This window comes from Schistocerca gregaria, chromosome 6 (assembly GCF_023897955.1).
Source record: "Schistocerca gregaria isolate iqSchGreg1 chromosome 6, iqSchGreg1.2, whole genome shotgun sequence".
NCBI lineage: Eukaryota > Metazoa > Arthropoda > Insecta > Orthoptera > Acrididae > Schistocerca > Schistocerca gregaria.
The window spans coordinates 126093570-126165658 of NC_064925.1; the positions used below are offsets into that span (position 1 = coordinate 126093570).

Sequence of the window (72089 nt, forward strand, 5' to 3'; positions counted from 1 at the left end):
AGTTGAGAAGTGATTGAAGCAATGTTGTAGTCTATTCACTGTGGTATTCAATTGGTGGATGGAGCAAGCAGTAAAGAAAACCAAAGAGCAATTGGGCGAAGGAGTTAAAGTTCACGGAGAAGAAATAAAAGCTTTCGGGACAGCAAAGGACTTGGAAGAGCAAATTGAGGGGAACGGACAGTGTCATGAATAGAGAATATAAGATCAAGATCAGCATATGCAAAACCAGATTATTCCCAAGATAAACCATGTGAGTGCAGGAAGGAAGAAGGGTATAATGCAGCTCAAGCCTTTCTTGGAATGCAGCAATTTTCTGCAGTGACTTACTCTTTGCAAGGAGTATTAAGATCATGACAGCTCAAGAAGAATTTATGGGGATGAAGGGTCCCCTCAAGCTGTGTAGAAGACAGAAAGGAAATATTTTTAAATCTTTAATGTAAAGAACAACAAAATTTTTATGCAGCTCAACCGGGAATGCATGATACGTAATATAGGGGTCTGTGGGTAACGTATTTGACTTTTAATCTGGGCCTCTTAGCGCGCAGATTCAGTCTCAGCTAATGCTTAAATTTCGAATTAATATCAGCTACAACGGTTTCCGAAGGCTTCCAGTACAATGAGTAACCCTAGTTCTGTCAATAGCCTTGTCAAAGAGGGATGTGGGCTGGACACAGTTTCAGACCAATTTCTTACTCTGTCCCTAACTGACGGAATAATTAGTTGTGATTCTGATCTCTCGGCGGGGTCGGCCAATAGGAAAGTGACCATGATAAATGATTGAAAAATCAACGAAAGGGTAACATTATATAAGTTGGACCATGGAATGCCAGAAGACTGCATATATAGAAGTGCAGTCAGAAAATCTGGAAAGGGAATCTCGAAACCTCAATCCAGATATAGTGTTTCAGTAAAGAGAACCCCGAAATCTGATAAGGGATTTACCTGAAAACTATATCACATATCGTTACAGTTATATTTTAGTGCAAATATGTCCTATTATATAGATTACCCATACTTCATACAACAAATGAATCACGGAATAAAAATTGAAGAAATTTCCATTTTTTCCCTTTCACAAATCGAAGATAATCCTCAAACTGGCTACAGAAAAAGGGAAAATAAATCCACAGCTACTCCCATTTTAAATATTCCATTTAATACATAACTACAGAACTGGTGGAAAGGAGGTAATTACGGGACAATATGAATTAAAATGGTGTCTTACATCTAATTCAACGAACACATGTGCTTATTTCGTCCCGAATACTTACTGACAGTTCCATTTCATACATTGATTTTGCTTCAGTCGCTTGTCGCGCTGTTCACAGTGTACTATAATCAGTACACTTCTTATTATTCAAGAATATTTCTAATTTTTCAGTTGTTCATACTTACCTCAAACAGTTGTAAACTTCTTAGTTCATGGTGTATTATTCTTCACCAGCACAATCACTGTTACTCGGTTCCTAGACGTGTGCATACACACACACACACACACACACACACACACACACACACACACACAGAGAGAGAGAGAGAGAGAGAGAGAGGTGCTCATCCACATACGAAGGAGCTGTGTTATTTGAAGCAATTTGTAGAATTAAAAGTACTTAGAATATTGCACAGGAAAAATATTTTATGCAAGATAAAATTTTATTTATCAGACATGTGCAGTTAGTGCCTTCAGATTTGATATAGCGTTACTAGTCTAACAAGAAAAACTTTAGTTCCAGTTTGCGTGTACCTTGTAAATCTCTTTTTATCTTACGTCTTGTTAATGTCGAACAGGCCTTGCAGCATTCTACAGGACAAATAACATTTTACTCATGTCGCTACAATACAGGTGTGATTATGTCTTAGGTTACTTGCAATTCATATATACAATATACTGCACCAAAATGTTACTCTTGCACATTGAAAAATATGAGGTATAATCTTTCATTAGTGTTAGACTGCAGTCTGTCTCAAAGAAAAAGACCCAGTCAAGTGTTATATAAAAACTGGCGTTTGTATGTTACGTAGTAGTTTACGTGGGTGATACTTGAAATAGCAGTGGCATGAAGGTAAAAGAAAGACAGCGTCCATTTCATCTTTAGAAGTTAATCATCATGTTGAAGATCGTATACGATGTGTTCAAAATCTGAAAAAAAATAAACAAATTTTGTAACGTGAAAGGTAAAATTCAGGAAATTTGTGAAGTAGTGCTACAAATTTCAAATTTTTATCTGAAAAATATGCCTGACGACTCTTCGGAGAGTCGCCTGTATGTATAGTGTAGCAACTACGTACAGATTATCTATGAAAACTGACTATAATGGAGAAAATGCTGTGCCGTGTTATGATATGATGAGAAAATGTATGCTTTTACTTCATCACTTAGACCCTCCCTCTTTTATTAGCAATCCACTTCTCTGATTTTCAGCTTTCGCGGTCTCGGTAGTGTAGTGAAAGAATCATCAGCGGCGGAGTTTTCCTATTAAAAAATTCTGGTAAACATTACCATAATTTATGAGGTAAGACATTTTGACAGTCTGTGGCCAGGCCATGGTTGAATTACAGTAATTTAATGGTGTCATGGCATATTCTGCAAAATGTTGGGAAATATTAATATAATTTATGACATCATACATATTAATATCACCCTGTGTTAGTGGGACACTTCTTAATTTCTATAAATCAATGACATCAGGGCAGATCTATAAAATGGAGGGAAATATTAACACAATTTATGATGTGAAACACTTTGATATTACAGTTTCTGACAGAGACATTGCTGAATTAGTATAAATTAATGATATCCTGACATTTTCTGCAAGCACTGTGAAGCATAACCACCTCCCATTCATATTCCCAATTTTTGATCGATTTTCTCCCATTTTCCAAGATTGTGGACTAAATACACCCACAAATACAGGACTGACAATTACCACAATGTGATATTTAATGAAATTATATATATGTCCCTATTAAACACATTCCACAAAGCATTAGTTAACAACAGATGTACTGCTGCCATGCACATTCTACAAGCAATCGAAAGTATGAACCCATCCCTCCATTGCTATATATAACTCATTCACTTTTGTCAATATCCTCTCAGTATTCCAAATACACATAAGTGCGAGACTGAATAAGTAACTCAGTGTGGCATTGAACCAAACACAGTGAATCCCACGTAAACAAACAGCACACTCCATCAAATAGGTACCATGTCTAAAAGGAGCGCTCTCTAGATTATCAGAATGTTAGAAACAAAGAAATCACTATAAGGCTGCTTTGGAGACATACCACGCTACACGCGGCAGACGCGGTCTGTTACCCATCCAAGTGCTAGCCCAGCCCAACAACGCCTAACTTCGATGATGTGACGGGAACCTGTGTTACCACAGCGGCGAGGCTGTTGACGTAATTTATTTAAGGTAAACCAAAAACGTAATGCGATATTATATTTATAATCGTACCCATGGTCAGGGATGACTCTGGAGACTTCCAGCTCAGTATCTAGTGTTCTTTCCGCTGTCCAAGGGGAAGTACTGGCGCAGTTTTTGGAGTGAAAATCGTTAACGTCGGTGTTGCCGATTTCCTAAACTAGCCGCTACCTATTCTAATGGCGATAACGTGTGCGTGGCACGGAAGGTAAATACCAAAGCATTTTTCTGTCTCAGAGGTGACCGTTACGTATCATAAGGGGACGAATTTATGATGGTTGGTGGTTAGTGGAATAGAGAGCGCTTGAAATGCCATTATCCTTCTCTCTTTCTCTCTCTGCCTTTCTGTCTCCCTCTCTCTCCTCTCTGTGTACCTCCAGAAAATTGAGTTTCTCTGATTAAAAGAGATATGATATGATATGATATGTATGTATATATGCAAGGTACAGAGGCCTCTGGCAGAGAGTGAGGGCAGCAATGGCGGCAGTAGACTCAGAGCTGGAAATCTGCTTGTCACACCTGATCACAGATATGGTGACACTTGGGTTTCCACACCACATTTTTGCTTGCTTTAAATGAAGTGCAGTTCCTCTACTACTCCTAAATTTAGCAGTGTGTTGTGAGTGTAAACCTTGAATTTTTATGTCATTATTTACAAGGTTACTACATTCTAACAGTGTCGTATGTCTCTAAGACTACGTTGTAGAGAGGTCATTGTTTTTCAGCTCTCTAATAATGCAGGGGCATGTCCCTTGCAAACTATATATATATATATATATATATATATATATATATATATATATATATATGAGTGTACTATTTATGTGACGTGGTATATCACTGTACTCCCTTAAATATCACACTGTGCTAATTGCCTACTCTTGTATTTATGTGTGTCATTAGAATACTGAGAGAAACTCAACAAAACTGTAATGGCCGTTAAAAGCAATGATGGGATGTATTCATCAGCACAAGTGCTTGCAGACGGTGCATAGCAGGAGGATATTTGTTGTTGAATAATGCTTTGCAGAAACTGTTTAACAATGATATCGATTTGTTTGGTTATAATATTACTGTAGTTATTCAGCCCCATGTTTGTACGTGTCTGTGATAAACGATCTTCAAAAGTGGGAGATATCAGTCAAAAGTTGTAGATAGGTATGATCAGGCTTTAGAGTGCTGGCAGAAAACTAGATGATATTATTAATTTATAGTAACTCAGCGGCGCCCAGTCACATACTGTAATCTGAAAGTCACTTATGACACTGTGTTATTATTTTCTACGATTTTGCAGATTATGCCTTGACATCATTAATTTTACATTAATTCAAAATGGTTCAAATGGCTCTGAGCACTATGGGACTTAACTTCAGAGGTCATCAGTCCCCTAGAACTTAGAACTACTTAAACCTAATTAACCTAAGGACATCACACACATCCATGCCCGAGGCAGGATTCGAACCTTCGATCGTAGCGATGCGCGGTTCCAGACTGAAGCGCCTCGAACCGCTCGGCTACAACTGCCGGCTATATTAATTCAGCATTGGGCTATTCACACTTGCAATGCCAAAGCGTCTTATGACATTAAGTCAATATTTCCGACTAATTTTAAGAATGTGAAATGATATCACAAAATTATAGTTATTCAGCTGTGTCTGGGTCACACACTGTAATTTCAAAGGATCTTTCCTCATAAATTGCGTTAATGTTTCCTGCGGCTCTTGCAGAATATGCTATAACGATATTAAATTACAATAACTCAGCCAGGCAACAGGTACGCACTATAATGCCAGAACGTCTTATCTCATAAATTTTGGTAATATTCTCCTTCATTTTTAAGTAGGATGACTACAGCGTACTGACTTCAAATGATTAAACTCACAAACGTGTTGAATAGTAATAAAACGGCGACGGAGGCTTGATTTAAGCTATGCTCTTCATCTAGAGAGAGAAACGGTACGAGGTGGAGGGTGGAATGATCTTAAATCATTGTCTGAACCAAAATTGGCACACTCTATGCATGACATTCATTTTCCCGCTATTTTTGTATAACGCAATTCACAGAGAGATGTGGGTGGTGGAAGGATCGGGGAGGACAGATAACATGCATCATGCTACAACCTATGGCCCGAGAAGTATGGGCGGGGTGTTATGTTTCATTCTGACACAGAGTGTACCAGGCATAGCGTTGAAACGCTACCCCTGAGAAGACTGACGCAGTGAAGAACGGGAAATAAAACTATTGATGTGGTAAGGGGACTATCAGTTTGGTTTTAGCTAGGGTAAGGTATCAGACAGATGTTTCAAATGGTTCAAATGGCTCTAAGACTATGGGACTTAACATCTGAGGTCATCAGTCCCCTAGACTTAGAACTACTTAAACCTAACTAACCTAAAGACATCACACACATCCTTGCCAGAGGCAGGATTCGAACCTGCGACCGTAGCAGCAGTGCCGTTCGCGACTGAAGTCCCTAGAACCGCTCGGTTACAGCGGCCGGCATATTAGACTGAGATCTGATGTCCGTTTCACGAAGAAAACAAGACGTAAGGTAATTGAAGACATGTTCATTGGATCTTTCGATCTAGATAAAGCTTTTGACAATGTAAGACGGTGCAAAATGTTCGAACTTTTTAGAATAAATAGGAAAAGACGGGTAATATACAATACGCTCAAAACTCAACAGGGAACATATTCCCGACATACTGTAGGTTCGAACAGTGATCAACACTGTTTGAAGAAATATATTTTCGTTGGAATTTTTGATTTGGCTACCGGTCTAGGAACGAAGTACCATCATCTGCCTACTATATGTTCCAAAAATGCCAGTAAATAGTTATAACAAAATGCAAGAGAATTTTACGAAACCTGTTTTCTCTATGAGGACGCGCATGGTGTAGATTGCAACCTTGAAACGTGTAGTTGGCCGTTTACCGCCGGAAAGCAGACATCACGCTCTCTTCCCAATTGTGTATGTCCCATACTAAAAGTCAATGCTGTGCTCTTGAAATTTGTTTAAATCAGTGACTTAAAGATTTATTTTGAGATGATACGGGCCCTTGCACCATGATGTTTTAAATGCACTTGACTTCCTGTTGTAAGTTCCAGATGTACAAAGTAGCTATGAACGGGAGTGGTCTCATCGCTTCCAGATGTGCAGGACCGTCAGGTGCTGAATATAGTTACTGCATGAAAATGCCGCAATATGATAACGTTCACAGCACGGCATGTTTGTATGAATTAGTGTCGTAATCCTTTGTAGCCTCTTAATATCAAAACTCATCGATGTAGCTTTTCGCAGTTGCCCATTACCGACGGGCAGTTGTATACACGGCCGTGGCTAGTGTTTAAACCGCGACCCAGCGTGGATAAGTGCGATGCAACGATGCTGAGAGCGCCAGCATAAACATAGACACAGCTTGGATGAACTGAGTGACAGGTACCCACACAGTGCCTCTACTCCCTTTGAATGCTCCGATCTTTTAAACAAAAGTAATTCAGGGTTTGTAATATATAATGCCATTCTTTTGACGACATTTTACATGATTAAAATATTCATTGTCAGATCGATTTTTATTGTGTCATAAACTGTATACAAATGGTCTAAGTGTAAACTTAGCTTTTAATGTTTTATTGCAGTGGGCACTATTTTATACTTCATTAATATGTTATGTTATTTTTAGGTATTAGTAATATTTTACGTTGTGACTTTCTGTAAGAAGTGAAAAATGTAGCCCTGTGCATAGGGGAACTCTTATCATTGCTGCCCCCAATCTGGGTTATTTTGAGGTTGCACTCTGTACCTTACTTTACGATGATAGAGAGAAAATAAATTTTGTATATTTTCTCACATTATTATTCTACGTTTCTAGGTACTGGAATTATTTGATCATAGGACGGCTTGGGGAAGGTGCTGTGTACAGAAATTTCAACGAAAGACTGAAACGCCTATTTTTTTGTAAAGGGAACTAAAAGAATGGTAGGCCAAGAACGAAGTGCTCGGATTAGAAACTGTTAAGACACGGACGCCATCTTTGGCCCCTTCAGTTCAGTCTATAAACGGAAGACGCAATGACGGAAGTAAAAGAAAAAATCATATTAGTCATAAGGTTTGTTGTCCACATTGCTTTTCATCACTGAAAGTGATGACTAATTACGAGGTCTGTTCAATGGAAAGGTCAGTGTAGTGAGTGCAGACTATGGACTGAGTGTAAACGGAAGAGAGACGAAAGTAGAGATGAGTAGCAGAGATGACATCAGCGATTAATTTAACATAAACGTTGGTGACCATGAAGTACATGCATAGAAGGACTTATGCTAACTTGGAAGCAAAATAACGCAAGACAAACAAAGCAAGGAGGTCGTAAGAACCAGACTCTCACAAGCAAATAGGATATTCCTTGCTAAAGTAAGTCTACTGGTATTGAATATTGACCTGAATCTGAGGAAGAAATTTTTGAGAATGCATGTCTGGAATCATGCAATTTGGGGAAACCTGTGAAGACGAGAATCTAATCGTTTCGGGTGTCGTACTGTAGAAGTAATTATGTTACGTGGAGTGATAAGGAATGAGAAGGCTCGCTGCAGAATCGGCAAAGAAAGTAACATGCCGCAAACACTAACAATAAGCAGGAGCAGGAAAACATAGCATATGTTAAGATATCAGGGAACAACTTCCGTGGCCCTTGATTTGGAGGGTAAAAGCTGTAAACGAAGACACATTGGAAAATTTTGGAGAAGAAATTGGGGACTTAAGGTGCAAGTGTTACTCTAATTGGAGGCTAAATATGTCCCCAGAATGTAGCAATTTAGTAGCCTTCAGAGGCTCTCGAAATATCTGTTGTAAAATTGCTTTAGTGTTGTATAATGCCTTTTTCGAACACCCGAAAGAGTTTTGCTTTAAGTAACATCGGTTGTGGAAAATTGGATGACTTATGAACCTCAAAGCATCCGGATGTTCAGATACAGTTTACCTTAAAGGTTTACCTTTCAGATGAGCTGATTACCAATTAACTTTAATTTAACCCATATGCACAGGTTTACGTACCTGAAGGAAAAAGTTCCTGGAGAGAGTGAATATCTTGCCAATCTGCAGCTTAAGAGGGCGTGACACCTGTAGCATGAAGATGCGCAGGGTACTGCAGAAACGCTTGTCCGTCTCTGACCAGCCACAACTGAAGGCAGACTCCAGAAGCCGCTCGCTCTAAAACACAAGGGCCGCCACCGCGTGTTCTGTACAGTAAGGCTAAACTTGTGTCAAAATGAAATATGGCATTTTTGCTGTATGAGAACTAATAAAATAATTATAAGTATTGCACTGACGGAAAAAATCGCGACACCGAAAAATAATTAACATAGAGGAATGAAATTTCAGGAATACATCAATCTTCCGGATTTCCGGAAGGCTTTTAACACTCTACCACACAAGCGGCTCGTAGTGAAATTGCGTGCTCATGGAATATCGTCTCAGTTATGTGACTGGGTGTACGATTTCCTGTCAGAGACGTCACAGTTCGTAGTAATTGACCGGATGTCATCGAGTAAAACAGAAGTGATTTCAGGCGTTCCCCAAGGTAGTGTTGTAGGCCCTTTGCTGTTGCTTATCTACACTCCTGGAAATTGAAATAAGAACACCGTGAATTCATTGTCCCAGGAAGGGGAAACTTTATTGACACATTCCTGGGGTCACATACATCACATGATCACACTGACAGAACCACAGGCACATAGACACAGGCAACAGAGCATGCACAATTTCGGCACTAGTACAGTGTAAATCCACCTTTCGAAGCAATGCAGGCTGCTATTCTCCCATGGAGACGATCGTAGAGATGCTGGATGTAGTCCTGTGCAACGGCTTGCCATGCCATTTCCACCTGGCGCCTCAGTTGGACCAGCGTTCGTGCTGGACGTGCAGACCGCGTGAGACCACTCTTCATCCAGTCCCAAAAATGCTCAATGAGGAACATATCCGGAGATCTTGCTGGCCAGGGTAGTTGACCTACACCTTCTAGAGCACGTTGGGTGGCACGGGATACATGCGGACGTACGTTGTCCTGTTGGAACAGCAAGTTCCCTTGCCGGTCTAGGAATGGTAGAACGATGGGTTCGATGACGGTTTGGATGTACCGTGCACTATTCAGTGTCCCCTCGACGTTCACCAGAGGTGTACGACCAGTGTAGGAGATCGCTCCCCACACCATGATGCCGGGTGTTGGCCCTGTGTGCCACGGTCGTATGCAGTCCTGATTGTGGCGCTCACCTGCACGGCGCCAAACACGCATACGACCATCATTGGCACCAAGGCAGAAGCGACTCTCATCGCTGAAGACGACACGTCTCCATTCGTCCCTCCATTCACGCCTGTCGCGACACCACTGGAGGCGGGCTGCAAGATGTTGGGGCGTTAACGGAGGACGGCCTAACGGTGTGCGGGACCGTAGCCCAGATTCATGGAGACGGTTTCGAATGGTCCTCGCCGATACCCCAGGAGCAACAGTGTCCCTAATTGATGAAATCTTCTCGGGTTATCAGCCGAGTGGTGGCGTCGTCTTGTCGCAACGTTTCGATGAGTTTCGTACCCATCATCTTCTGGCGAAGTGTCGGGATGCTGTGTTCCACCCTTGTCGCAACGTTTCGATGAGTTTCGTACCCATCCTTGTCGCAACGTTTCGATGAGTTTCGTACCCATCCTTGTCGCAACGTTTCGATGAGTTTCGTACCCATCCTTGTCGCAACGTTTCGATGAGTTTTGCTGGGAAGTGGCGGTGCGGTCCCCTACGGCACTGCGTAGGATCCTACGGTCTTGGCGTGCATCCGGTGCGTCGCTGCGGCCCGGTCCCACGTCGACAGGCACGTGCACCTTCCGCCGACCACTGGCGACAGCATCGATGTTCTGTGGAGACCTCACGCCCCACGTGTTGAGCAATTCGGCGGTACGTCCACCCGGCCTCCCGCATGCCTACTATACGCCCTCGCTCAAAGTCCGTCAACTGCACATACTGTTCACGTCCACGCTGTCGCGGCATGCTACCAGTGTTAAAGACTGCGATGGAGCTCCGTATGCCACGGCAAACTGGCTGACACTGACGGCGGCGGTGCACAAATGCTGCGCAGCTAGCGCCATTCGACGGCCAACACCGCGGTTCCTGGTGTGTCCGCTGTGCCGTGCGTGTGATCATTGCTTGTACAGCCCTCTCGCAGTGTCCGGAGCAAGTATGGTGGGTCTGACACACCGGTGTCAATGTGTTCTTTTTTCCATTTCCAGGAGTGTAAATAAACGATTTGGGAAACAATCTGAGGAACCGTCTCCTGTTGTTTGCAGATGAAACTGTCGTTTATCGATCAACAAAGTTATCAGAAGATCAAGACAAACTGCAAAGCGATTTATAAAAAATATCTGAATGGTGCGAAAAGTGGCAATTGACCCTAAATAATGAAAAGTGTGAGGCCATCCACGTGAGTGCTAAAAGGATTTCGCTAAACTTCGGTTACACGATAAATCAGTTTCATCTAAAAGCCGTAAATTCAGATTTTAAGATTTGTGTGAAGTCCTAAGGGACCAAACTGCTGAGGTCATCGGTCCCTAGACTTACACACTGCTTAAACTAACTTAACGCTAGGGACAACACTCACACTCATGCCCGAGGGTGGACTCGAGCCTCCTGCGGGAGGGACGGCACGATTAGTAACATAGCGCCTCTTACAGCGCGGCCGAAAATTCAACTAAATACCTAGGTGTTACAATTGAGAAAAACTTAAATTGGAAAGAACACATAGAAAATGTTGTGGGGAAGGCTAACCAAATCTTGCGATGGCTCTGAGCACTATGGGACTTAACATCTGTGGTCACCAGTCCCCTAGAACTTAGAACTACTTAAACCTAACTAACCTAAGGACATCACACACATCCATGCCCGAGGCAGGATTGGAACCTGCGACCGTAGCAGTCGCGCGGTTCCGGACGGAGCGCCTAGAACCGCTAGACCACCGCGGCCGGCCAAAGGTTGCGATTTATTGGCAGGACACTTAGACAACGTAACAAACCTACTAAGGAGACTACGCTTGTCCGTCCTCTTTTAGAATAGTGCTCCCCGATGTGGGATCCTTACCAGATAGGACTGACGGAGTACATCGGAAAAGTTCAAAGAAGGAAAGCACTTTTTGTACTATCGCGAAATATGGGAGAGAGTGTCACACAAATGATACGGTATTTGGGCTGGAAATCATTAAAAGAAAGGTGTTTCTCGTTGCGACGGAATTTTCTCACGAAATTCCAATCACCAACTTTCTCCTCCGAATGCGAAAATATTTTGTTGACACCGACCTACATAGGGAGGAACGATCACCACGATAAAATAAGGGAAATTAGAGATTGTACGGAAAGATGTAGGTGTTCATTTTTTCCACGTGCTATACGAGATTGGAATAATAGAGAATTGTGAACGTGGTTCGATGAACCCTCTGCCAGGCACTTAAATGAGATTTGCAGAGTATCCATGTAGATGTGGATTTAGATATAGGTAACATATTTAAGTTATTAACATTGCAGCATCACAGGTTAAGGTAAGTGCGAGATAAGCCATTGCAAATGTGACATGATGGTATATTAATAAACAGTGTAACCTCCAGAATATTGAATGAAAACATGCAAGCGTGCATACATTGCGGTGTACGGACGCCGCTTATCAGTTTGTCAAATGTAGTTCCACGCCTATTGCACTTAGTCGGTCAATACAAAGACATTTTGTGCTGTTTGTGGATGATGCTGGAACTGTCATCCGATGATGTCCCATACGTGCTCAATTAGAGACAGATGTGGTAATCGAGCAGGCCAAAGCAACATGTCGACATTCTGTAAAGCATGTTTGGCTATTGCAGCGGTATGTGGGTGAGCGTTTATTTTGTTGGAAAACACCCCCTGGAATGCTGACCATGACTGTCAGCACAGGACGTCGGATCACCATATTTACGTGCAAATTTGAGGTCAGCGTGTACAGGATAACCACGAGTGTGTTGTTGCTGTCATACGAAATCGCACCCCAGACCGTAACTCCAGGTATAACTCAATAATGTCTAGCACACTGTCAGGTTGGTCGCAGGTCCTCAACTGTCTGTTGTAATTCGATCTTTATTTGCCACAGAACATACGCTTAATCAAATTCATCAGCGCTATGTGGATACACCAACGGGTGAGGGAAAGGTTAGACAACTGTGTTGGCACTTTACAAGTGTTCGTGCAAATATGAAACCTGAAGAACGAAGCGGGAGGCCCAGTAGCTAGACTACTGCAATCGCGCAAATGGTCATTATAAAACTGCGACGTAATGGATTGACTTTGGGGTTCTGCTCGATGAAGTCCATCGTTTGCGGCGCACCGCTGTATATAAAACAGTCACAGGAAAATTCAGATTTCTCAAAGCGTGTAATGTGAGTGCTGAAAATTTCCTTCCATAAACACGAAGAATATTGAACGGGCCGCGCGTGGTAGCCGCGCGGTCAAGGGCTTCTTGTCACGGTCCGCGCGGCTTCCTGAGCCCTTTGTCGGGCGTGGTTGTGTGTTTTGTCCTTAGCGTAAGTTAAGTTAAATTAAGTAGTGCGTAAGCTTAGGGACCGATGACCCAAACAGTTTGGTCCCATAAGACCTTACCACAAATTATATATACACTCCCGGAAATGGAAAAAAGAACACCGTGAATTCATTGTCCCAGGAAGGGGAAACTTTATTGACACATTAGTGGGACCAGATACATCACATGATCACACTGACAGAACCACAGGCACATAGACACAGGCAACAGAGCATGCACAATGTCGGCACTAGTACAGTGTATATCCACCTTTCGCAGCAATGCAGACTGCTATTCTCCCATGGAGACGATCGTAGAGATGCTGGATGTAGCCCTGTGGAACGGCTTGCCATGCCATTTCCACCTGGCGCCTTAGTTGGACCAGCGTTCGTGCTGGACGTGCAGACCGCGTGAGACGACGCTTCATCCAGTCCCAAACATGCTCAATGGGGGACAGATCCGGAGACCTTGCTGGCCAAAGTAGTTGACTTACACCTTCTAGAGCACGATGGGTGGCACGGGATACATGCGGACGTGCATTGTCCTGTTGGAACAGCAAGTTCCCTTGCCGGTCTAGGAATGGTAGAACGATGGGTTCGATGGCAGTTTGGATGTACCGTGCACTATTCAGTGTCCCCTCGACGATCACCAGAGGTGTACGGCCAGTGTAGGAGATCGCTCCCCACACCATGATGCTGGGTGTTGGCCCTGTGTGCCTCGGTTGTATGCAGTCCTGATTGTGGCGCTCACCTGCACGGCGCCAAACACGCATACGACCATCATTGGCACCAAGGCAGAAGCGACTCTCATCGCTGAAGACGACACGTCTCCATTTGTCCCTCCATTCACGCCTGTCGCGACACCACTGGAGGCGGGCTGCACGATGTTGGGGCGTGAGCGAAGACGGCCTAACGGTGTGCGGGAGCGTAGCCCAGCTTCATGGAGACGGTTGCGAATGGTCCTCGCCGATACCCCAGGAGCAACAGTGTCCCTAATTTGCTGGGAAGTGGCGGTGCGGTCCCCTACGGCACTGCGTAGGATCCTATGGTCTTGGCGTGCATCCGTGCGTCGCTGCGGTCCGGTCCCAGGTCGACGGGCGCGTGCACCTTCCGCCGACCACTGGCGACAACATCGATGTACTGTGGAGACCTCACGCCCCACGTGTTGAGCAATTCGGCGGTACGTCCACCCGGCCTCCCGCATGCCCACTATACGCCCTCGCTCAAAGTCCGTCAACTGCACATACGGTTCACGTCCACGCTGTCGCGGCATGCTACCAGTGTTAAAGACTGCGATGGAGCTCCGTATGCCACGGCAAACTGGCTGACACTGACGGCGGCGGTGATCAAATGCTGCGCAGCTAGCGCCATTCGACGGCCAACACCGCGGTTTCTGGTTTCCCCGCTGTGCCGTGTGTGTGATCATTGCTTGTACAGCCCTCTCGCAGTGTCCGGAGCAAGTATGGTGTGTCTGACATACCGGTGTCAATGTGTTCTTTTTTCCATTTCGAGGAGTGTATATATTAAGCGGATGAGCATTTTTGAATCACTGTCTACAAGATGGATTTGCTATTTTTTTCCCACGCTATTACAGGCGTCTATACGTTGTAATAAGTGCTTCCAGCATGATCAGGGTTAACAATTCGACCATATTTTCCAGCTAAAGCCGCTAAGCAGTGAGGGAAATTCCAGCAAAAGTCAAATTATCGTGCAATTTGCTTCCATTGTGCTTGAGTTTGCAGTACCTCAAAAAAGTAAACAAAGCTTCTGAACTTTTTTTTCCATTTTTAGAGTACATCAGAAGAAGTAAGAGAAGACGATGACTCACAACTGGAAGAAATACAAAGTATGAGTACTGCGAGTTCTTGTCGTACTTCTGAGCCGTGTTGGCCCCGGCTTATGCATTGGTTTAAACTTTGCCTGATACTCTGCGTTTGGTTTCCCGCGGTTATTGCGGTTATGCCTTGATTCTTCCTCTTTCTACGTGTGCCAGCAGATGTGTGTATCGGTATTCGCACCTTGTACTATCTTTGGACAGGTATTTATAGTTTCCGGCTATCCAGTGTGCGGCAGTCGGTCGGTTGGTGTGGATCAGCCAGGAAATTTCCTCGAGGCGCAGTCGGCCAGGCCCGCTGGCAGTCTCTATGCAGTGTTGGAGTGTGTAGGAGCTCTTCCGATTGCTACGAGGTTTGTGGCTTACCGGCCAGGATATTAAAGTTCAGTGGTGATTTAATTACCAAAGCCAGGCTGTTCACATTGTGCCGTTGGTTTCCATGGTTGGCTGTTGGGGGTATTACAGTGAGCAACAACGAGTGTTCGAGTTGGCAAAAGTTTGGCCACCATCCGGTGGAGTTTAACTGTATTTTGGTTATTTGAAGTCCAAGTGCACCAGCGGAATTTTTTTGCCTTGTGGCCGTTTGCGTTCCGGTTACCTTCCCTAGCCTCTGGCGTAAAATTCAGGTGGTGTCCTTTCCTCACGGCGTTATCGCTGTCCAACACGTGTATGTAGTTTTGACAGTTTATGCATTCTTGGTTGTGGGCGACTACGCCTTTTACGTCTTGGCTTTGCAGTTCCTTGTGTACTGGTCGGAGGAAAAAGAAAGTCGTCTTGATGGTGGGTCTGTTGACTGTCACTTGATTGGGCCGACTACCTGTCTCCCCTAAGCGAACGTTAATATTTGAAAAGTGCAGACCGACCCCGGGAAACTTTTGAGCGCCGCTGGCTGTACCGCCTTTTTTTTTTGGTGTTTTATTGTGTATTTTAATGGCTAATAGCCGATGGTTTGAATTTGTGTGCTTTTAGTTGGTTTTAAATAATGGTCATTCACCCGTTTTAAAATTGAAGGTTCGTTACTTGTCAGGTCTAGGCCTTCAGCCTCATTTAAAATATTTTTGGATAAAGCTTTGAGCCTTCTGCCTTTTGAAAATTAATTGTAATTGCGTTTTTGAATCATGGGCCTTCAGCCGTCTTAAAATTTAAATTCCTTCCTTGTTAAATATTAGATTTTTAGGGCCTTCAGCCTCATTTAAAAAAAAAAAAAGTTGTTTAAGGATAAAGCATTGGGCTTTGTGCCTTGTAAAATTTTATTGTAGCTGTGTTTTGAATCATGGGCCTTCTGCTGTTTTAAAAATTAAAGAGGTTGTGCCCTTAAGCTATAAGATATTGTGACATATTCAGTCGATAGTTAAGATCGGAAATTTGCGCTATAATGTTTGATCAACTACATGAAGTTATATGTGTTGGAGTGTAACTGAGAGGCGCTCATTTTTGGGCCCTTCAAAAATTCAACTACCTGTTCTGTCCTGCGAATTTAACCAGCCGTTTCAACTTCTAGTGTACATTTGCAGCCACTCCAAATTCTACCGCGGAAGAAAGCGAAAATGATTCAAAATAATTCGTCTGACGTTGCTGCACTTGAAGTTTTAAAGATGGCAAGTGAGCACCTCCTCACGAGAAAGAAGACTAATTGACGTCATTTTCAAACTATATTAAATGTGAACTACGAGAATTTCGCAATAAAAAAGGCTTACCATTCTGCAGAAGAAAATACAGGACTTAATTTTCGAGACAAAACTCGAAGAACTAGAAGAATTTGAACAGAGTGAAATTACGGAAATAAACTAAATGCCAATAGACGTTCATGAGGGGCAGCAAATGGACACAAAAAATGTTTTTATTTTAAGAGAAAACTGTTAAATTTCTTTATCTGTGTTTTAACTTCAGTGGTATTTTGTTCTAAGTAATCAATAAAAATAAGTACTTACCTCAATTCCTCTTTGAATTGCCTTTATAATAGCCTGATATCCTTTTGGTATTAATTCACTGATTTTGGATTTAGAAATCCTATGCATGTACGTTAAGGAGCGAATCTCCGGTAGCTAAAAAGCATAATGTAACGGCAAGTTATTCATCAGGCGCTACAGCCTCCCGAAAATTTGCATCCTTCAGTGTATAGTACTCTGCCGTAACACTTCAAAGTCCGTCGTAGACAAACGAACAAAATTTTTGAAGCCCTGTCTGTCTTGAAGTTTAAGATCACGCATCACAGAAGTGTAAGCTCCATGACTACCCCGTTTATTGAGAAAGTTACGCGCCCACCACCTACGTTCCTTTCTCCGCTTATCCTTCGTATTCACTATTATATTCACAGCTCTAGCTCAAAGAAATAGAAGTTCTGCGTCGGATGCCATGTTCCGTGGAACTGACTTGCTACAAGTCGCCAGTGAGAACGCTCACGTTTGCTACTTGTGTCGGGCACTTAGTCCTTGAACCAAGAACCGAGATACATGTTCCGAGAAACTATTCGACGATGTTGGCAGGAACGCGTGAATCACGGCAGAACAAGCGTCAAGAAGGAAACGGTCGACCTAGAGAGACGGCAGAACATGAGGACCGAGCTATCGTCACGGAGGCAGAAGAGCACTGTTTTGATCATTATTATGTAGCTTCACTGACCACAGAGACCATTAATGAGCTCCTGAAAGGAACGAGGCAGAGCTCACGGCGCCCCCCAGAGCTGACTACAATTGACCTCTGTTCAACAACAAGCACATTGGCCATCGTGTGCGCACATTCAGCCTGGAATCTCTGACTGGAATCTTCAGCGATGTGTCGCGCTTCGAACTGAGACCCGATGACCAGCAGAGACGTGGCTGGAGACGCCCCATTCACCGGTGGGCTACCAACCTGACTGTCTCCCTCCATATGGCCCAACAGCGAGGAGTGATGGTCTGGGGTGCCGTTGCTTTTCAAAGCATGAACCTTTGGTTGTCATCCGCAACACCCTAACAGTACAGTGGTACGTCGATGATATTCTACAATCTCTATTTTTTGCCCTTCATAGCAAGCATTCCTGGACTTACGTTTAAGCAAGATAATTCCCGGAAGCACACGGCAAGAGTCTCTACTGCTTATCTTCGTGCTTGCTAAACACTATCTTGGGCAGGGAGGTTGCCCGCTCTCCCCAGATGAGAATGTTTAGAGCGTTATAAACAAGGTCCTCCAACTAGCTGAGTATTTTGACGATTTAAAGCGCCGGTTGGACAGCATTTGACAAGATATCCCTAAGGAGGACATGCAACAGCTCTATCAATCAGTTCCAATAGCTGCTTTCATAAAGGCCAAAAAAAGACCAATGTTCTATTGACTAGCTCAATTTGCGAAGCCTTTTTAATGGATATATCATCCAACTGACTCGCTCCTGTGAACGGGAACGCGTTATGCAGATCTTGGTGCCTCTCGCGTCCATCTAGAAAAGGTAACCTGAAGATGCCTAAATAAGGCGAAACATGTCGTTGAAAAATAAAAAAACTAAAATTGCAACCAAGACATTTTTAATCAATACTATCATCCAAATCTTTTAAAATTATAACCATTTTTCTGTAAATGTACACGTATATCCTATCCTCTCTGTCTGCTGCTACCGAGCCTATATCGCCTCATAACTTTCTCTTCTATTCCCTCCCCTATACGATGTTCAAATCCCTCTAATTGCAGTAGGGTCCCGTTAATCCGAATTGGGACCGAACCTTGTTTGGATTACCGATTTGTTCGGATTAGCCTGCATTACGGTGACGAGTTTCTAGAATGAAGTATACCAAGAAGATAAGCAGGTACGCCACAGTAACAAATGGGAACAAGTCTGGGAACACTGGCTCACTCTCACTCCCCGCGCTTGTTGTTGCGAATTATTGGGACCTTCGTAGTGTATGTGGTCAGTGCACTGCAACTTGGCTGGTAAACAGCTTGGTTATGTTAGTTATCGATCGCTGGCACGCGTTACAGTTGTACTGTATTCGTTCACGTGTAGTGGTGTACATAATTTTGTCATGAGTAAACGTAAACCTACAACGTTAACTCTCAAAGAAAAACTGAATGCTTTGAAGCGTATAGACAATGTCATGAATATATCTAAACTGGCAACGGAACTGGGTGTTGGTAAAGCAACAATTTGTGATTGGAAGAAGAACCGAGTGAATCCTGAACAATCCTGTGCAACGTCTTCAGGAAGAACACTTGAAACTCGGCAGACTTTGAAAGAGTCCCAGTACGAAAGAGAAAGGGGAATGCCTTCGAGTGGAGAAATGCTTCAGGAGAAGGCTGTTTAAGTGGACAAGTTAATGAACGGTGATGAGTCCTTTACTGCGAGTACATGTTGGTTGGACAGATTCAAAAACCGTCATGGAATCCGTTAGCTAACAATTACTGGAGATAAGCTTTCTTCTGACCGTGATTCAGCGAAGGAATACTTGGATGAGTTTGAAAAAATGATAAGAGAGGGAAATTTTCTCCCCAGCAAATTTATAACGCTGACGAGACTGGCTTCAATTTTAGGGCATCGCCACAAAAAGCCTGGTATCAAAAGCAGAAGACCATGCTCCTGGTTTTAAAATGTGCAAAGATCGTGTGACTTTATTAGCGTTCAGCAAAAGTGGTGGTAATCACAAGCTGCCTTTAATGCTGACCGGCAAATCTGCTAGGCCCAGAGATTTTAAAAACTGCTACGTGAAGTCCCTCCCCGTATATTATAGCAACCAGAAAAAAAGCATGGACGGATGATAAGCTATTCAAAGAATGGTTTCACGGTCAGTTTGTTCCCTCTGTTCGACAGGTTTCTAAGGAAAATCATTTGTCTCCCCGTGCAAAACTTTTGATTGATAACGCGCCATCTCACCTCAGCACTGAGGAATTATGTGATGGAGATATTTTGGCGAAGTTTTTGCCCCGGAATTTCACACCACTTGTACAGCCGATGGACCAGGGCGTACTGCAAACATTTAAACTGATTTACAGAAAACAATTTTTAAGAATGCTCATCCAAGATGACAGCATCCCTTTAGTGGACAAAATAAAAAAAGACCAATGTAATGGATGTTGTTTATTGGGGCGCTGAGGCTTGGAAGAATATTTCAGAAGATATTCTGAGAAAATAGTGGAGAAAACTGTCATTTCAGGACAACCTAGTTGAAATAGACGAGGAAAATCTACGTCAAATGATACTGACAATCATGGATGTGAGAAGCTAGTGAAGGAGACGTAGATGAGTGGCTGGCAGCGGATGGGGCATGTGTGGGGAACCTTACTGACGCTGATTTAGTTCCTGCTGTGACTCAAGACCAGGGAGAAGTGGACTGCTGTGACGGAAGTGACAGTGAGCCTGAAAGCGACAAAGGAGAGCTGGCGCCACACATTGACACAGCAGAAGCCCCTGACCCCGCACTACGTTATTTGGAGCAACAGCCCATTGCTACAACTGCTGATTTGATGTTTATGAGACGATGGCGCAACTATGCGTTATACAGCAGACTGTCTTCATTACGCCAAAGAACAATGGCTGAGTATTTGTCATCTAAAATTAAGGAATAAAGTGTCCGCTTTATTTTAGTAAGTTTGACAGCTTACCTTTCAATTTTATGCATTGTATAAACCTAATGTTTTCTTGCCAATTTTTGTAATACATGTTTGCTGTATTGTGTAAATTAAAATAGTATGTCTATGCAACAGTTTACCGCACAGTTTTCCATACTTAGACTAACATATTTCATGTTCGGATTAACCGAAACTTCGGAATACCGGGGTTCAAATTAGCGGGTCTCTGCTGTATTAGGATTTCGTATCCTTTTGTATTTTTATTACCCGTTCATTATTCTCATAGACTTACTTTGCTTCTTCATCTTCTTGCGATATTCACAGTCTATTAATTATTGTTGGTAGATTCCGATGAGATAATTCCTATCACTGAACTCTACGCAGTAACTCACTTTCTGCCCTACTTTTCTGCTCAAAACTAATCCTGTTCCCATTATCCCAGCTTATATAAGAAGACATATATCTGATGAGACCAAATTCTTCTCTGATTAGATACATGCATTCTTATTTCAGTTGTCTGGTGACTACTGACGGCAAATTCTAGTATGCTGCTGCGCAGTTCCAAGTGAAACTGAAGATTGGCTGCACGGTAAACTACCTTAACAAACAGTTACAAGGAGTCACGACAAGCAACCAGTGTTTTTCCGCCACCATACTAATAATCATAGTCTGCCACCACGTTTGTTTCTTCCAGACAATTCCGTCAACTGCACTTATAATTTTAGGATTGGAATAGATTCCTTGAACTAAATATTTAGTAGCTCTGGAAGGGAATTATATCGTAAAGTTATTTAAGATTTGGATGTTTCTGGCCTTCGCTAACTGAAAGCTATCCAGTAGTAAAATGTTTCATCGCAATGAAAAACCATCTTTTCATTTTACCGTTGCTCTTTGGAAAATTTGGATGAAATACAATGGAGCGAATTACATCGCAGGTTGGCCGGAGTTCGTGTTTGACAAAGAACGTACATTTACATTTAACGATCTGACGTGTGAATTCGTCGCCACTGTTTCACGACCCACTCGTTCGTTTCTAACAAGCATGTAGGGAAAATGTTTCCTCGGGTGAAAACTTTTAAGCTCATGAAACCTTTAGATACAGCGATGAAGATTGGCGGCATATGCTTAAAATGCGATATACACTCAGTTTTCCTTCTCTGAATGCACTTTCGTGACACTCTGCACAAGCTATCAGCACGTCACCCAGCACCAGACTTAAAATCAATTTGTTAATAAACATTTTCCGAAAAACATAGTCCAAATTACTTTCGTTAATTCTATTACTATATTTACATAGATATTCACTCGACGGTATTTATTCGAACCCCCAAGATTCAAATGATCGAATATCTCCTATGTGGACACAGGATCATATCGTTGACAGACGGATAAACCTCAGTCTGGTACTTATTGATCCCACAGAAACAACTCCAGGAATTACCAGTTAATTTCTTTCGTAATTTGTAGTCGGACCTACAGAATAAAATATGGTTCTTTCCTCTGCTTCGACACAGATCTTATGCGTGTTGTATATGCTCCATTGTTGTAGTTGAATTGACATATCAATTTATAATATGATGACTGATAAACTTTTTGAATTGTCACGCATCCGACTATGATGTCATATTATGCAGATGGTTGATTCAATTGTAATCTAAATCATTCCTTTAGCAGTGGCACAACAGCCTGTGTACAAACGACGATTTTTCCATAATTTTAGCCAAGTAGCTTCAGTGAATGGAACGGAAAAACTGGTTTCAGTGGCTTGTTTGTGAGTAGAAACGAAAGCTAATATAGTTACAAAATTAACCCTATAGACAATCCATCTAGCGAAACTGACACATAATCTCCCAGTCACCGGCATTAGTCGGTTCCACCACGTACCTGGTCTATGATTTCCTGGCCGTACCAGCAGAAGTGGGCAGTCTGGTTGATGTATGCTGGGAAGGTGAGCACTTTCTTCAGAACAGTTGATCTCTTCGCGCCCGGACGGAAAGCCTGGCAAATACAAATAGAAATCTGCATTACATCTGAGTTTCTGAAGTGATTATTACAATGAGGTGTACCTGTAACAAAGGCAGCGAGTGATTCATGCAAAATTTCTTTAGCTGAAATGTCCCAAAAAAGGGTTACGTGACTACACACAGGGGCTAACAGGATTCACCTTTACAATAGTTCCGACCGGAAGGCGGGTTATTTAGTAAGACAGTCTACATGCTTTAAATATGGCTATTTGTCAAAAAAAAAATTGTGGCATAGGTAATATAGAACACAATGACGTTTCTGATATGGAGCCGGCCGGGGTGGCCGAGCGGTTCTGGGCGCTACAGTCTGGAATCGCGCGACCGCTACAGTGGCAGGTTCGAATCCTGCCTCGAGCATGGGTGTGTGTGATGTCCTTTGGTTAGTTAGGTTTAAGTAGTTCTAAGTTCTAGGGGACTTATGACCTCAGATGTTAAGCCCCATAGTGCTCCGAGCCATCTGGTACGGATCTAGTGCAGCCCGAAAAAGATTTGGTGCAGTTCGTCACTCTGGTCTCTGCTGTGCAAGACAGCTGCATTCAAGCCTTTGGTCACACACTGCACCCCCCCACGTTCCCCATCCAGCGGATATTGTAAAAGACTGGCGTTTCAGCACCATTGCTTCTACTCGTCCTGCGATTCCTGGTTCCTCGAAGTCACATGATCTGCTTTTCACTAATTATTCACCCTTGCTCTTTGACACTAGCACGGTTCGGACCGTTCTCTCCTGAAGACCCTTCAAAAATGTAACACAGCAAACCATTCACGATAACATGACATTATTAAAAACGTAACAAAAGTCCGATTTTGACTCTACTGCCGTAGCTCACAGTACAGGTACGTGGGGAAATATAACTTGTTCAGTGTAAACGTGGCTTCCGCGGCCGTTGTCACAGTCAATAAAATTCTTCTGGGTATGAAACTGCATTGTGAAATACAAAATTCCGACATTGCGGAAACTGTTTCAAGGCGCCTTCCGCCGGGTTCATTGCTAACTGCTGGATGAGCACTAGTTTGGTTACTTATATACTATGGGAGAGTATTGTCATTGGGTGTGAGGGTGAGGAGGAAGGGATATCAGGGTTTCATTTTATTGGTCTTTGCATTGCGTGTTATCATTGGCGGGAATCGGCGTTTTCCATTGGAGTTTCCTTTATTGCTTCCCGTTGGTGGAAATCGGCGAAAAGGAAACTGAGAGGCGACTGCAGCGTAGCGTTATTTACTAACTGCTTGCAAGGGAACCTTCCCATCGCACCCCCCTCAGATTTAGTTATAAGGTGGCACAGTGGATAGGCCTTGAAAAACTGAACACAGATCACTCGAAAAAACAGGAAGAAGTTGTGTGGAACTATGAAAAAAAATAAGCAAAATATATAAACTGAGTAGTCCATGCGCAAAATAGGCTAATATGAGCTCAGGAGCACCGTGGTTACGTGGTTAGCGTGAGCAGCTTCGGAACGAGAAGTCCTTGATTCAAGTCTTCAATCGAGTGAAAAGCTTAATTTTTTTTATTTTCAGACAATTATTTTGCGAAACTGTACAGGTACACAGAACAATATTGTTCACGTGATCGTGTGTCAATTATCAAATTCAGGCACTCACACATAATCAACTTCGTATTCCAAAATTCCAGGACATGTTCAGATTTGCTTGGACATATGCAGGATTTGACGGTCTACACACGTAAAAATATGAAAACGTTAAAAACATATGTTTTGACAGAGCACAGGGAAAACTGTGCGAATGTGAAACTGTTGCATTCATTTGTAGCAGTTTATGTGACAAACTCTTATGTTTTCATCACTTTTTTGCGAGTGACTATCACACCCACAAGAAAACCCAAATCGGTCAACGTAGAAGAATCGTTTTACCCATCCGCCAAGTGTACAAGTTAGGTGGGTCGACAACATATTCCTGTCATGTGACGCACATGCCGTCACCAGTGTCGTATAGTATATGTCAGACAGGTTTTCCTGTTGAGGAATCGGTTGACCTATGACCTTGCAATGAAATGTTTTCGGTTCCCATTGGAGAGGCACGTCGTTTCGTCTACTAATCGCACGGTTATGCGGTGCGGTAGCAAAAAGCAGTCACTAAACTTATTACTGTGAACAGAGACGTAAATGAATGAAAGGACAGGTCATAACTTTGCTAAAATAAAAAATTTTAGCTCGAGGGAAGACTTGAACCAAGGACGTCTCATTCCGCAGCTGGTCACGCTAACCACGGGACCACTGTGCTCCTTACCTTATACTATCCTTGGTGTTGCCTATGTTGCGCATGGACAACTCAGTTTGCATATTTTGCTTATTTTTTTTCATAGTTCCACACAACTTCTTCCTGCTTTCTCGATTGATCTGAGTTCAGTTTTTCAAGGACTATCCACTGTGTCAACTTATATCTAAATCTTAGGGGGTGCGATGGGGAGGTTCCCTTGTCAGTATCGACTGGGGCGCGTGAGCACTCTTTGTACCCTTCTCCGCTGTCGCTTACCGCGCGTCTGTCGCTTTGCCAGAGCTGTCCATCCGCAAAGCTGTCACTGCTGGCAGACAAGACGCTGGAAGGCGGTACCCATCTTCTCTGTCCATGTTGTCGGATCGCTTGATTATTTCTATAGCCTCTGTAATCTTCCTCCTCAAACTAAACGGCTGTTACGCTAATACCCGGGCCTCTCGAAATTCGATCTTCATCCTGCACTGTTACTGATGTTCTACTACCTCTCATTTGTTGTATTGTTTGAGGCAGATATATCTTTCGTGTTCAGTTAACCTTGCGCTTATTGGACGCCCAGTCTCACCTACATACACCAGTCCATATTCGGACCCAATTTCGTAAACTCCGGCGGTATGAAATTTATCAATTGTATCTTTCGTCGAGCCCAAAACTTCTTTTTTGTGTTGTTGCTGCAAAAAATCGGATTAATACCTGCCCGACGGAGAATTCTTCCCAGACGTGCAATAGCCACTTGTACGTATGACAGCAGGACGGTGTTCTGTGCGTCGTTCTGCATTTCCCTATTGCCCTCCTCCTTCGGCGCGATGGTTTTGTGTCTCATACTCATGTCGTAGCCATTAGCTCCCAAAATGGACCTTAGGTTCTGTAGTCCAGCTTTCAGATTGGGTTCATCGCCGATCCTGTAGGCTCTCTTCGTTAAAGTTCGCAGGGCCGATTTCTTTTGCATAGGTTGGTGGTGGGATGATGCATGCAGGTACCTGTCCGTGTTGGTGGGATTCCTATAAAACTCTGTGTCCTAGCTTCCCGTCACGCTTACGGTAAACTTCAACGTAGAGAGAAGGCAGTACCCCGTTCTTTTCTATCTCCATGGTAAAGTGAATTTTGCTGTGCTGCTGGTTGAAATGTTGGTGGAAGTTCTGGAGCTGTTTTTCTCCGTGTGGCCAGATAACAAAGGTGTCATCAAGGTTTCGTAGCCAGCAATATGGGCGTAATGGTGCGGATTGGAGTACTATTTCTTCGAAAGCTTGCATAAAAATGTGTGCTACGGCAGGCGAAAGAACCCATAACTACACCGTCCGACTGCTCACAAAAATCCTCTTTCCACCTGAAATAGGTGGTCGTAAAAAAGTAGCGCACTAGCTCGCAGGTATATTCGTAAACAAAACCTTCACGTCAAAACTGACCAAGCGTTACAAAAGTAAGATTGTAAACCGTCAAAAGGAACATACATAATCCCCCAGTTATCGATATTAATTGACTCTGACACGTACCTGGTTAACGATTCCTGACTGTATCAGCAGACAGGGATGCCCCACAGTAGCAGATTACTGACTAAAAATAGGCAAAGTGAACAAGTGGTGGTAAGTTCCTATGGGACCAACCTGCTGTGTTCATCGGTCCCTAGACTTGCACACTACGTAATCTAACTTACACTAACTGACACTTATGCCTGACGGAGGACTCGAACCTCCGAATGGACTGGGATCGTGGGAAGTCGCCAAGACCACACGGCTACCCTGCGCGGCACTGAACAAGTCTTCACCTTTGTTTTACAGTAACAGTGATTATTATTACTATAGGGAATATAGCAGTACACAGTTATTTAATTACTTCCTAAATGAATCCTTGCAAGATACGTCACATACCTTAAGTAATAAGCATTTATCTGTTTGACCTTACTGATTATTTGATCATATTGTGACTAGGCAGTTTCTATTTTACGGGTCATCTGTACCAGAAATTTTGAGCTGTGTCCTGTTACCGTTAAACGATGAAAAGATGTTGTTCTCTGCACTATTTGTTAGTCCACAGATATAACGTGCCACACCTTGGTCAGTGTAAGAATTAGTGTCGTCTGTAATCGGGCATACGTCAAAGAAAGATAGATTGGCAGGTTAACGATAAAGAAATGCAGTGGATACGGAACTGAATCCTGGGGCCGTTCCTTGCTTTATAGCTCTGGCATGAAATTGAGAATTATTCCTTATTTATTGACAATTACGATTACTGAAATGTCAATAAGAAACGACAATTTCGTCGCACAGACTACAGTACTGCAACTAGTTAACTGATGAGAAAGTTCACTGATTCCTTTTTTTTTTTATTCCCCTGCTGCGCTGGGATGTACTGTGTAATCCGTTTAGTTACCTTTCGAAGGTACTCAAATGATTCAAATGGCTCTAAGAACTATGGGACTTAACATCTGAGGTCATCAGTAGCATAGACTCAGAAATACTTAAACCTAACTAACCTAAGGGCATCACACACATATATGCCCGAGACAGGATTCGAACCTGCGACCGTAGCAGCAGCGTGGTTCCAGACTGAAGCGCCTAAAACCGTACGGCCACAGCGGCCGGCCCGAGTGTACTCGAAGCAAATGCTGCAGTACTTACGTCGACAAATCCAAGGCCTTGTAAGCAGATGTTTACTGAATTTACGCCCAGCATGAGGACGCTTGATTCACTCATCAGGGATTCCAAGTCGTTGATGATTCTGTAACAACAATAACAACAAATGGTACGTTTGACTCGTCGGCGGCTTGTTTCTCACCAATCTCATGTCGAAATAAGAGAAAGAATAACAGACTTTGTACGAACTAACAACTACACACTCACTGTAATTGTCTTTACTTTAGCAGTAACTTAAGATTCGTGAAAAAATTACAGTGAGATTGGACTTGGGTTAAAGTACCAAAAGATGATAACTCGTGGATGAGTATACTAAAATATGTGCATACTTTTGGAGTAGTTTCATTCACATATTTTGTCTTTGTGTGAATCTTTCTTTTCTTATTTTTTACTTTTTTTATTTACTTCTAGCGTGTATATGTGGCCCGTCGTCAATCAACATGTGTAGAGATTCGTAACTGAAGTAGGAAGTAAGTATTTAAAATTAATCTAGTTGGAGTATGTTTAAGTGGTATAAAAGCGAAAATTAAAATTCGGTAAAAAATTATGGGAACCTCTCATATAGCTATGGCGCTGGCAGTCGACAATGCTTTAGAAAGGCATCCAACACGAAATTCAGAGATAGTTAAACGAAGATTTCTTATTAATCTTTATATTATTATTTCCTTAATTTTAGGTATAACTCAGTTATGCCAACGGCCGTGCCGCTGTGATAACACCGGTTCCCGTCAGGTCACCGAAGTTAAGCGCTGTCGAGCGTGGTCGGCACTTGGATGGGTGACCATCCAGGCCGCCATGCGCTGTTGCCATTTTTCGAGGTGCACTCTGCCTCGTGATGTCAACTGTCGAGCTACTCGACCGGACAGTTGCGGCTTCGGTCAATAATACCATCATAACGACCAAGAGAGCGGTGTGCTGACCCCACGCCCCTCCTACCTGCATCCTCCGTGAGGATGACACGGCTGTCGGAAGGTCCCGGTAGGCCACTCGTGGACTGAAGACGGAGTGCTTACGTACAATTCAGTTATGGCAACGGCCTTGCCGCTGTGGTTACACCGGTTCCCGTCAGATCACCGAAGTTAAGCGCTGTCGGGTTGAGGTAGCTCTTGGCTGGGTAACTATCCTGTCTGCGAGCGCTGCAGGCAAGCGCGGGGCACTCAGCCCTTGTGAGGCCAACTGAGGAGCTACTTGATTGAGCGGTGTGGTGAGCACATGCCCCTTCTCCCCCACATCCAGTGACGCCTGTGGGCTGAGGATGACACGGCGGCCGGTCGGCACTGTTGGGCGTTCACGGTCTGTTCCGGCGCAGTTTTGTTTTAGAAGTCCGTTACAGAATTTCGTAGACACCACCTACATTTTATAAACAGCCAGCACAGAATACGCTGAACCCTGCGCAAATTTTTTTAGAGAAATATTTTATAAGTTGATTAACTTCTCATGGTCAAGGTTCAGAGTCGAGTAGAATTTTACAAAGGACATCATATTCGAAGCTGACTGCAGAATTTAGATTGTACTAAAATATAGACTTTCACGGCCGGAAATGTCATGTCCATTATAATTATCCGTGCTGTTATGTCGTGGTCGGATGATGAATTCTGTGTCAACCCCCAACTTTGCGTCCCCGTCTTTGTGGGTCATCTTCAAGGGGGTCTGTAGCTAAGCCGGTTCCACGAACATCTGAATAGTATAAACTCGAGAATTCAGTTTACAGTGGAGGAGGTGGTAGAGTGCAAATTACATTTCCTCCATGTGCTTGTTTTTAGAAACGAAAATAGTAGTTTGGGGCACTCAGTATACCGTAAACCCACGCACACGGACCGTTACTTGCACCGAGATTCGAACTACCACCCACAGCAGAAGCGGGATGTTATCAAGACTTTAGTGAACAGAGCTAGAAATATTTGTGAACCTGAGTTGCTCGACGCTGAGATGGAACATCTCCACAATGCACTAATGAAGAACGGATATTCGTCCGCCGAAATAAAACGTCCGTTCAGACAGCCACGTAGAAACCATAGTGACGTACAGGCTACTGCAAAATCTAAGGTTTTCCTGCCGTTTGTTAAAAATGTAACGGAAAGAATAGGGAGTATCTTGACGAAGCGGAATATTACCGTAATTTACAAGCCCGCCAGGAATCTTGGTTCGAGTACCGACGCAGTACTAATTTTCATTGCCTTCATACCATTTTACAGTTGATGGTTGTCCATATTCACAATTACGATTTAAACAAGGCTGAAGCAGCAACTCTTGAAAATCTTCACGGTAAATGATAACAGCCAAACTGTTGCAGGATAAAGATTTATTGAAATCCTTGACCACGGTTTCGGCATATCTAAATATACCTTCATCAGAAGCAAAAATACACTAAAATCACATCCTGCAGAGGAGATACATAAAACAATCATGCCAACGGCGTCGTCAGTAGTTAAAATTTAAAATGTCACCTCCATTTTATCTCCACTGCCGCACGTGATTTTTAGTGTATTTTTGCTTCTGATGAAGGTATATTTCGATATACCGAAATCTTGGTGAAGGATTTCAATGAATCTTTATCCTGCAACTGTTTGACTGTTATCATTTACCGTGAATAATTACGATTACATAAAACATATTGGGAATAGACGGTATCGAAGTTGAAAAACAGTTCAAATCGCTCGACCGAGGAAAGGCCACTAAATCTGATGGCACCCCTGCGTGGTTTTCTATTGAAGGTGAAGTCTCTTCTAGCGTCAGTTTACTGCAGGTTTCTGGAGCAACAGAGCGTTTCACGCGACTAGAGAAAGGAGATCCTTACAGTACACTGACGTATATTTCTTCTGGAGTAATGGAACGCGCACTGTTATTTCCTCAGGAAGCAAAGATATATCTCAACTAGAAAAAATGACTTCAACAGTAGAAAAAAATGTTGGTACAACTTGAGTACAATAGGCCAAGTGAATGTTCCTTCAATTAGCAAAGGAAATGATTGTTTAATTGCTGAACACGGCAGTAGTTTCACTAAGTCAGGAAGGCAAACAGGTGTTAAGGATGACGATTTAACCTATTTCTTTCAAGACTGTTCACTTCAGACAAACACGTAACTAACCAGCGAATGGAAATGCGTATGTCCCTGAAACTGCTTGTGTTACTATATGTCATTAAAGCGAAAATATCAGAAAATATCCGCTGTATTGACTTACTGACGTAGTGATAGAAAAGGAAATTGTAGACAGGTATCCATGATCAAATTTTGTCTAACGAAGCTACAGACCATTGAAACAGGGTAAACAGGTCTCATTCAACTGATGTAATGCGGCCGAGAGTACCTGAAGTGTTTGTTTATGGAAATAAAATGGAGTCATGTGAAAGACTTTACTGATTTCTCGACTTATACTCAGATCCTGCTAGGCATCTTCGAGCTAGTATATTAGTCTGTGGTAGTGCAGTCGTTAGACATGCAGTTGAGCCCTTTAAGAAATTTTGTTCCTGCATTTTCAGCATCAACTTAAATAATACAACCTTTTATTTTTTAAAAAAAATGTTGCATGTCAGCTAATATAGCAGATCATCTTTATATCTTTAATGTAATGATCGTATTAATATGTCCTGTCCCTTAAATGAAAGAGACTTTTTAAATTTGTCAGGTCTTTGCTGTAACTTTTGTGTCGAGAGACGCTAGCATGACATGGTACTACGCACTTGTGTCCAAATTCTAAAATTTTCGATTCACTGTTGCATCGTCGATTGTGGAAATCGGTCCCTGTCCTCAATCACTTCTTCAAGCCACGCTCTACGACAGTTTGAAGTTTTCGATGACGTTTGACGTTTTTAAACATGCACCACCGGACAGTGGAGATGACTGCTCCTATTACTTCTATAAGGCAAATACATTTTCTTTACGTCAGTGGTGTGATTACCGAATTACCATACCAGCCAAGTTCTGCGTACTAGAAGAGAATTACAGGGCAAATTTTTCTGGCTTAAAATCGATCATCGCTCTAACGTGGAGCGTCACTGCATGAGCATGTGCGATACAAAGCTGATTTATGTCAAGCGAGAATAATGCAGATATTATTCATAGAATAACTTTGTTAGGTTTGAAGTCGCAATGAAGTGAATTACAGGCTAATACTTGAATAACGAAGCGTGTCGGAAACGATGACGTTGATACTGCTTCGATAGCGCATGGAATGAAGCAGCTACTGTAAAGGGGTACCCGACAGAAATAAATAAAAGCGCCGTTCAACAGATTAGACAAGATTATTTTTGTATAAAGGTATATCTACATGGTTAAGTATGACCATAAAGGTTTGCAATTTCCAATACATATTTTCGCATACATTTCCCGAATTAATGACAGTTTGTTGAAACTTGTCGAAAAAATCTAAACTAATCCTCACTTACGGAGAAGAACATAAGTGAATCTTTGTCCAAGGACTATCAAATATGTAAAACAATTTGTACATTGCACCATAAATCTTACTATTATTTAAATTAAGTTTTTATGATCTCGAATAAAAAGTACATGAGTAGAAATTTAAGATGAATCTCTAAAACAGCGGTGTGTCTAAGAAGGCAAAAAATACACAGCACTCGTTTTAATCAGTATACCTGCAAACAAAAATATTGAAGAACAGTATTAATAAAAGGAAGTAGAAGCAGAAGAAAATCTACATCTACATCTCCTTATATACTACGATAGCCACCAAGCGGTGTGTGGAGCAGGGCACTATTTCCGCCAAAGTCATATTTTCCCCTGTCTGTTCCACTCGCGGATCGCACGAGGGAAAAACGATTGTCTGAACGCCTCAGTAAGAGCTCTCTAATTTGTCTTCAAATGGTGATCGTTTGCGCGATACGAAAGTTAGTGGTAATAATATATGCTCTACATCCTCAGCGAAGATCGGATTTTTTAGCTTAGTGTGCAGCCCCTTCCGTTTTGCTCGCCATCTATCTGCAAGTGTGTCCCACTTCAAGCTTTCTATGAGATTTGTAACGCTCCCGCGTTCGCTAACTGTACCACTCACGAATCTTGCCGCTCTTCGTTGGACCTTCTCAATCTCTTGAATCGGACCCAACTAGTGAGAGGCCAATACAGACGAAAAATACTCAAGGACTGGAGGAAGTATTGTAAGCAATTTCCTTTGGTGAAGGACTGCATCGCTTCAGGATTCTACCAATAAACTGCAATCTGGAGTTCGCCTTACCCGTTACTTGTGTAATCTGGTCGTTCCATTTGAGAGAATTTCGAATATCACACCCAGATACTCGACTCTGCATTACACCAACTGCACAGTTTCCGAATCCCCTCGACACGCTCTGTATACCCTGCACTGATGGTGCTGCCACCTACCATATGTGTTTGGTTATCGTACACTAACCGCAAACAGAGGCGGTGAACGTACTAGTATGACTGGATCGTGTATAATTCCTTATGCCAAACCAACTTCTGAAATTTTTAATGTCAGAAACATTCTTGATCACAATTTATTTATTACGGTGACCGGTTTCGACCACTACTGTGGTCATCTTCAGACTTACAACTCGTATACAAAGCTTTAATTAGAGGGCTACATACATTAAAGAAAATGCATAACGTTACAAAGCTATAAAACGATGAATTACCAATGAGTAAGAACCTCCTTCTGGTGGTAAATCACTACTGGAGAAACATTTTTTTTTTTTTTCGTGGCAGTTAACTAATACACAGCGTCACCGGTTCAGATCCGGTCCAACTGTCTCGATGGACAAATAAGAGGAGACCCTAAGCAACAGCTGAATACCAGCCGAATGTAGCACGTTGAAGGTGTGGCGGTGGAACTTTAACGGTGGAAGTAATACGCCAACTGTATCGTGAATGAAGAAAGTGGCTAGACGAGAATAGGCCACTGCTAGTGACTGTACGAAAACAGACATAAAAACGTGGTCGTATTGGGCCTATCGTGAGTCATAGCCCGAATCAGAGTCCTACAGGATGATGAGAGGAACGGGATGGCAGTGCTAGCGCCATGGAACAGTGGTGCCGATGGTTTATACTCCTGCGAGAGTGTTATTGATGGCGTCCACTTTACTGTATAGTTTGCGAGCCTTACTGCGAATGGCCGTCTTGAGAAGGGCCGCATTTGTCTCCTCATGCAGAGTGACAATCCTGGTGAGCAGGGGGGCGTGAAGACCTGAGAACTTTATTCTGTAGGCGCTGGAGCGTCAGCATCCGGGACTTACTAATCGTGGCCTCCGCAGAGGAACCATACGTTACTGAGGGTATGAGAAACAGGTGCACGCGTTACTATATATAATAAGGGCTCCGCCCGCTTCTGACGGAATACTGTCATTGCTAACCAATGTATTGTAGGTCGAATAACAATGTAAAATTTCTTAGTTAAAAGAACATTGTCTACAAAGGAAAATATACACACACTATACTTAGCTTGTTCAACAGCTATTGTCAATTAAGAAGCGTTAAAAATATTTAAACATACAAAACTTCATTTTGACGGTACATGGGTTGCCCTCTCAAGGCTTGTTAGTGAACCATTTGGAACCATTGGTTGCCGGCTTCTTTGCACCCTCGGGCATGGGTGTGTGTGTTTGGCCTTAGGATCATTTAGGTTAAGTAGTGTGTAGGCTTAGGGACTGATGACCTTAGCAGTTTAGTCCCATAAGATTTCACACAAATTTGAACATTCGATAGGCAATAGGTTGCCATGGTGAGGATAAACGCCAGTCCAAAGATGTGGCAGCAGGCTTCTTTCTAACGAAGTTGTTGCGAAAGTGGAATTCCGTCAGAAGTGGGCGGAGCCTCCATTATATATAGTGAGACGTGCACTGGTTTCTCCAGTAGTGATTTACCGCCACAAGGAGGTTGTTACTCATTGGTAATTCATCGTTTTATACTTTTGTAACTTTATGTATTTTCTTTAATGTATGTAGCCCTCTAATAAAAGCTTTGTACACGACTTGTAGGTCTGAAGATGGCCACAGTAGTGGTCGAAACCGTTCACCGTAATAAATAGATTGTGATCAAGACGGTTTATGATAGTAAATATTTGTAACACACTGCTCACTGCTCCCACAATATATTCAAAAGTAACGTTCTGAAATGTACTGCGGTATGACACAAAACATCACAGCCATATAGTTACTGCTAATATGTTACATACGTTTCTAGGGGGACGACTTCCAGAGATGTATATCATACCTTCGGTATCCTGATTAAGTCATTCTGATCATTCACTAAATAAGTCACACTGGAAAGTTGGTCAGGTTAACACAGAAGCACATGATTTAGCTGGAGCTGTACTTCACCGTGTTTTGAGGTCATACGATGTGGACTATTTAAATGTAAAAGACTGTAAAAATAATGAGGCACAAATGTACTTACGACATTATAACTTGATGGTGCTGAATATTCTTCACTAACGTCCTGTAGAGTTGCGTGCTAGGGTCAGCGTCATACTGTGTACGCAGGGCTGCATTCTCGACATACGGTTCACCTTTCTCTGACACCGGTCTCTTGCTCTTGTACACGATTTCCCATGCAGCAGATATCTTGTCTCCTTCTGCGGACTTTTTCACGAGCCCATCTTCTTCATGCAGACGCATGTTTGCGATGTTGTTGTTCAGTATAGCTATGTCGGCTGTTGCATTGATCATTAAGCAGGCGAAGAAAAGGTCAACTACGACGTTGACCTGTACCACGGTAGCGAGGATGAACAGCTGAAACACGTACGTTATTTCGTAGTTTGGATGTGTCTGCGTGTCTATAGGCATCCAGATAATGAGCGGAGTTTTCCGTATGACTATTGTGGTGTTTTCAGGCGTTGTTATCAGCGTCTTGGCCAGGGCAGGTTCTACAAACCACATCGGTATTCCCACCAGAGGGAAAATCTGCAACATAGAGTTGAAGCTGTGCGTAAGCGGTACAAGAGTATGCGGTAAATGCTCTTGCAGTTACAAGGAAATTATGGGAGCAGGTGTCAAAAGCTGCGCTTGGTTCAAATGGCTCTGAACACTATGGGACTTAACTTCTGAGGTCATAAGTCCCCTAGAACTTAGAACTACTTAAACCTAACTAACCTAAGGACATCACACACACCCATGCCCGAGGCAGGATTCGAACCTGCGACCGTAGCAGTCGCGCGGTTCCAGACTTTAGAGCCTAGAACCGCTCGGCCACTCCGGCCTGCACTGCGCTTAGTCTTTCATAGGCAAATTCGTTGTGGCAAAACGATAAGCTATTACCGTTTTTGTGTTCTTGTGGAGCCGTTGTAAGGGGCTAAGTGAACCAATTTATAGCATGTGACTCATTAAGTATTCTATCAGCTTTCAACACCCTATAAATGTACAGGAACACACAGTTCCTCTTAAGAACGTTGCAACAGCATGGACCTTTGGCTAACTTTCGCTGGAGTCACCCTCGCCAAGCCAACACGAAGATACTGACGAGGTAACGTTACGAACATGACCACATAATTTGACAAAATCACGTACTTACCGTCTCTTCCGGGACAAAATTAGGGCCATAATTCTGACACTATGCAGTTCCGACCATATGAATGTGCCGCTTTTAAACAGTCGCCAAAACGGTTGTCTGTCACACTCTACGCTCCCCTGCATCCGCCTAAAGCAGTCGCCACGCGGACCGTACATTCGAAAGTTATTCCGACGAAATAGCGTGGAAAAAAGCAGTGGGCAGTCATTACAAAAGGTTAGGCCAATATCGAGCTTGACAAATTCTCTGTACGTGCGACTGAACGTAGACCAGTGAGATAGAAGAACGCCACTTACGTCATATGCACGCCATCTTCTCTCAACACAGAGTTTGGAGACGCTTTATTGGTTTTCAGTTGAAGCTCATACTTGAAGTTGTATGAATATATACAGCGTGGCGAAGAACTAGCAAAGTGACACCTCGAAAATCCATTGTTTATCGGTTCGATTAGCTAAGATGCGTGTTACGGAAGCACACCATTTCAAGGCAATGGCACGCTGAAGTTCTACCAAAATCGCCTCACATTATTTAGTTGTCTTTTCCTTTTGTTTTATTCACCTTCACGTTTTGTGACAGGTTCTGCCACTTTCTTGTTGAGTTGATACAACCATGTTCTCTAATATAACTGCACACTCTCACAGGAGTGTGTGTATGTGTGTATGTGTGTGTGTGTGTGTGTTTGTGTGTGTGCTCGATTCGCTTCATCTACTAGAGAGCTTGCAGTAAAATATTTTCCACATTCTTGTTTGGTCTTGTGTTTCACAGGTTCTAAAGATGCTGCCAACAGCGTTCAAATAGGAATGACATTAGAGTTTAACTAAAAAGTGAGAAAGATGAACTAAATCTTGTCGTACGTGAAGAGTACTGTAAATTCGTTTCGCACTATTTGTAATGCAAGTTTTGTAAGCTGATGTTCTTACTACCTAAATATGATATTTTCAGTTTTACATCATGTTCATGGATTCTGAAATTTTTATTTATATATACTGCAGATAGAGCAACATGAGTAGATGGGGCAGCAGTCATATCTGTCCAACCTGTTCGACAACACATATTTTACTAAAAAAGGAAGTGAGTCATGTGAGTGTGTTATATCTTAGACACACGAACACACGTGTTCAACACTACGAATATTTTAACATTATTTCTGCATACAATGAGGTGACAAAAGTCATGCGATAGTGAAACGCACATATACAGATGGCCATATTATCGCTTACACAAGGTACAAGTATTACCGGAGCTGTCATTTGTACTCAGGTAATTCAAGTGAAAAGATGTCCGACGCGAATTAACAGAATCTGGACACAGAATGGTAGTTGGAGCTAGACGCATGGGACTACTTAAAGCCTACTGAAACATCAATGAACTGAGTAATGTTCCCTTGTGAGACCTCTTCCCAAATGTGGATAAGCACAACAAACGCTTATCGCATCTCGCCACAAATCTAATGTGAGAATGGGGCCGTACGACACGAGTAAAAATAAAAAATTAAAAAAAACAGGATGGCGGTAAGAGACGAGTAACAAAAAACATAACGGCAGTGAAGTTCCCCAGTGCTGCAGTCCACCCTCCGCAATACCCCCCCCCCCCCCCTCCTTCCAACATCCAACGTCGTGTTACATGGGCAATCTCTAGACTGCACCCACCGTCAGTTAAAAAGGACGTGTTTTCATCATGGCGAGTCTTCCTTTCGTGTCTTGTAAACGTCCCATCTTTTTTTTTTAATGAAATACCATCAAAAGTTCATTTAAATCATATATCTGTTAGCGAGCATGGTGTGCTGTCAGTAACAAATGTGGTGTAAGAGACTAATCAAATGGAACCGGCAATTTGTTAATAATGTCGCTACTATCTTCGAATGAGGTACTACAAAACTTATCAAAACAATAATTGACGTTCTAAGAAATGGAAACCTTCACCAGTCAGCTGCTAGAATTTTCCAGATCTATTAAAAACTGTGGTAAAAATTGAAATTATTCACTATAAAAATTTGAGTTTTTCCTAAACGTGAAGTTTAAAATGTAGCAACTCATTCATTTTTCCATAAGTTAAATAAATTCTACAATTTCATACACCTGCGAGTATGATTTGTATGCTGTGCAAATTCATCAAAGAATCTCTCTTACTTATGAAGAAACGTGTACCTATAGCAACAAATGCAGCCAATAGTAAGTGAAAATGATGAAATTTCACATGTACAAAAATTATTTTCTTTGTTTTTTAACTTCCACTGCTATGATTGTGGATCCTGAATCCTTTCTGGTCATACTGACAAAGTTTCATGAATTTATTTGTAAAAGTATAGGCAGTGGAAATTAAAATGTCCTGTGGTGCCTCTCCTGCTACAAGTCGGCCCGTTTGATGTCATACCCCTCAATTACGGCATACTCTGTGGCAATCCAATGGAAGCGTTTGGGTTTAGCGAACGCCTGGAGAAACCTATATGCTATCACTTTTAGAGTCAACAACGATGTACATAGGAGGCTGTGTTACATTATGAGGGTGTCTTCCTAGATCAGGTTGTGGTCCCATTATTTCACATAGGAAAATGCTGAATGATGAAGGATATGAACACACTTTATACCATTGCCTACTGCGTAAGGTATCGAAACAGTTCGGAGATGGTAATTATTTGTGTTACCATAAAAATGATTGTTGTAGAATCGAATCTGTGAGGCGATGGTTTGTGGTCGTAACATTCCTGAAATGGACTGGTCAGCCCAGAGTCCCAACACGAACACGAAGGAACACCTCTCTGATGATTTAGTTTGTCGACTTCGCTCCAGACTGCAACGTCCAACATCACTACCGTCCCTGGCCTTGGCATTCGAGGAAGAATGGGCTGCCGTTCCGTGTTAGACATTCAGACACCTCACAAAAAGTGGTCGCTGCAGACTCTAGGCCTTCGTAAGGCGGAAGAGGCACACACCTAATATTAATGCCCAATACCAGTACTCCGGCTATTTTTTATCCGGTAGTCGGGTGTTTGTGTTATCAATTACGATAAGAGTAACCGGAAGGTTTGAAATCTGATTATAGCTCTCAGCCTATTGTTCTCGTGTAGTACGAATGGGGCAGCTGGTCTTAACTTTCTGTTCAGATAAACGGACGAGTAACCACTGATAGTGGTACATCTCCTACCACCATGGCACAATATGAGGTGCTCTGCGATTGATTCAGGAGTTTGGCTTACCATTTGTGGCCTGCTAATGCCGAATATCTAACACTTACAAAAAATTTTTCCACTTGCATAATTAGAACCGGATACGTCTAAACCAAGCACACTGGTGTCCAAAATTAAAGCGACAAAAGGAAATTTTGCAAGATTGCGTTTGTTTTACCAACAAACAGTATAAATAGGTGATAGTAAAGTAGAAGCAATGTAAAGAATACAGAACGCACACAACTGCAACATGCATAACGGTAGACAAAAATGTTCTTAGATTTTTGCACCTTAAAGGATTTGGACACACCTTCCGACAACTGGTTAATGTGCTCAGTATCGGGTGTGACTACCTCTGGCAGCTATACAGGCCTGACATCGACGGGGCATGCTGTGAATCGTGTCATCGGTCTCATGTTCAGGCAGCAACGTCCATTCTTCCGGCAGAGCTGCTCGCAGTGTTGGAGAGTGGTTGGTGGATTCTGACGTGATAAGACCCGACTCCCTTGTGTATCACAGACATGCACTATGGGATTCAGATCGGGAGAGCGCGCAAGCCACGACACGCGTGCAATATCTTCCGTTTCCAGGACAACATCAACTACCTGCGCTATATGAGGTCGAGCGTTATCGTCCATCAATACAGCGTCTGAGCCCACCGCACCTCGCAACAACCGCACATGAGGCCGCAAGATTTCGTCACGATTCGTGACTGCAGTTAAACCTTGCCGACTCACAATTTCAGGAAGATGATTTTAAGTGGTAAACATAGTGCCCACATATGACCGGTTTCGGTTCATTCAGAACCATCTTCAGATCTGTAAAAATAATGATATTTGCAAAAACAGACATAATGTCTTATGGGACAACAGCAGTCAGTGAAATTATAATGTTACTTAAAAACCGTCTTGATTGCAAATATTTTTACAGATCTGAAGATAGTTCCGAATGAACCGAAACCGGTCATATGAATAAAAATATTTACAATCAAGACGGTTTTTAAGTAACATTATAATTTCACTGATTGCTGTTGTCCCATAAGACATTATGTCTGTTTTTGCATAGTGCCCACAGTTTAGAGATCCTCTTCGATCTCGTTCTCTTACCACACTGTTTGGGTCCCAAAATCGTGTTTCACGTTTCCGCCAGATGCGTTTCCATCGAGAATCACTCTCACACTCACCTGTGAAAACAAAATTTGTGTACCGTTCGACCGTCCAGGTGGCATGTTGATCACTCCACTCTAGACGTTCCATTCTATGAAGAGGCGTCAGAGGTACATATACAGCTTGTCTTCGACAGTAAAGGCCACTCTGCCGAAACCATCTGCACACTGTTTGCCTCGATACTACACATCCATCGAATGCTGCATCGACAGTAATGCCGTGCCCTTAAGCCAAATAATGGTCCCTTTTCCTGACGTCACTCGTGGTCGGCCCTACCCTGGTCTTCGGGATACAGTGTTGCTCCCTATAAACTATTGCCACATCCAAGAAATAACAGAAAGACTCACATTAAGCCATTGGGCCAAATCAATTTGCGATTATTGTGCTTCCTTTCTTTCTATGGCCCTCAACCGCAAAGTGTCTGCTAGGCATCTCCTCTGTGCCATACTGCACCGTCTTAACAGTGTACACAGTGGTTCTGAATAAGGGGCTTCCCGGCAAATACTTCCTCGTTTCATAGGTGCCAAGACGTCATCGTTGGCATGGTTGTCCGGTGACCGGAATGCCATCGTGCACAACACGATAGTACGGACATCTGGTTGACAGTTCCATAGATCCGTGCTGAGGAGATCCTCGTGGATGTGGAACATGTCAATATATTTTTTAAGCTGAAATAACAATAATAATAGTAAGAATATATACACTACATCATTTGTTTCTATTAAAAAATTCGTCAATGGAGTGGAAAGAGTTGGCCACTAGTAAGTCTTTCAGGCTCCTTTTAAACTGATCTTTATTTGTAACTAAATTTTTTATGTTTGGTGGCAAATTATTGAAGATGAGTGTTCCTGAGTAGTGGACCACTCTTTGAACTAAAGTAAGTGCTTTTAAGGCCTTGTGCAGATCATTTTTGTTCCTGGTATTGTATGTATGAACTGAGCTGTTAGTTGGAAAAAGAGATATATTATTTAGGACAAATTTCATTTAGGAGTAAATATACTGAGAGGCAGTAGTTAGTATACCCAGCTCTTTGAAGAGGTTTCTACAGGACGTCCGTGAATTTACTCCACAAATAATACATATTACAAGCTATTGGACTCTGAAACGTTTTATTTGACTTGAAGAGTTACCCAAAAATATTATACCATATGGTATTATGGAATGAAAGTAGGCAAAGTGTGCAAGCTTTTCATTTTTATGTCACCTATGTCAGCTAACACTCGCATTGCATATACAGATTTGTTAAGGCGTTTCTGCAGTTCTGTGGTGTGCTCCTCCCAAATGAATTTATTATCAAGTTGTAATCGCAGGAATTTAAGACTGTCAACATCTTCTATCTGCTCTTCTTCATACTTTATGCCTATGCTGGATGGAAACCTCTTACAGGACTGAATTGCATATAGTGATTCTTTTAGAAGTTTAATGTCAGTGAGTTGGCTGTCAATCATTTATTAATATCTTGTGTGATTATATCGTGAATTAGACTCAGGGTGGGAAATTGGCGGATTGTTGCTTTAATTTTGGACAGCAGTGTATTTAGGATTTGGCGTTGGAAACCGCTAGCTGACGACTGGATACTGTGGACGCTCACAAAATGAAAAAAAAGTTTTTAATCTCAAGAGAGCTGCAGTGCGTACAGTTCTATGTAGCTAATTACAACTATTATGTCGTAACTCTATTAAGTCATACCACCCAAACAACGCAGACGATCATCGAACGCCTGTGGTAGGACTTGCGTAGGTCTGCGCTATTTTCTGTGAACCACTTCCTCATGTTGAGGACATCCACCACCAGCTGCTGCACTCGGTTCTGCCGTACTAGAATCGACACTATCTGCAATGCAAACAACAGAAAATATAAACAGGAGACTTTTTAAGACATGTGAAAGACATGGAAAAACGAGCGTAATACCAGTGTTTAACTGCACTTTTTTAGTGATTCGAAATATGCTTGAACAGCTATAAGCTGATGAATAATGTAATTCGTGTTGTTGCATTGGAGAAACTACTAGCAACAGAATTGCATACAAAGATGTAAAGAGATGCGCAACAAGAATCAGAATCCATTTCAGTTGTACGTGAGTATCACACATTGTACTCTGTGCTTTTAAGCTGGAAGTTGATGAATGAGGTCGAAAACAATTTTGAGCAAACATTTTTTAACCTGCTTTAAGACGTCATGCGCGACATTATGTAAAGTGAAATATTTCTATCAATTTAATTTGGGAATAATCAGGGTTATAGAACCCAATGCGGATTTATCATTATAAAATCAGGATAATAACAGAGTTATTCACACCTCGGTATTGCGCCCTGAATTAATTCTAGTTTCTATAAACTATTTACAGAATTTGTAAGTAATTAGTTAGATTTTAACGTCATGTCGTTTGAGATCACTATAATTAGTAAATACTACTCTACTATTAAAAAGTAAATCAATTATTTTCTTTGATATGGGACAACAATCTGCTGTCTGCTTGTCCCAGTCTTTTTATCACAGATTAACACTCCCACCCAACGCCCTCAGTTACTTATTCTAAACGCTGCCTTCCTGTACAAAACTCTCAATTACTTATTCCAATCGCTGTCTTCCCGTACGATTTGTACCCTCTGCACCTCCCATGGACGTTATTCCCTCATCACTTATGCCTTTTAACTTATGCCCTACATGCCTAGATGTTCTTCTTGCCAGTGTGTTCCACATTTTCTTTCTCCCGCCGATTCCACGTAGGAACTCCCCATTTCTTATTTTATCAGTCCACTTAACGTCTGATATCCATCTATCACACAATATCTGAAAGACTTCAGTTTCTTCTTTTCAGTTTTTTCATAATTCATGGTTCACTTCCATACAATTCTGTGTTCAGGACGAACATTCGCCAAATTTTTTATTCAAATTGTGGCATATGTTTTGCACCAACCAACGTCCATAGAGAGGAATGCTTCCATTGCATGTGTTAGGCTGTTTCTTATGTTTTCCTTACTTCGTTCATCATGTGATATTTTGTTGCCAACGTAGCAGAATTCCTTCACTATGCCAACTTTGTGGTGGCTAATCTTGTTCCTGCTGCTCGTCAATCATTTGGGCTTGATACATCAAAACAGACATTACAAAACAAAATACTGTCTTCATTCCTTTCAACAGGTTCCAACGTTTTTCCATACTTTCACAGAAGACAGCAGTACCATCAACTAATCTTATTATTGATACCCTCTTACCATGAATTTTAATGCTACCTCTGAATCGTTCTTTTTTGTATCATTTCTTTTGCGATACACATTGTAGGCAGTAGAGGTCAAAGACGGCATACGACCTTTTTAGTAGAAAGAATTCTCTAGTTTTTCCCTCATGGTTCTTGTTTGTATATTATTGTCGTCCTCTATAGCTTACAACTGTTTTACTGAAAATTTCGTACGTATTGCATTACTTCATATTAATGAACACTTTTCTATGCCGACAAATCCTATGCGATCGATATTATGATGGAAAACCTGTGAAACGATAAAAATGTACAAAGGTGTTTTGTGGATAACTTTCAGATTATAAACGATGTCACTATGATGTTCACCAATATAAAAATTAAAAGCACAGGTAGTACAACAGGATAAATTAATGGCTGCACCACATGATACAGACCAACTTAAGGGAAATAGGAAATAGGAAGGCATCCTCAAAAAGCTTTTTTTCAGACTTGGGGGCAGTACAATTAATAATAGTGTCATGCCTTACATATAGCTTTCTGCAGTAAAGATCTGGTGGTTGTCCATAGCTGAAATAAAATTGTTCAATCCGCAGAACGTTTCTATAATAACTGAATGCATGAACTCGAAAACCAAATGTTGGAGAACGTCGTACAGAGTGCAATACACTTCCTTGTTGGCTGATATATAGTAGTTGGTATTTACTACAATGTAACTGAAATTGGACTTCAGCACAGGTTCTTAGTCGCTCGACCACTTTACAACAACTCGTCCTTCCCATGGGTTATCCACTCCCTTTAGCTCCTCGAAATGGTTCAGGAAAATTAATTTTTAGTTCTCACCTTATATACTTTATTTACTTTAAAAGCAAACATCTCTATGCCAAGATAAAAAGTTGTTGACAAATAAACAATCTGTTGTAACGTCTTTATTGCGAGTTAGTCATTCTGAAGTCACTTTCTCCAGTCACTACGTCAGGAATAAACTATTCCCTCATTTCTCCCCTAACAGCCACGGAGCAGGAAAAGCAAACAAAGGCATGTTGAGCACAAAACATAGACCATATATAACATAGGCCGCGCATGTCCCTACCCTGCTGTGTTTACATTTGACCCAAACATCTAAGTCACGTGGCTCGGGGCAGGAAGCCGTGTTGCTGTCATTACGCGTTGTCTGAAGTGGAGCTTCTGTCGTTTATAGCTGAAATCAAGTATTTATTTTGACAAGTCAACGAACTGTAGTACTGCTCCTACACTTCTAGTAGTGCAGTTAAGCCATTTTCTCGAAATACCTGTTAATAAAGCAGTGGTTATGGTTTTTACATGTGGTCAAGTAGAAACGTATTGGCAGTCCTTGTAAAAAGCGACAGAATGGCTATTATTTAGTGAATCGGTTTTTTTGTGCTGTGAATTCTTGTAGTTCGAAGCTTCCACAGAAGTGGAAGATAAAAAAAAGGTCATCAGTCCCTAAGCTTGCACACTCCTTAACCTAAAGTATCCTAAGGACAAACACACACACCCATGCCCGGGGGAGGACTCGAACCTCCACTGGAACCAGCGGACTGACTGCAGCGCCTGAGACCGCTCGGCTAATCCCGCGCGGCGGAAGATAAAATTCCGAACGCAGCATAATTTTTCTAACGATTCCAAACATAATATGTGTAAATGCTTTAGTAAGCTTTGGTATGAAAGGAAATTCGTTTATGGGTATAATGTCAGGTATTTACACAAAAAAAGCACATATGTTCTCTGACTTTTGCTTAATCCAGTACAGGTTCAAAGTGGTTCAAATGGTTCTGAGCACTATGGGACTTAACATCTATGATCATCAGACCCCTAGAACTTAGAACTACTTAAACCTAACTAACCTAAGGACATCACAGATTCGAACCTGCGACCGTAGCAGTCACGCGGTTCCGGACTGAGTGCCAGTACAGGTACTGAAACGATGTCACCATAGGAAGCGCAATACATTACAAAACGTTGATTATACTGGTGTAGTGAGCTAGATATTAATGTTATGTCGTCTTAAAATCTTAGTCATTCACCAAGTTTACATCCAAGGACCAACATCCATGCTAACTTTCAACTTATGGAAATACCTCTCCAAGTACTTTAAGGTAATTCACTTACAGAACTGAGATTTTCGTTACGTTTCCTAACCTGTAGGATACGAAACAACTTTATAATCTAAGCATATTTAAAGATCGTTACTTCTGCATCTATTAAAAAGAACAACATTTGATCTGTAACAAAAATGTCATAAATTGTGCACTATTAATGCGTAATGACATGCTAGGCTTCGTGCCCCGAGTCACATGACTTAGATGTTGGTTTCAGTAAAATGACGTCATGAGGATTCTACGTCATCTATAGTCTATGGCACAATATACCCCCCAGAATAATCAATTATGCGTACTATCTCTGGCACACGGTAATGGACTAACGATATAGTACCCCCGCCATTTCCGTGTGAGAACTCTTTATTTCTCAATTTATTGTTTCTGAAAAGTCTGAAAGGCTTAAGGTTTCTTCTTTTCCCGTTTTTCTACTGCTCATAGGTCCACTTCTACACAATGCTGTTTTTGGGACGTAGAGTCTCAGATCTTTTCGTTACAAGTGAAGACATATGTTTTCTACCTGCTGTTACATGCCCAAACTGCCATGCAACATATTTTGTAATGAATATGTACATCACAATAGTCAGTACAATTCATACTTTATCGCTTCATGAAAAGTGCAGACAGTATTCAGTACTGCTGATGACTGCGTTGCCGCTCACTCCTTATTCTCCTTTCCTTTTATGAGTTATTATTTCCTGCAGCCTTGGGACGTTCTTCAGCTGGCTCGTGACAGGGAAATTTTTTGTGTTAGCAGAAGAGCCAGCACCGTGTTACGAGTGGAGGTCGAAATGCACGCGTTTTAGCTCACGCAGGCTGGCTGAGGAGGGAAGAACTATATTGACGTGAGGCCTGGAACATGACAAAAAATGAGAATTGAGAAAGTGGCCGTAATTAGTTTGATACTTAACTTTAATCCATTAATGATGAACGTCACTCTTGAAGGTACATGATTCACAATATTATCTGTCCAGAATACATTTATAGTAACTGTATATGGCGCCTTCTAGGTCGTAGCTAATGACGTAGCTGAAGCCTATGCTAAATTGTCGTCTCTGCAAATGAGAGCGTATGTAGACAGTGAACCATCGCTAGCAAAGTCGGCTGTACAACTGGGGCGAGTGCTAGGGAGTCTCTCTAGACTAGACCTGCCGTGTGGCGGCGCTCGGTCTGCAATCACTGATAGTGGCGACATGCGGGTCCGACGTATACTAACGGAACGCGGCCGATTTAAAGGCTACCACCTAGCAAGTGTGGTGTCTGGCGGTGACATCACAAAATTAACTTAGAAGGACCACAGTGTCATGTTTGGCCCTGAAAGCCATCCTTGAGCGTTTCTAGAACAGGGAAGCCCCAGTGTCCTGTCTCTGCAGAGCAAGGGTACAGGAGGGCAGCCTGCAATCCGGTAAAGAAACTGCGTTGTACGAGATATTGGAAGAACTCCTTTTTGGAAAGGTATGATCTAAAAACCAGGTGAAACACTCAGAGCTTGAGACCCAGCGTCTGGATATTGGTCACAGACGCACCATGCGGGAGTGATAATTTACGTCTGTGTATGAAATCTGTGAATAGTTCACAGTAATTACTTCGGCAAAAGGCACATGTTCTACCCCAAGTCTATGTGCAAGGGTTTCCATTGGCCGCAGCTGAAAATCTGTCGAATGTAACGACAGAGCTTCTCTGACCACTCCATTATCGGTAAACCATGAGAAAACTTGCAAGAAAAGAAATTTGTTAAATTTTTTATAAAATTATTAATGGTCAGAACTCACAATGTATGCTGCAGTTGGCGGGTGAAATTCCTACACCAGTGGTATGAGATAAGATCCACCGTATTGCTTTCAGGATGTCGTCTGAGAAACGTGCAACTTTAGATTCGCGTAGGTTCTGCTTCCTGAAACCATGCTGATTGACCATGAAGTCATTATATTCGAGATACTTTATTAGCCCCGTGCTCAGAAAACTTTCTAAGACTATAAAACAAATAGACGTCAATGATATTGGACAATGGTTTTGTGGATTACTTCTGAAAACTTCCTTGTTGACCGGCGTCAGCTATGCTTTCTTCCAACCTCCGTGGATAGTTCTTTGTACGGAGGATCTGCAGTGTATTTTCGTACAGAGAGGGTCTAACTGAGTCTCAAATTCCATATAAAACCCATTAGATGCAATTTTTTACAGAGTGTCGCAGAGATTCTATCTGGCACTGAAGACTTGTGAAAGAACTCAGATCACAAAAATAGTATGGGATTGACCCAAATATCTACATCACCCTTTATTTTTGTTTCAGTGGTGTGAGTATTGACAGGGCCAGTACAGTTAGACCAACCTTTGTAAAGGAACATTCGAAAAAGTTCAGAGTTTTTACCTTTCTTACTAATGCTGCAAGGTGAAAATAGTCAAGAGGTATGGACGCAGAACAAGAAAATTCTCTTGGCTTAGAAATTTTAAAAGTTGATTTTAGGCTTAATCTTAGGTCTTCAATTCTTCTTCTTCGTGATGCGTTTAGCAGTTGGTAGGTCTTTTGCAACTGCCGCATCTCTAGAAAATAGTTTTGTCCTCCGACGTTACGTTCGGCACCGAAAACTTAAATTTTGTAAAGTTTCTAAAATTATGAGGGGAAGTTAGACTGTCTCGAAACTATGTAGCTACGAATGACATATCAGCAGAGTTTCGGAAGAACATCATCCATGCAATCTCTAAGATAGCAAAAGGGAATAAATATATGAGCTATTACACAATCAGCCTAACAACTCACGCTTAAACTTTGCTGATAGTAACGATATAAAGAATGATAGAAAAATATTGAATATCTGTGAGAAGTCCAACAGCTGGCGGTAAGGCTCAAGAGAGCAGTCTCAAATTGCGCTTGATAATGGGGATAACACAAAATAGAAATCAAGGTACTTTCCTAGGATTTGTTGACCTTGGAAGAGGGTTCGATAGCATCAAAGAGCACATGATTTCAGATCTTCAGTATACTATGTAGATATGAACTATAGCGGGAAATATGTAGTATGCACTATGTGCAACAATCAAAAATGTGCAATGAGAACGGAAAAAACGATAGAAAAGTGCTCGATTTAAAATGGAGGTTAAGACAGACATGCATTTTCAATCTTTCACTCCTAACATTGAAACCTATACATCTAAGACGCCGTAACGAAAATAAAATGAACTTTCCCGATCGGAATTAAAATTTAAGTGGCAGGACGTTAATTATTAAATTATGTGATGAAAGCTTTAATAGCCTTAGTGAAAGTGAGGAAGAATTACAGAGCATTTTGTGTGCACGGTACAGTCTAATGATTATAGAATTTGAGTTTAGAGCAAACAAACGGAATACGAATGTTATGAGGAGCAACAGAATAATGGACGAGTTAAACATCAAAACTGAGGAGCGTTCTAGTAAGCGACGTGAAGGAATTATGCACACTGGTATCATAATAACACGTGGCGTACGGAGCAACGAGGATATAAGAACCACACCAACAAAGGCAAAGGGGTATTTCTCGCTATCAAGTGTCTTGTAGAATGAAACATACGCTTTAATTTGAGGAACATATTTATGAGTATGTACGTTTGGAAGACAGCATTGTATGGAAGTGAAATGTGGATTTTCGGTTATTCTGAAAGAAGAGAATCAAAGCGTTGGAGATGTTGGAGAAAGCATCTGAAAAGTGAAATGGACTTATAAGATTGTCAGCAGAAAGATGAGGAATGCATTATAATGGAAACGTTCACGTGAAGAAGTAAACGGAACAGAAGAAATGTGGCAAGACAACATCTTCATTACGTTCTGTGGTACTGGACGGAGCCAAGGAGCGAGAAACCGCTACGGTGTGACTTTTATTTATTTATATTTTTTAATCATCGTTCATCTGACTGGTTTGTTGCGGCTCGCCACGAATTCTTCTCCTGTGCCAACCCTTGTACCTCAATGAAGACTCTGCAACCTACGTCCCTAATTATATGCTGAATGTATTCCAGCACTTGTCTTCTTCTACAGTTTTTATCCTCTACAGATACGTTAGTACCATGGAACTTATTTCATGATGTCTTAAAAGATGTCCTGACATCGTGTCTCTTTTTCATGTCAGTGTTACCCATATATTCTTCTCCTCACCAACTCTTATATTATCATTCCACTTAATTTTGAACATTCGTCTACATCACTACATCCCCAATGCTTCGATTCTCTTCTGTTTCGGTTTTCCTCTAGTCCATATTTCAGTGCCATGCCATACTGTGATCCAAACGTACATTCTCAAAAAAGTTCTTCGTCAAATTGATATTAGTAGACTTCTCTTGGCCAGTAATTACCTTTTTACAAGTGTTAGTCTGTTTTTTATGTTCTTCGTGCGCAATTTGTCAAGGTTTATTCTGCTGCCCAGGTAACAGAATACCATAGCTTCATCTACTTCTTGGTCACCAGTTCGCATGTTAAGTTTCTCTGTGTTCTCACTTACGCTACTTCTCACTACTTTCGCCCTTCTTCGATTTACTCTCAATCTATATTCTGTACTCATTACACTGTTCATTCCGTTCAACAGATTCCTCTTCGCTTTCACTGAGAATAGCAGTGTCATCAGCGAATCTTATCATTGATATCCTTTCACCTTGAATTTTAATCCCTCTCCTGAAACTTTCTTTTATTTTCGTCATTGGACATTCGATGTATAGATTGAAGAGTAAGAGCGAAAGACTACATTCCTGTCTTACGCTCTTTTAATCTGATCTCTTTTTCCTTGGTCTTCCACTCTTACAGTTCCGTCTTGGCTCTTCTACATATTGTGCATTACCCGCCTTTTCCTACAGCTTACCCCTATTTTTGTGAGAATTTCAAACAGTCGTGCACCATTTTACATAGTCGAACGCTTTTTACTGGTCTAGAAATCCTATGAATGTGCCTTGAATTTTTTAACTATACAGACTAGAATAAATCCTACAAATAGTCGAGGACTTCGCTGTAAGTTCTGCTCTTACGTTCGCATAGGAGAGAAAATAGAGAAAACTTGCATCAAGCTAGTCAGTCGATTGATGCCCCTCCCCTCACCCCCCAAAACATATCCGTTCTTATTACTCTTTAACAAATGTATAGCAAGTAAAACAGTTTTATTGTTGGTAATCACATTTTACTCCTACTAGTAATAAATTGTGCACATACTTTTAGAAATCATACCACGTTCCTTTACTGTATCGAGCTCCCATGTATGAAATAGCTTGAAACGTACTTTGCAAATGAGTAACATGTGTTAAGTATTTAACATTAAACGAATGAAACTTTCATGGTGCAGAATACCCAAATTGGGTTGGTTTTATTAGGGTCGAATTATTCATCCACAGAGTAATCAAAAAGTATGTTCAGTGGTACTTGTGGATAGTGTCAGCGAAATCGTAGTAAATAAATAATGAATTCAAACCGCCCAGTTGTTGCTTAAGTTTCATCGTATAATCCACGAACGTTTAATTTTATTGTAAGAAAATGAAACGCCTATTGTCGTCCTTATGGTCTCATTTATTGTGTAGCTACGAGTTTCCTCGCTTCAATGAGCCATCTTCAGGCTTTAGTTGACGATGAAGGGGCTATCACGATCCATATACCGCTGCTTCATGGCCAGTATATCTAGGGGTTGGGTTGTTTGGGGAAGGAGACCAGACAGCTAGGTCATCGGTCTCCCAATATAACTGGTTTACGTAGACTATCTGTAACTGTGATGAAAGCACTCCAAACGTCAACTGCCTTCATCATGAACTAAGGGCTGAAGATGCATTGAAGCGCCGAAACAGGTAGCTTCACAATAAATAGGATCGTAGGCGTTTCATGTTCTTACAATAGCGCAAGGACGTGGTCCCTAAGACTTTCAGTCAAAACTTTCCTTTTATTATTTTGTGGGCTGTACACAAGAAAACCTTTCGTAAAGATTTGAGGTTATTGTTACATTTTCTGGGTATGATAGTTACATTCTCAACTACTGGGTGAAAACAGTCTGGGTAATTTGCTCTCCATTTGATACTTGACATATTCTCTGAAACCTTTGACATAGAACTGTAGCTCTTACGTATTAGATTAATTAAAATTAGGTCCATAATTGTCTAAAAAACTGAAGATCAATTTTTTGTTAACTTATGGGACCTTATGCTAAAACTGCAAGATGGAATTAATTTGACATATAACGTATGTGATATGATTAATAATTTTACGTGTAAGTAATTACAGATCACAGAATTAATGAGACGTTTATCTTTGAATTTGGGAAACTAATGAGCGGATATGAGGTTCGATTGAAGTGGTTCCAAATCTCAAAGTGTTTTGAAGGTGTTCAGCTGAGTTTGTGGTTTTATTTTTACTCATTTTGTGGTTTACTCTTCAAAATAACTTTAACGAATGTACGTGCTTCCGAACAAGATGACATACATAACGCATGTTCGTGAACCTTCGGATATTTGTCTCTGAAAAGATATATCTTTTAGATGGATTTCAAACTGCATCTCTAGACCACTCATTCCACCTGAAAATCTTATGGAGACGTATTTATGTTATTTCTAAAAGGTGTCTCATGAATACAAACATTCTGAACATTAGTTTCGAAAATCCAGATAATGATTTTCAAATTCTTGCATCAAATTTGCAAGTTGTTGTTGTTGTTGTGATCTTCAGTCCTGAAACTGGTTTGATGCAGCTCTCCATGCTACACTATCCTGTGCAAGGTTCTTCATCTCCCAGTACCTACAGCAACCTACATCCTTCTCAATCTGCTTAGTGTATGCCTCTCTTTGTCTCCCTCTACGATTTTTACCCTCCACGCTACCCTCCAATAATAAATTGGTGATTCCTTGATGCTTCAGAACTTGTCCTACCAACGTATCCCTTCTTCTGGTCAAGTTGTGCCACAAACTCCTCCTCATTTCTGTTCAATACATCGTCATTAATTATGTAAGCTACCCATCTAATCTTCAGCATTCGTCTGTAGCACCACATTTCGAAAGCTTCAATTCTCTTCTTGTCCAAACTATTTATCACCCATGTTTCACTTCCATACATGGCTACACTCCATACAAGCACTTTCAGAAACGAATTCCTGACACTTAGATCTATACTCGATGTTAACAAATTTCTCTTCTTCAGGAACGCTTTCCTTGCCGTTGCCAGTCTTCATTTTATACCTTCTCTACTTCGACCATCATCAGTTATTTTGGTCCCCAAATAGCAAAACTCCTTTACTACTTTAAGTGTCCCATTTCCTAATCTAATTCCCTCAACATCACCCGACTTAATTCGACTACATTCCATTATCCTCGTTTTGCTTTTGTTGATGTTCATCTTATATCCTCGTTTCAAGACGGTGTCCATTCCGGTGTACTGCTGTTCCAAGTCCTTTGCTGTCTCTGACACAATTACAATGTCACCAGCGAACCTCAAAGTTTTCATTCCTTCTCCATGGATTTTAATACCTGCTCCGAATTTTTCTTTTGTTTCCTTTACTGCTTGTTCAATATACAGATTTAATAGCATCGGGGAGAGGCTACAACCCTGCCTCACTCCCATCCCAACCACTGCTTCCCTTTTATGCCCCTCGACTCTAATAACTGCCATCTGGTTTCTGTACAAATTGTAAATAGCATTTCGCTCCCTGTATTTTACCCCTGTCACCTTCAGAATTTGAAAGAGAGTATTCCAGTCAACATTGTCAAAAGCTTTCTCTAACAAGGAGACGGCACGACCGTGGGTTCGGGGATATATTCGAAATTTTGTGTGGTGAAAGAGGACCCCTAACACCTCACGTGGTTAAAATATTAGTGCGCACTACTCGGAAAATTCCGAGGAAAATCGATCCAAAATTTCTTAGGTGCCTTGTGAGTATAAAATGTCAGTCCATTGCCGAGCAACCGTCTGGCCTACGTTGGTTAGGGCACGGACTCTTAAGCCGGAGGTCTCGGTTTCGATTCCTCCTCTGGCACTTTTTTTTCTTCTGTTTCATTTTCTTTTGTTATTCCACCAATTGTTCAGGAAGTTTCCAGAACCTACATGATCTTTAATAAACTAGTTACATTATTGAATAAATATTCTTTTCTTTTTGGTCAACAACACAATTCATGGTGGTGGGTTTTCAATTTTTCATTGTAAAGTATATGGGGAAAAAAATTGGGTTTTTAATCACAATAACGAAGTCGGTTGGGAAACATTCAATTTTTATACATATAATAATTATAAACAAGAACGGCATTGGATATTATTTTTTTATTTTTATTTATTTTTTACCTTCAAGGCCAGACCTAAGAAACTTTGGATCGATTTTCCTCGGGATTTTCAAGGTAGTGTGCCCTAATATTTTAACCACGTAATGTGTTAGGGGTACTCTTTCACCACACAAAATTTCGGACAAATCCCCTACCCCACCAATAATTCGTAGGGTATGGTTGCTTATTTCATTGCACCATTAGCAATGTGTCTCTGTATCTCTAGTTTCGCAATCTAAGTAACCATAAGTTTCAGACCTGCGTATCTGTAGGATTGGCCGTTTATAAGAACGAGACTCTAGAGGTTCTAGTATCGCATTCACGACCTCGTATTTGTGCTCCTGGTCACTACCAAACAAAATTGGCAGGCCGTATAAAACCGATCAGAAGGCAGAAGATAATGCAAAGTAATTTTAGAAGCAGGTTTATAGCTCACCCTAACTCCCCAGGTGAAGCTGCAGACGGCCGTGAAGACCCCCTCGCTGATGCTATCGGAGTCAGGCGGCGGGTCGACGATGATTTTCACGAAGCCCGCGATGATGATGGAGATAATCATGAGCAGCACGACGGCCGTGGCCAGCAGCTTGGTGCCCGCGGGCTCGCCGCCCGGCGGCTGCCACATGCCGATTCTGCGCATGATGACGGCGCACGGGCCCAGCAGAGCGTCCACCTCCTCGGTCGTGTCCCACATCTGCTGCCAGGCACAGGCGTAAAAGACAGAAGAAAACTGCCTGTAGACACTGCCGTAGAGGCAGCTAACGTGGTCAAGAGACTGACGAGGAGAAGACGGCAAGTGCCATCACTTGATTTGCCAGAAACTTCGCTCAGTGGAAGAGAAATAAAAAAAAGTGAACATGTTTCTCGGCTTATCCGTAGGTACCCTACCATTTCTGAAAAAAGTACGGAAAAAGCCTTTGAGGAGTTTCGAGGTACTGTATGCGCTCGTCACACCGTCAGACGAAATGGCGACCCTGAAAGGAACCTCACATTCTGCCTTTCCTGGATGAACTGTATTTACCGCACACCAAAATCAAAACATTCACGTGAGTCCGTGGGCACATGGTGAAACATGTATTTCACGATGGGCATAAAGATGTACTAGACTTACGGAACTACCTGCAAGAGTGTCATTATAAAATTGTATTTAACCCAAAGTACAGGCACTAATTTTCTAATTACTTAGAGAGTGCCCTACGCAAACCTTCCTGCAAATGGATCATCAACATGTAGGAGAAGGTACCAAGTGACGGTCCTGACAGAAACGCGACTGATTATCGGTGGGATAATCTCCGACATACGTGAAGACAAAGGATTCTTTTGCATTGTGTACAAAGCACCATTTTTTGCTTCCCCATATATATTACCTCGGCGTCGGAATCTCCTGAGATCATTCGTTTTCTTTTTTTTACTTACTGCAAGATGTGTGGCTATTTACACGTAGTTTAGTGTGTGATACAGAAAATAAAAATAAAAAATAAATAGATAAACATTTTAAAAATTAATAAAAGATTCTGTTATTGATTTCCTCTCACCACATCTACCTGATACCTGACATCTTAACGGCCTCTGGTTATGAACTCTGCCCACTGTGCCCTCCCCTACGTCCCTCTTTTTAAGAAACACATCCAAAAAAGGTTTGCATCACCTCGGTTCTGAGAGTTCCGGAACCTGTACAGAAAATTGGAATGGAGATCAACATAAACATCATTTCCGCCCTTTTTATTGCTCATGAAAACCACACATTGCATGTTGGGCCGGCTGGGGTGGCCGAGCGGTTCTAGGCTCTACAGTCTGGAACCACGCGACCGCTACGGTCGCAGGTTCGAATTTTGCCTCGGGCATGGATGTGTGTGATGTCCTTAGGTTAGTTAGGTTTAAGTTCTAGTGAACTGATGACCTCAGAAATTAAGTCGTATAGTGCTCAGGGCCATTTGAACCTTTGCATGTTGTACCACAATATAGCGAGACCTTCAGTGGTGGTGGTTCAGATTGCTGTACACACCAGTACTTCCAATACCCAGTAGCACGTCCTCTTCCATTGATGCATGCCTGTATTCGTCGTGGCATACTATCCACACGTTATCAAGGCATTATTGGTCCAGATTGTCTCACTCCTCAACGTCGATTCGGCGTCGATACCTCAGAGTGGTCGGTGGTTCACGTCGTCCATAAACAGCCCTTTTCAATCTATCCCAGGCATGTTCCATGGGGTTCAGGTCTGGAGAACATGCTAGCCACTCTAGTCGAGCAATGTCATTAGCCTTAAAGAAGTCATTCACACGATGTGCACGATGGGGGCGCGAATTGTCGTCCATGAAGAAGAATGTGTCGCCAATACACTGCCGATATGGTTGCATTATCGGTCCCAGGATGGCATTCACGTATAGTACAGCTATTACGGCGGCTTCCATGACCACCAGCGGCGTACGTCGGCCCCAGATAATGCCATCCCAAAACAGCAGGAAACATCCACCTTGCTGCAGTCGCTGGACAGTGTGTCTAAGGCGTTCAGCCTGACCAGGATGCCTCCAAACACATCTCCGACGATTGTCTGGTTGAAGGCATATGCGAAATTCATCGGTCAAGAAAATGTGATGCCAATCCTGAGCGGTCCATTCAGCATATTGTTGGGCCCATGCATACCGCACTGCAAGGTGTCGTGGTTGCGAAGATGGACCTCGCCATTGGCGTCGGGAGTGAAGCTGCCCATCATGCATGCTATTGTGCACAATTTGATTCGTAACACGACGTCCTGTGACTGCACGAAGAGCATCATTCAACTTGGTGCCGTCGCTGTCAGGGTTCCTCCGAGCCATAATCCGTAGGTAGTGGTCATCCAGTAGTAGCCCTTGGGCGGTCTGGGCGAGGCATGTCATCAACAGTTCCTGTGTGTCTGTATCTCCTCCATGTCTGAACAGTATGGCTCTGGTTCACTCCTAGACTCCTGGACACTTCCCTTGTTCAATGCCCTTCCTGGCACAAAGTTACAATGCGGACGCAATGGAACCGCGATATTGACCGTTTAGGCAAGGTTGAAGTACAGACAACACGAGTCGTGTACCTCTTCCTGTTGGAATGACTGGAACTGATGGACTTTCGGAGCTCCTCTGTCTAATAGGCGCTGCTCATGGATGGTTGTTTACATCTTTGGACGGGGTTAGTGACATCTCTGAACAGTCAGAGGGACTGTGTCTGTGATGCAATATCCACATTGTAAAATGTAAACTTTCTCGGCCGGAACTGTCATGATTAATAAAATTCTTTTCCGGGCTATTATGCCGTGGTCTGATGGATTTCGCATTGTAAACCAACGTTTACAACCGACAACGGCCAATTGCGCTCGCGTATTCAAAACATGTGACGTCACGCCTATGCGCGGGAGCACGCGAAAACAAAAATTTGCTGCAGTCAGTAATGAGACAGTGTGTGTTTCGGAGGTCAACAGAAGCCACGAACCCCCTTGAAGAGGTCCTCCGCAGATGGGGACGAAACGTTGGTTTACAATGCGAAATCCATCAGACCACGGCATAATAGCCCGGAAAAGAATTTTATTAATCATGGCAATATCCACAGTCAACATATATCTCCAGCAGTTTAGGGAACTGGGGTGATGCAACATTTTTTTTTTTTTTGATGTGCGTATAAAGAAAAGTCCTTTGGTGGATTGCAAAGAAAAAGTGATCTAGAACTAAAAAACGTATGACTCAGTGCTTAGCGTTTCGGCTTATTAATTTTGCACTCGGTGTTCGAAACCCCATTATTGTTTTTATTTATTTTATTTCACTTTATTTTTATTGTTTTCATTTATCAGACCATACACGCAGAAGGTTACTACACGATTTTTTCTTATGAAATTCGGGAATGCAAGGGCATTATGGTAATTGTAGAATAGCAACTGGGTTTCTCCATAAGTGTCATTAATTTATTATATAATATACGTGTGTATGGTATGTTAAGGTTTTACAATCTTTTTCATACTCTGATATCCCATTCTCATACCAGTACTTATAATAATTCTTATGTTTCATTCATATGGACATTCTTCATGTGGAGGAGTTGGTACATTCCCTTGGATCGTACCGGTCGTAGAAACATTCCAAAGACAGATATTTCGAAAAGCGCAAGCACCGCATGAAGGGAAGATAGCCACAGTGACACTTCTTCGTTTAAGTCTCACTCGGATGAGAAACGTCCTTAACATTGCTGAAGATTTCGCGCAATGGGAAAAATTTCGCGACATACCATACACAACGGATCACTTTTTAGAAAATCGTGGCTGGTAAGTGATTAGGATTTAAGAGACACTACAAGAATTTCACCGAAAACAATTTCAAATCATTTCCTCTCTTTTTTTGTTTAGTTCGTACGACATACAAGTATTAGATGAATATGTAAAACGTTATGTCTATATACACTGGAGACCATTGCTGTAGTGATCTTCTACAGACGTGGATAAATAAATGTAAAACAAAAAAATAAAAGTAATATTGATTACAGATATGGCACAAAATTTTAAATGCGCCTGCCTAACCACTGATCTGATCCATTATTTCGGCTGATGTTATCACTTGCTATAAAGTACCTCCAAAACACTTCGAAAACTTCAACTGTCTTTGTTTTTCAGAAACGGTCACCTACGGATAATCCGAGACACGTGTTCTCTTCTCTTGACCTTTCTTCCACTGACCGAAGTTTCCGGAAAATCGGGTTATGGGACTTACCGTGTTCTCCTCGTGAGTATAAAGTCACGACCCAGTTGGAAATAGTGCACATCGTTACACCGCAGTTTAAGCATGGAAAACAATAGTGAGAAATAGCGGACAGCACAGAAAGCTTGTTGCTAACGTATTTAAAATTGCTATCAGGAAGAACGAAAGTGGCGAAATGTGAAGACAAAACGTAAGGAAGCCGATGGTGTGCGAACAACGAGAAGCAATTATGCTGAGCCAAGTATCTAGAAGCGAAATGCACTTAGTATATATCCCACTGACGGTATGGACAAATGAGTTACCACGCAGCAGTTTCGGCAATTTTGTGAACGTCACTTTGTCTTTCCACAGAACTGAACTTGAAGATCTAGGTTGCAATCTATATCTACATCTATAAAAGTACTCCGCCAGCCACCATGCGGTACTTTCCTATTGCACTCGCAAATGGAGCCCTAATTTCTCTTATCTTGCCTCTGCGGTCATTACTCGAAGCTTACATTGGTGGCAGTAGAATCTTCGCGACGGTTCAATCCCGTGTCCGGCCATCCTGATTTAGGTTTTCCGTGATTTCTCTAAATCACTCCAGGCAAATGCCGGGATGATTCCTCTGAAAGGGCACTTCCTTACCCATCCTTCCCCAATCCAATGAGACCGATGACCACGCTGTCTGGTCTCCTTCCCAAAACCAACCAACCAATTTTCGTGAAGTTAGCCGCGAATGCCGGAAGTTTCATTTCGCACTGCTAGTTAGTTAGTTACTTTCATGGCCCATGGACCATTCTGCGTGATAAATCGCAATGAGATGGAGCGATTCATATTAGATTCACATTATTTTTGAAAATATTGCCATATGTTCAACACTTATAAATTGTATTTCATTTATTTATTTTAAACACAGAACTGAGCACGTAATTCCTACCCGCCATCTTTTACAATAATAAAAATCCTTCTACTGAATAAAGGACTTGTGAAGGAGAAACTTTTCAGTTTCTTTTTTCTTCTAATTTTACTTTGATGTCCTTGAGACATTTTACATTCCCTGATAAGTGATGGAAATTTTTAGTTGCAGCATTGTGCATCCCTTTTTGCACTAAAGGCAAACGTCCTGTGGACTAATGAACTTCAGTTTTCTTTTGGATAATTTTGAACTGCAGTGGATTCCTTCCAGAAAACTTCGTGAGGGAATAAATATACTGTAGAACCACGGCCAGAGTGCCTGACTCTTTAAAAAGATGTCTACAAGATGATCACGGGCTGAGTTCCACGTATTATTCTTATATCACATTTTTGAGCTATGCAGACTTTCTTAAAAATGAGTGGAACATTATTGCATATGTCATTGAAGAAAATGTGCAAGATATGTCAACGTACGAATTTATCTCTCCCAAAGTTTTGTAACATTCTAAGTGAAAATGTGGCTGAACTAACTTGTTTTAGGAGATGTTTTGCATCGTTACGCCTAGGAATTTAATCAATGTGTATAGCAGCATTCCACTAATATTATATTTCAACATTATGGGCTTGTTTTACTTGCTCATCTCTAGTAAATAAAATTTTTCACTTAAAGCGTGTTGCTATTCGTCACATCGGATAGAAATTTTGTATCCTTTGACACTCACGCAATGATGACACTTTCCCGTGCACTTTTATTCACAAAGACCTAGTGGTTACAACTGACAAAGTCACAATCTTCATTTGAATATACAGAAAAGTAAAAATGGTAAGTGCAATATCAATTACGAAAAACTGTGAATAATAACTAATCACTCAAATAAACTAAATCAAAGCTTTATTAAGTACATTTAATTAAAACATAAGAAAATAACATAAAAGTCTTTTGTCATATATCACAATGTATGTGAAAGTGCATAAAAAGGGGAGGAATAACTGTGGTAAATCGTCACAATTTAGAGGGATGATTGCAGTATAATAGTCTTGTAATAAACAGAAACCAATATACGCTATAACGGACTTAAGTGCTAATTAATAAATTAGTGCAATAGTACATCTGCAGTCTTTCCTTTTTTTTCCTTTCGATGGTATTGGCAAAGTGGCCGTCATACCTTTTCGTCTGTGTGCACGTGAGCTGTCATCGCCTGTGCTGCTCCAGAGCAAGTGGAGCCACGTATAAAAGTCGCAGTTAAATGGCAAGGCTTGTGTCGTGACGCGGCGCTCAGCTGTTTGCGTCTAAGCGTCGTGGTGGGTCGCTGGCCAGTAAGTACTGGCCTTGATGTTCCTACCCTGCAGAGTTCTCCAATCACGTACCGGCCCACAGAGGGAAGAACTTGTTAAGTGCCGAGTATCGCTGACTGCTAACTAGTGGACAGTTCGAGCAAGCGGAGTTCGGACGTTAATTGTCGTTTGCCACAGACTACTGTGTTGTCTCCGGGTCAGGTTTTTGTCCCTCAGGCCAATCATTACTAGAGCGCATAAATTTATGAGATGTTCCCTGGAATGTTCAGTAATGTCGTGTGGCCGTCAGGAGTATTTTGTGGCCCTTCTGCTCCCCTCTTTTTGTGACTTGAATTTTAAACCCCTAATCTCGGATGATTATAATTTTTACTGACAGACGTACTGGAGCAATTCTCTTACCTCTCCTTTTTTCAGATTCTTCCGGTGGCTGTCACGCATGTGATATTGTTTATGCATGTGGGAATTTACGAGTGCTCTAAGGAAATTTCCAGAACGAGCCCATTCCTTAGCAGTGCCCCCAACGAATGCCTGAGCTTTGCCAATGGGACACTTCGATCGCTCTCATATGTGCTTATCAGGAGCATTAATTATAGCGCTGTCTGATTCTTTATTACTCAAAGAACACGGTATAAAAACAAATAGACCATTATATTCTTTCATATGATTTACAGCTCGTGTAATGTTACGCTCAAGACATCTTCAACTTTTGTAGTCCTGCCTTCCTCAGTTGCGTGTAATATTACGGTATATTGATAATTTTTACTTGTGGACCGTCTGACCAAAACACACACACACCCACTCACCCACCAACACACACACAAATGCATACACGAACAGATCACAGACACTTCAATAATTACACTCGAAAGTTTGGCAATAACATTCGATCTTTGGCAAAAACATTTGACAGTCGGCAACAGAAACTAAAACATTGCATTGAAACACGCGTTCAGTTCACAGTGCTGTGGAATGTGTGAAAAAACCGCAAATTGGCATTCATAAGAAGAAGAACAACACCAAAAATGCAACAAGTGCGTAATATGTAAGATATTGTCGACACAACCTGTTAGTACAGTTCAAAATATTACTACTTAATAGGAAATACTAACCACCAGAACTGTTTATAACCTATAGGCACAGTGACGAAAACGTAAATTAAATAGCAAACATTTCTACATATCCCAGGCCGCTGATGATGCCTTGCAGAAAATAAAGGCGAAACGCGTATGTCCCTAAAATTGTGATTTATTCAATTGCTGTCAGACGGTCCATAAGTAAAAATTATCAGTATACCGTAATATTACGCACAAGACTTTATAGCAGTTATGACAAATCACTCAGGCGCTTTATGAATCATCTTTGATAATTGGCAATGATTTCTTCCTCGATTAACAGCTTGCGAGTAAAAAAAATGTATAAGTGATCTATCACTGTTGTTATGGTCTTTAGCCTGAGTCTAGTTTGATACTGCTCTTTACGCTACTCTATACAAGTTACTTCACATTTGCGTAACTACTGCAACTTACTTTTGAATCTGCTTGATCTACTACGGCAAGATGAAAAGGAGAGGGATAGACAGAGCGATATGTGATAAACCTCTTCCCCCGAAAACTTTTCTCCTTCATACCTCCGCTTTGTTGCCACAGATGACGTGTCACTGCTCTCATTTGTACGAAGATTACAGGACACGCGAAGGTCCTATATGCTCGCACCGCCCTGAGTGGAACACGTAAAGTTCTAATAAATATTAACCAACTTCCAGTCTTCTACAGTTTATTTCCCCTGCGCAGAAAACAGCACGTAGGTCGTGAATCGGTTATCTTTAGGTTGTAAGAAACTCTTACTGAGGAATTGATACTATGTGAATAATTATATTTTCAATTATTTTGTTTATACTGGATGGCACTCGCTTTTTATTAGCAGAACACGAGAAACAGGACAATTACATTCCACTTTAGAGTCAGAAATAATTTCCATTGTTCAACAAAATAATGAACTGTGTATTTCCGTAGTTACTATCACACTGTTCTCAGCTACATGTCGATATTACCAGAAATTGCTAATAAAATCTTAACTGACACCGACCCCGGCAAACAACATGTATGTCCTACAACACACCCGAAGCAGATCTGACCTCAGAACCGAACTACACTACTGGCCATTAAAATTGCTACACCAAGAAGAAATGCAGATGATAAACAGGTATTCATTGGACAAATATATTATACTAGAACTGAGATGTGATTCTCACATAATCTGGGTGCATAGATCATGAGAAATCAGTACCCAGAACAACCAGCTAGCTGCCCATCCAGCTTCAACACGATACCACAGATTATCAATAGTAGTGACTGGCGTATTGTGACGAGCCAATTGCTCGGCCACCATTGACCAGACGTTTTCAATTGGTGAGAGATCTCGAGAATGTGCTTACCAGGGCAGCAGTCGAAAATTTTCTGTATCAGGAAAGGCCCGTACAGGACCTGCAATATGCGGTCGTGCATTATCCTGCTGATATGTAGGGTTTCGCAGGAATCGAATGAAGGGTAGAGCAACGGGTCGTAACACATCTGAAATGTAACGTCTACTGTTGAAAGTGCCGTCAATGCGAACACGTGGTGACCGAGACGTGTAACCAATGGCACTCCATACCATCACGCCGGGCGATACGCGAGTATGGCGATGACAAATACACGCTTCCAATGTTTGTTCACCGCGATGTCTCCAAACACGGATGCGACCATCATGATGCTGTAAACAGAACTTGGATTCATCAGAAAAAATGAGGTTTTGCCAATCGTACTCCCAGGCTCATCGTTGATGCAGCATCAAGAGTAACCGCAGCCAGGGTCTCTGAGTTGATAGTCCATGCTGCTGCAAACGTCATCGAACTGTTCGTGCAGATGATTGTTGTCGTGCGAACGTCCGCATCTGTTGACTCAGGAATCGAGACGTGGCTGCACGATCCGTTACAGCCATGCTGAAAGATGCCTGTCATCTCGACTGCTAGTGATGCGAGGCCGTTGGGATCCAGCACGGCGTTCCGTATTACCCTCCTGAACCCACCTATTCGATGTTCTGCTAACAGTGATTGGATCTCGACCAACGCGAGCAGCAATGTCGCGATACGATAAACCGCAATCCTTTATGAAAGTCGGAAACGTGATGGTATGCATTTCTCCTCCTTACACGAGGCATCACAACAACGTTTCACCAGTCAATGCCGGTCAACTGTTGTTTGTGTATGAGAAATCGGTTGAAGACTTTCCTCATGTCAGCATGCTGTAGGTGTCGCCACCGGCGAAAACCTTGTGTTCAAAATGGTTCAAATGGCTCTGAGCACTATGGGACTTAACAGGTGTGGTCATCAGTCCCCTAGAACTTAGAACTACATATACCTAACTAACCTAAGGACATCACACACATCCATGCCCGAGGCAGGGTTCGAACCTGCGACTGTAGCAATCGCACGGTTGCGGACTGCGCGCCTAGAACCGCGAGACCGCCGCGGCCTTCGCCAACCTTGTGTGAATGCTCTGAAAAGCTTATCATTTGCATATCACAGCATCTTCTTCCTTTCGGTTAAATTTCGCGTGTGTAGCACGTCATCATCGTGGTACAGCAATTTTAATCTTTTAATGGCCAGGAGTGTATTGACAGTTGCAATTCACATAACGTTCAGATGCTTTTCATTTTGTTGGGAGCCTGAAATTTATGTTCTACCTACTTTGGGCATCGTCAGTTATTTTCTTGTCTCACATTGTAAAATAATTCCCTTCGGATCAACTGCCGTAATTCGACTACGATCTATTACTCCAGTTTTATTTTTGTTGAGTTCGATCTCATGAGCTCTTCCATATCATTCAAGTTATGTGCTTAGACCTTAGGCGTCTCTGACAGAATTATATCATCGACGGGCGTCAAGTCTTTATTTTTTCTTCATGAACTTCGATTTCCATTTCAAGTTGTGCTTGGTTTCCTTTATGGCTTACTCAATATACAGGCATCTAGTACAGATTTCTTATCTTCCTCACTTCTTTCTCAACAAATGCTTCTCCTTAACGTCCGCAGTTTTATATCTGTTGGCTAGTTTCTGTATTAGTTGTGAATAACCCATCGGTCCCTGTAATTTATAATTACTACTTTCAGAATTTCAGAGTAGGTATTCTTTCCAACATTCTGAAAAGAATTGAAACTCCACGAACAATCGTTTGAATAAGATAGTATCAAGGAGCAGTTTATAACTGCTTCCTTCTGTCGATTACCAGACATACCTAAACGTATAGAAAACTTTAGAGAGAACCTTACCTCGCCAGTACGTATTTTGTCACCTAGCAGCCGAATGGCATACTTACAGTTTTATCAGTAGTGGGCGCGACAAGGCATATTGCAGAACCATAATAACTGTTTTTCTCTTAAATCTATTTATAAAAGAGACTTCGCAATCCGATTTATGATGTAAGGACATTAGATACATAGATCAGAAACAGATCGGAACCCTGTGAGGTATTCCACATTCAGTCTGGTATCAGTAAGCACGAAGCAGTTTTAGTAACAATATTTATCAAAGTAAACTGGGTAGCAGAAGCCACTAGGAATATTTATGTGTTGGGTAGAATAGTTAAGAGGCAGTCCTGTCATATTTCATGAAGGTGTTTGAAACATTTAGCTCTTGAAAGGGGCATGTAGTGAAACTGCGGCTGACGTTTAGGAGAATAGTTCATCAAGGACTGGAAAACTGAGCGTTTCACAAAATGGAAAATCGCAGTATGCTTAATATAGTATCAGTGGGTTACTGTTGAAGCTGACTACCACAAATGCGTGATTGTTATAATTTGTGGAGATGTGAAGTGGAATATTCACGTAGAGTCAGTTGTAGGTAATGCAGGAAGCTGACTTCGGTTTGTTGATAGCACACTGGGAAACCGCAGTATGTCTACAAAGGAGACTGTTTACAAAACATTCGTGTCACCTATTCTAGAATATGTTGCGGGTTCTGTAACAGATAGGACTAACACGGAATATAGAATCATCCATAGAAACAGTCACGAACGGTCTCATATTTATTTTACTCACTGCAGAACGTCACCGAAATAGTGAATAATCTTAAGTGAATCCTTTCGCAGATACAAGTCAGCTATTTCGTTAAAGCCTATTTTATGAAAAAACTTCAAGAAACAACACTAAACAAGTAATCTAGTATTATGCTACGGCTCTCGACAATGGAAGCGGCGAAGACGACACTGGAGAAACCACAGTGCGAAAAAAAGGACTTAAGCAGCAAGTTTACACGCGCGCCGTACAATACTGAATCGGGAAAAATTGTAATATGTCACAAGATGGTAAGTACCCTTGCCATGCACTTAATAGTGGTTTTGCAAAATATGGATGCACATGTCGATTTAAAGCCCCGTAAATAAATCGAGAGGAATGGAGATGGCAAATAATATGTTCCATGTGTGAAATCGCTCCTCGCTTGTCGTAGATCGCGTGTTCTTTATATGACCGTATACTGTCATCATACTTCTAACGCTTAAGACAACAATCGCTTTGAAATTAAACAAGGATAGTTTGAATTCAATGAAACATTTTTTTTGTTGGTTCAGGAACGACTTTGCAACTGTTTTATGTATTTTTGGAAAGATGCACGAAAATACCTGCTTATAATAATTAATCATTATGAACAATGACTGTCACGGCATTTATCTCCATTGCAAAATACCTACGAAAACAATTTTGGTGGCATCCTGTATAAACGTGAATGTCAGTTATAATCAGGTGACTATATTGTACTCGCGTCTCGAATGATGTGACGTCCGTATTACGTCGCTAGTGAACTGTCTTGTAGCTGTCAATGTTTTTAATCAGATGGTAAATGACGTAAATAAATTGAAAATAAAACGTTAATTATACGTAGTTTAATAGTAGTTCGACATTTCTACTCTTAAGAAGTTACATGTTTACAACGATTGTGCAGATGAATAGCGATATCACTTTACGAGCTTCAATTTTGTCACGATAATGTGTGGTTGTTGCATATGTTATTTTCGATTTATCCTTTTTCGTGTTCTAAATGTTCAGTAACTATTTGAGGTAGTATTTGTGTATTAATTCTGTATTCTGTTTAATATTTCTTGTGGGTATTTTCTCATGTGTATATAGAGTTCCAATTTTTAAAGAACATTCATTGAAAGTTTTAGTATTCAGTGCAGGATCTGGAGAGCATTTTTTTCTATATCTGTAGTGTGGGTTTGAGTTTTCGATTGTACAAAGAAGTTCGACTGATTGTTCTTGCTGTTTATAATGTGTTCTTGATATCTTACATTAAAGCTTCTTTCTTTTTGGCCAATGTAAAAGTTACTACAATTGCCATGTGTGTTATGATAAATGGATGTATTATCATATTCGGAAGTTTCCAGTGATGACCGAACGTAATTTTATTGAAAGTTTCGAACTGGTTCGAAAGTATTTGTGGAGTTAAGAAGTGCGATATCTTATCGGAGATACTACCAAGGTAGATTGAGGATACGTGTCTTACTTTTTGTTTAGGTAAATTTTCTAGAGTTAGGTTTATCACGTTATGTATTGTATTCCGTCTTGGTGTTCTAGATTAGGACACACTCGATCTGACACTATTGTTGTCCAGTAATCGAGACAGCAGTCTAGGTGATACTTGAGCAGCTGAGGCACACAACAGATATCTAAACTGTGAAAGGTCGGTTAGGAACAGCACCACAAAATCTCAACCTGATGAAGTGAGAAGGGGTGAGTCGCACCTGACTCATAACAGAACCAATTATCATGGCCGTCTGTCTCTAGTTATGAGATCAAAAAATTCTAAAACAACTCCGATATGCTCTGCATCAGTTACATACTTTCCATAAAATTTACGGATCCATACACGTTGCTATTGCCACACTTGCTCTGCAGCGTTTCACACGCTTCTTGACAACTCCATATCGCGCGACTGTGGTGGCACTGAAGTTAAACTATAACTCCTTATTGAAGACAATACTGGAAATAAGATGCCCATTTGTAGATGATTGTCACTTACAGGCTGCCAAGAAACTTCTGTGGCGGAGTTTATTCAAGCGTAGTTTTTTCGGATTCAGGTGCAAATTTTTGGTAAGTGTCAAATGGCCAATTGTAGAATGCCACATTCGCGGTAAGCATGTTGTGCACATGTCTTAGGGTTACGGACCACACAGTCTCTTATTTCTTGCACAGAGACGTCAGAAACCAGTGCGAATCCTGTTTACTTTGAGTCCTCTAGACTGCAAAGCAATTCAACGCGGATTGGAACGGATAGTAAACTGAATGATATGTCATGTTCTTCCTTATTGCAACTAGAAACGTAGTTTGATTCATGTCCTGTTACACTTACAAATCATTAAATTTTCCTCTGAATAACTGATATCAAAGCTCCATATGTTGTTTCATGGAGCTGCAAAGACACTCAGTGAACGGACTGTTTACTTCTACATGGAACGATTATGCTATAAGCCCTTTGGTTTGATCATAAGTGACACAATAGTACGTTAACACTAATTTTCATACGATCAATATGCTATTTCATTAGAAGAGAGCCACATGCCTAAGCTTGAGATAACAACTTTTTAAATTGTTTATACTGTTCTCTGGTCTCCAGCCGGGCGCAGTCGTATTCAAACCACGATATTTCGACAGCGTTACTTGCCCTCATCTTCAGGTGATACCTGGAGACTGAGCGTCTCCGCTAAATCTCCTCCCCTTTATACTCTGATCGCTCCCCACCCCTTCCCCCGCGTCCTGCCGCACGCTGCTCTGCGTGGAGGGATGGTGGATGCGATCTGTGCACCATCAGATTTCCTATGGCATTCGTCAGGCGCGGAAGTCGCTTTGGGTTGGCGCTATGCCATTAGTTGGCTGAATGCTGGGTCCCAGGCTTTCCTGAGGTTGAATCCGGCGTCTCTGTTGATCATCCCATCAGATACACATATTTCAATCGCCTCCTTCAGAAAAAAAAGACGAGGCGTGCTGTAAAACTTCCGTTTTTGCGTACTCCATAGCATCTCCAGTACCATGTAATGTTTCGCAACCGCAGATTTTGTAGGCTGCTTCAGTTCAGTGTGCCTTCTGTGTTCCTGGTATGTTCTTCGATTGTCCGTACAGTTTGCCCAATGCATGCCTTACCGCATCTACACGGAATACGGTAAACACCCGGTTTGCGAGTCAAATTCGACGTGCTTTCAGGCAAAATACACAAGGCCAGCAGAGTGAGAACGAAGAGGACGAGAAGACAATGGCGTATCCAACAAAATCGGCAGAATTCTGGCTCGGTGTAACATCAAATGTGTCCCCCGCCCACCTCCGAAAACGCGTGCCCTGCTAGGTACAGTAAAAGATGACCTGGGGCTCCGCAAACCGGGTGTTTACCGTATTCCGTGTAAATGCGGTAAGGCATACATCGGGCAAACTCTACGGACAATCGAAGAAAGATACCAGGAACACAGAAGGCACACTTAACTGAAGCAGCCAACAAAATTTGCGGTTGCGGAACATTACATGGATACTGGAGATACTATAGAGTACGTGAAAACGGAAGTTTTACGGCAGGCCTCGTCTTTTTGGATCTGTTTTCTGAAGGAGGCGATTGAAATACGCGTAGCTGATGGGATGATCAACAGAGACGCCGGATTCAAACTCAGGAAAGCCTGTGACCTAGCTCTCAGACAACTACAAGCACAGCGCTGACCCAAAGCGACTAAGACCACAGGACATCTGATGGTCCACAGTTCGCATCCAGCAGAGAGCAGCCCGCCCATCCCCACCCCCACTCCACGCAGCGCCGCGTGTGGCACGACGCGGGGAAAGGGGTGGGGAGCGATCAGAGTATAAACGGGACCGAGATTTAGCGGAGACGCTCAGTCTGCAGGTATCACCTGAAGAAGATGGCAAGGAACGCTGTCGAAATATCGTGGTTTGAAAACGACTGCACCCAGCTGGAGACCAGAGAACAGTATAAACAGTTAATACTGCGGAAAAGCCTAAGATCACACAAATTTTTAAATTCATCTGTCAGATGTATTTCGTCGAAGACAGCTTTGAAATAGTTCTCCGACTATAAGGAAAATCGATTAGAGACTATCACCTAATACCTGGTAAATGTTTTTTTCTTTTTTTGCAGCTGCAGTATTGCTGGTGACGTGGACCCTCTTATCGAGTGAGTTTACTCTCCAGGTAGGATGCTTTACATATATGTTTATTACCGAAGTACATAACTGACAGAAGTCACTCCTATAAGACATAATATTTATAACATTTAGATTCACTCCTCATAGTTGTTTAGGTTAAGAAAAATGTCTCAGGTTCCTTTTCAACTGCGTTACTTTAAATATAGTGCTGCTTGTGGACTGCGAAAGTATTTCAGAGACTATCTCTATATGAGGAGAACGTGTCGCGGTTTATTTATAGTGAACGAAAGTAAGTGAAGAAGGAGAAGGATGAATGTTGTCCCTCCAGCGTATCTTGAATGAAATACAAAAAATCGTTACATATCGAGTATGTTCCTTCTTCTGTGGCCGTCAATACACGGAATTTTGTTACCTGGATAACTTCAGTGCAGTGGTTGCTGAACTTGTCATTCAACTGATGTAAGAAAATATATTGTCTTTACTGAAAATAAAAATATTACTGCATTCACACGTTCATTCACTGTGGTACACAACTGGTGAGACAGCCTTGCATCCTATACTCCACATCCCTCACAATGTGATTATCATGCCTTTGGTCCTTTAGGCAGGCTCTGAGGGGTCAACGGTTCCTGTGGGACGAGGTTGTGCAGCAGGTAGTTACGGACCACTTCAGGCAGCAGGACACGTTGTCTTACCGCATCTTCAGTGTGATGCGTAGGTGGAATGATTACCTCAGTGTTCACGACGATTTTACCTGGTTGGCATTCCGATTCTGGATCGTATGGCCTTCGAACTGAAATTGTTTGGTCGCCCCGTCAAAATATTCCTATTTTTCCTGGCTTTTCCATTTGGTATGAACTTACACTATTGACCATTAAAATTGCTACACCACGAAGTAGACGTGCTACAAAGGCGAAATTTAACTGGCAGGAATAAGATGCTGTGATAGGCAAATAAATAGCTTTTTAGAGCATTCAAGACTAGCGCCGGTGGTGACACCTACAACGTGCTGACATGAGGAAAGTCCAACCCATTTCTCATACACAAACAGCAGTTGACCGGCGATGTCTGGTGAAACGTTGTTGTGATGCCTCGTATAAGGAGGAGAAATGCGTACCATCACGTTTCCGACTTTGATAAAGGTCGGATTCAAGCCAATCGCGATTGCGGTTTATCGTATCGCGACATTGCTGCTCGCGTTGGTCGATGTCCAATGACTGTTAGTAGAATGTGGAATCGGTGGCTTCAGGAGGGTAATACGGAACGCCGTGCTGGATCACAGCGGCTTCGTATCACTAGCAGTCGAGATGACACGCATCTTATCCGCATGGCTGTAGCGGATCGGCAGTCACGTCTCGATCCCTGAGTCAACAGAGGGGAACGTTTGCAAGACAACACCCATCTGCACGAACAGTTCGACGACGTTTGCAGCAGTATGGACTATCAGCTCGGAGACCATGGCTGATGTTACCCTTGACGCTGCATCACAGACAGGAGCGCGTGCGATGGTGTACTCAACGACGAACCTGGTTGCACGAATGGCAAAAAGTCATTTTTTCGGATGAATCCAGGTTCTGTTTACAGCATCATGATGGTCGCATCCGTGTTTGGCGACATCACGGTGAATGCACATTGTAAGCGTGTATTCGTCATCGTCATGGTAGCGCATCAACCTGCGTGATGGTATAGGTTGCTATTTGTTACACGTCTCGGTCACCTCTTGTTCGCATTGACTGCACTTTGAATAGTGGACGTTACATTTCAGATGTGTTACGGCCCGTGGCTTTACCCTTGATTCGATCCCTGCGAAACCCTACATTATATCAGGATAATGCACGACCGCATATTGCAGGTCCTGTACGGGCCTTCCCTGATACAGAAAATGTTCTACTACTGCCCTGGCTAGCACATTCTCCAGATCTCTCACCAATTTAAAACGTCTGGTGAAGGGTGACCGAGCAACTAGCTCGTCACAATAAGCCAGTCACAACTCTTGAAGAACTGTGGTATCGTGTTGAAGCTGCATGGGCAGCAGTACCTGTACACGCCATCCAAGCTCTGTTTGACTCAATGCCCAGGCGTATCAAGGCCGTTGTTAAGGCGAGAAGTGGTTGTTCTGGGTTCTGATTTCTCAGGATCTATGCATCTAAGTTGCGTGAAAATGTAATCAGATGTCAGTTCTAGTGTAATATATTTGTCCAATGAATACCCGTTTATCATCTGAATTTCTTCTTAGTATAGCAGTTTTAACGGCCAGTAGTGTACATTAGAAAAACTGATAGACAGATGTTCGATATTAAATAAATGGAAATGGCAGTTTCATCTTTTCTGTCTTCTGAAATAGAGAGTTTTAAATGCATCTGTGCAGTTTAACGTACCCAAAACAATGCTGGAAAG

At 41.9% G+C, this 72089-nt stretch overlaps 1 protein-coding gene across 1 annotated transcript; it reads right to left on the reverse strand.

The window, feature by feature from the left end:
- Positions 1–1833: 1833 nt before the first annotated feature.
- LOC126278759 (odorant receptor 4-like) lies at positions 1834–54308 on the reverse strand. Its single transcript, XM_049979035.1, has 7 exons — positions 54054–54308; positions 41747–41890; positions 34616–35121; positions 27238–27337; positions 22251–22364; positions 8477–8632; positions 1834–2140 (listed from the first exon to the last, which is right to left on the reverse strand). Exons 1-7 carry the CDS (start codon positions 54306–54308, stop codon positions 2093–2095), a joined length of 1323 nt encoding a protein of 440 aa, XP_049834992.1. The 3' UTR covers positions 1834–2092.
- Between the last annotated feature and the right edge of the window lie 17781 nt (positions 54309–72089).

What these genes read in the sequence shown, in the direction of transcription:
- LOC126278759 (XM_049979035.1), bottom strand. Translation starts at nt 54,308, where the DNA reads ATGTGGGACACGACCGAGGAGGTGGACGCTCTGCTGGGCCCGTGCGCC. An exon ending in GCTTCACCTGGGGAGTTAGG is followed by an intron (nt 41,891 to 54,053) that starts GTGAGCTATAAA and finishes TTTGCATTGCAG; the next exon opens with ATAGTGTCGATTCTAGTACG. An exon ending in AAGGCCTTGGATTTGTCGAC is followed by an intron (nt 22,365 to 27,237) that starts GTAAGTACTGCA and finishes TGTATTTGCCAG; the next exon opens with GCTTTCCGTCCGGGCGCGAA.